The sequence below is a fragment of the Diabrotica undecimpunctata genome, chromosome 8 (assembly GCF_040954645.1).
Source record: "Diabrotica undecimpunctata isolate CICGRU chromosome 8, icDiaUnde3, whole genome shotgun sequence".
In the NCBI taxonomy this organism is placed as follows: domain Eukaryota; kingdom Metazoa; phylum Arthropoda; class Insecta; order Coleoptera; family Chrysomelidae; genus Diabrotica; species Diabrotica undecimpunctata.
Genome location: NC_092810.1, coordinates 9,416,009 through 9,488,097, shown reverse-complemented (window position 1 = coordinate 9,488,097; position 72,089 = coordinate 9,416,009). Strand labels below are relative to the sequence as shown.

General features: G+C 33.4%; 1 protein-coding gene across 1 annotated transcript; it reads left to right on the top strand.

The window, feature by feature from the left end:
- Positions 1-21,572: 21,572 nt before the first annotated feature.
- LOC140449245 (uncharacterized) lies at positions 21,573-52,552 on the top strand. Its single transcript, XM_072542453.1, has 4 exons — positions 21,573-21,923; positions 40,132-40,230; positions 42,900-43,118; positions 51,484-52,552. Exons 1-4 carry the CDS (start codon positions 21,767-21,769, stop codon positions 51,624-51,626), a joined length of 618 nt encoding a protein of 205 aa, XP_072398554.1. The 5' UTR covers positions 21,573-21,766; the 3' UTR covers positions 51,627-52,552.
- The last annotated feature ends 19,537 nt before the right edge of the window (positions 52,553-72,089 follow it).

The following is a 72,089-nucleotide window of genomic DNA, read 5'->3' as shown; positions in this document are numbered from 1 at the left end:
GGATGTAACCCTACGTTTTAGTTTTTTTTAATTTTTTTTTTAATTTGATATGACTTTAAGCCAAAACAATGTTGTATGTGTATAGAGTATATAAAATTAATAATAAATTAATTATTAAAGATAATAAACGCTTTTTAACGTGGTTTCTTTGACAGATACAACGACGTGAAAACTGATGCAATTTATGTCGCGTTCCGAAACTAAAACAAAAGAAAGAATATTGCGAGGCCAATCAAATCTATAGCTCTTACATTTTTTGACTTTTCAATTTGGTCAGGTTGAACAAGAACGCGCACACACATACTTTTGATTGAATTTGAACTTTGTGCAGCGACAATAAAGCGAAAATTGACTCTTCAACTCTTCAACAGTGAGTGCTTGTAATTTAATATAAACTTTATTGAATAGCAATAAAGTTCAAATTAACTCTACATTTAGTTAGAAAATCTTTGTATGGGAAAAAGAAAAGGGCTGTTTTAGGGTTTTCCTGGAAATTATTCCAATTTTTCTCGCCGTAAAAACCATCCTTAGACTTCAAGGAACATTTTAAAAAAAGAATTGTTAAAATTGGTAAATGCGTTGTTGAGTTATGCGCTTACCAACACATTTTGCGATTCATTTTTATATTATAGATTTGCATTCTCCTTTTTGTACTGATTTCAAAAATATATAACACACTTGGATTAAAGCGATTAGTTTATGAGATAGACAATTTTTCTTTTAACAAGATTACTATCTTGTTAAAAGAAAATCTCTCTCACCTTAATTGAGACCTCTACTTGCAAAACAACCAATCTACACTTTTTGGACAATCTGACCTTAATACGCCACTGGATTCCTTGTAAAAAGACGCATCCAGCTATGCATAAATTTTGTAACATAACTACCAAACTCCCATTGGAATTAAATGGAGAAAATTGGTTGTTGTTTCAAAACGGCCATTCTTCAAGGTCGTGTAGGTTTCAAAACCACCAATATCCTTCTGCACCAATTAGAGCACTAGATTATATCACGTGGTCGGTGATTTTTAGGATGGCGGTCATACTAGTGTCAAAGAGTCAAAGCTGAGAAAAGAAACATTATTCTCTAAAGTTTTTGCAATTTAGTAATAAATGGAGACAACACCAGAACTATTAACGCCTACAAAGTGTAGAAAAGGAGTGGCATAGCTAGAGAAATGGGCGAGGAATTTGAGAAAACGGCTGAGGTTGGTAGTATACTTATATAGAAGAAAAAATGTTATCTGTGGTGAGTGCCACATATTTGGCAGTTTTTAAAATGCAGGGAACATGTATAATTTTCATTGTTTTTTATACTCAAAAAATGATTTACATATAATTACTAGATATCTAAAATAGAATGTGAATTTCAATTTATTTGTAGGTATGGGGAAACGAAGGCGCCTAAAATGCCAACATACAAGCAGGACGGGAGAGCCTACCAGTACACAAAATCAATATTGCGGATGTGATGGCATTGTATAAAGCTTTTCATAAAAATGAAGAGAAATTTACACAATCTGGCTATTTTGGATTTGACTAAAAGGTATTGGTTTAAGAAAAAATCTCCACCCGTGGTGGTAAGCTACAGAAATCTGTCTAAATTCAAAGAGGTACTTTATAAGGGTCATCTTCCATCAGTTTATACTAAAAAGCCTCATGTGCTGTTAATAAAAATCAAGACAGAATTTCTCAATGATATCCAAGGCCCCATGTTTAACGCAGAAATTCAGAAGAGATGGCCTAATTATTATTATAGGTTTACTGATGGTTTAAAACAAGGAAATAACACTGCTTGCGCAGTATACCAACAGTATTCTGGACAACAGCATAAATATAAGTTACCTGATGAAGCCACCATCTACACATCCGAAATGCTGGGTTTAAAGTTTGCTCTTTCTCAAGCTTTGACAAAGGAAATGAAGAACTGTGTAATATTTACAGACAGTAAAAGTGCAGTAGAAAGATTATGTGTAACAAATAAATCCAAGCAATTGACTCATCTAGATATAGAGATTTTAAAATTGTACTACGAGGTTTCAAAACTCGGAGGAGAAGTTATTATCGCATGGATCAAAGGCCATTCTGGGATAAAGGATAATATAATAGCAGATGTTTTGGCAAAAGAAGCATTATTAAGCGGAGAAACCATAGACAACAATATTCTACCGGTATCAGATATAGATGTATGTAGTAAACATCGGCTCAAATTAAAATGGCAAGCCAATTATACGGAATGCGAAAGACAGTCATCCTTTAAATATTAGCAACCCACACTTCTTAAAAAAAGGTGGTTTTATTCAGAGTCCAACAGAAGTTTTAATATAACTATTAATAGCCTCAGGTCAAATCATGCTCTAACACCTTCAAGAATGTACAAAATGAATCTAGCAGACATTCCAACCTGTACTTGTGGTAAATATGGAGATTCAACACATATCCTATTAGAATGTGTAAACCAACAAGGAAATATTACATGCTTTTATGAAAACTTACGAAAACTAAATGTCCCATTTCACATAAATGAATTAATTTTCTCTGGAAACGTAGAAATCTTAAATTGTATTTAACAGTTAATAAGAAATTGTAAATATAAACTTTAAACAATATAATGTACTAACCATAGAATTAAAATTAAACTTGTAAGCAATTTGCGAACACACCAATCATGTAATAAACCTTTTAATACGAAAAAAAAATAAATAAACAATGTAAAACAAAATTATTATAAAAGATGACCAAAACAAAATAAAAAATATATACAATATCAAAAAGTAATATAAGGAAATAATAAAAAAAAATAAATAAAAATAAAAAAAAAATAAAAATAAAATAATAAAAAAAAATCACAAACAAACAAAAAAGAACAGTCAAAACAAGTCAATTCTTTAATTTACTTTTAACTTACATGTAGTACCTACTAACTCGAACTCTGATTGTGAATACAAATTACAAAATAGTCTGGTCAATTGGCTATGCCAAGGCCATTAAAAAAAGAAGAGAAATTTAAACAAGACACCTTTATACTGCAATTCTTAGAGGCAGACGTCGCCCAAAAACCGGAGTCAATCGTAAGTGTTTCATAAAAGATCAAGATGGCAAGCTAGCCATTTGCCAAAAGACTTTCACTAATGCCTTGAGGATCACAGGGGGCCAACTTCGAACTATAATGAATAATTTTAGAGGGAAAAGTAAGGTCGAAGTGAGCGCAAGTATGCATCAGCTGATCTGAGTATTAATAAACTTTGGAAACTTTATAATGTTCACGCCAAACCATAGACACAGGTAAAAAAAGGATATTTTCGAATGATTTTTAATAGAAAATTCAACATTTCATTTAAGGCGCCACAGCTGGACATGTGTTCGACATGTCTTTCACTCACTGAAAAAATCTCAAAGGAAACGACACCATCGGTGAAGCAATCCCTCATGGCTGCTAAAAGAATTCACAAGCTTAGATCAAAAGCCTTTTTTGCAATATTGAAGGAATCTAAGCCTAAATTATTGACCTTATCCTTCTACTTGCAAAAAAACCTTCCGCTGTCTAAAGTCCCGGATCAAGCAGCGTACTACAGCCGACAGCCATATGTACATAACTTGACAATCGTATTGGGACATTCTAAAACCCCATTAACAAAGTAAAATTGTTTTAGCTATGTATGATCAGAGGATAATTATGGCAAGGGTTCTAATCAAGTGGTTTCGGCAATGTATCACAGGCTGTCTAATACTGATTTAAAAGATATCACTATCGTAAGATTAATACTACTACTACTAAGGATTTCCACAGTTTTCACTGTCTTCCTTCACTCAACCGTTTTCTCCAATTTTCCCTGTCATTCCAGTCTCCATCTCGCAGGGTTCTTTTCTCCATAACCTCGTCGATTTCATCTCTGAATGACCTTCGGGGTCTTCTTTTCTTTCTTCTTCCAATCGGGCTCCATTCTGTGATTTTGTTTATCCAGCGTCCTCTGTCCGCTCTTCTGACGTGGCCGTACCAGGATAGTCTCTTCTCCTCTATATAGTCGATTATGTCTGATTGCACTCCCATTCTCCGCTTAATCTCTGCGTTTTCAATTCTGTCTCTTTTTGTAAGTCTACAGCTTCTCCTCAGGAACTCCATTTCTACTGCTCTTATTCTACCTCTATTTCTCTTGTTTATTGTCCAGTTTTCGGACCCATATGTCAGGATACTTCTTGTCAGGGTATTATATATTCTCTTTTTTGTCTTTATCGTAATGTTCTTATCCCACAACACTGAGTTTAGTTGTCTTATACAGTTTCTTGTTTGTCTCAGTCTGTTGTTTATATCTTCTTCTGTTATTCCCTGGTTCGATATTATGGTTCCTAAATACTTGAATTTATCTGTTCCATTTATTTGTCTTCCCTCGTCTATCTCTAGGTTTCTCATATTCTTGTTTTCTGTTGTTAGGTATTCGGTTTTCTCTAAGTTTACTTCCATTCCGTTGTTTTTATATTCTTCTTCTAGTTTTCTGAGCATAAAGCTGAGATCTTCTTCATCTTGTGCGATGACTACTTGATCGTCGGCAAAACTTAAGGTGTATAGGTATTCGTCTTTTACTGGTATGCCCATTCCTTCGCACTTTCTCCTCCATGGTTTGAGTGTCTTTTCCAAGAATATTTTAAACAGAGTAGGGGACGTAGCACAGCCTTGTAGAAGTCCTTTTGTCGTCTTAAATGGATTGTAGGCTTTATTTCCACATTTACTAGCTACTTTGTTTTCTAGTACGTAAGATTAATGTGTGACGGATATGGAGGTCAGATTAAGAAGCAAATAATTTTATCCCTGGCAAGTCGCTGGCTGATACAAGCTCCAAAAAACATCAAATATATTGAAATAGTGTATCCCGTGCGAAGGCATTCATTTTTGCCGTCGGACAGAGTGTTTGGGACGATCGAGAAAAAACTGCAATTTATTCAGACACCCGAGGACTATTTGAAAATAATATCTGAAAGTACAACTTTGCATCCAATATGGATTTCAAGTTCTACGATTAGAAAACCGAAGCATTTTCTATATTCAAAGCACTGAAGGGTTGGGACTTTCAGATATCGAAAGTAAAAAGGATTTGTTTGGCAAAATCAAGAAAATAAAATAACGTCGTATTGGTTAAATGGGATGAAAGCTACAACTCAAGCATCGGTTTGTTTAGAAGTATTTAAAAAAAAATAAGATCGATCATTAACATCAATCCAAATTAAATAGGAGTCGGGAAGTTGGCCAACATTAGCAAAGAGAAATGGAAAGACGTAAGGAAGCTACCGGAAAGTCACTACGGCGAAGAATGGCAAAATGATCCGAAACTGGCTTATTTCAAAAATGTCCTACATTACGAAAATGTTCCAAGCGTCCCTGAAGAAGACGATGTTTATTGCGAGCCACTCGATAATAACAACTGTCAGGGTTATCTGGGTTAATGATGACATTTTTGTTAAAAAAAAACTCGTTGTGAATTCTGCTTTCCGAAGAAATCTAATAAATAAGATTATCTATATCTTTATATTATATATTAATATATATGTTGGGACTAATATCTAAATGCTGTTACAATAATTGAAGTTTTTCTCCAAAACCTCTTTCAGATGGTTATTTATTGTTCTTATCGCAATATAACTTCCGGAATTTCTCGGAGCTTCTCCGTATTTGTATATACCTATATACAAGACAGTCGTAGTTTAGAAATGAATTTATCTATGTAATTTTATGAGATATATTTTTAAAAACATTAGAAAAACAGGAAACAGGTTAATCTTAATCAGATGAAACTAATGTGTATCTTCTATAAATTTAGTATTTTAGGAAATTCGATGACAACAAATGAACATCAATATACTTAATAGTAATATATATTTATTGCATTATCAAAAAGTTGTCAAATTATTATTAAAGATAAAAATTAATACATATAATCCACCTTATCAGTAGTTTTTAATGAAATGATTTAAATTAAACTTTCGAGGTATTGTGGCTTAAACAATTATTTAATATTTTTAAAAATAATCTCGGAAAATACGCAGATTAAGAAGTCTGTTATTTTCTGGAACATTTCAATTTCCTCGAATTTCAAATTTAGTATTTAATAAACAATGTATTGTAATTAGATTGTTAGAAGGCAGCATAATATGCATCTAGAAGTCACGAAGACACTATCATTTATGTGTTAAAGTTTGTGCATGGGCTACACTATGATATAGTATACAGGGTGTTTCAAAAAAAAGTAACACCGTCTCTGGGATAGGTAAAAAACTAAAAAATAATTGGGGTTTGATTAGTAAAAAAATTTGTAACGCCATCCGTTTTCAAGATACAGGGCGTTGAAGAAAAAAAATGTTACACAATTTTTACGATTTTGCCGAAACTACTGGCAACATTGTAATTAAATTTTATACGAATATGTTTTGGAAGCTAATACATCCCATGAATTTATTTTTATAATATGTGACTCTCATAGAGGGCGTCATTTATAAAGTTCGTACCAAATATTATTCAACATTACTTTTTTAAGGGTAGAACTATTAATCAAAATTTCAAGTGAACTTAAACATCATACAATTTCACACCAAAAAGATACTCTACTGGTATAAAGTATATGACAAATTTCTAATGGGTATATCTCGATTTTCTCGAAGTTAGAGCCATTAAACGACATTGTCGAGAAACTGGGAATGTGAGACCAAATAAAATAAATTCTAGTAGACCAAGAACAACAAGAACAATTAATAGAAATATAGTATTTTAAATTTATTTGCTTGATCCAAATCCAACAGTTAGCGTAAGGAATATGGCAAGCCAAAAACAATTACATCTTCTTCAAGTACTTGGTGGATACTTAAAGAGCAGCGGCTACAATCTTCAAAAGAGTTCTTCGGACATATTATGCGAAATGAATCCAGATATACTCTCCTTCAAGCCATCCTGCAAGGAAAAATATTTGGAAAACGAGCTCCAGGAAGAAGAAGAACATCTTGGTTAAAGAACCTCAGAATCTGGTTCAATACAACATCTGTGCAGCTTTTCCGCGCTGCTGCAGATAAGATAAAGATTGCCATGATGATCGTAAACATTCGTAACGGATAGGCACATCAAGAAGAAGAAGATTACTGCTGTGCAATAAATTAGATGGACTGGCCAAAGAATTATCCAAAAGAGACTGTAACATTTTTTTATATAATTAAAATATTAATTATTTTTATTCCTTTTACCCCCGTGATGATACGTTTATGTTCGGTTTACCGTCTTCAAAATTTTATTGAATGCCGGAATTTCCTTTCGTCCGAAAGGTTTTTAATCCTTTCCGTCTTAATCCGGGTCTTTTATGATAGATTTGTAAATATTCCGAAGGTTCGTATAGTAATTTTTCTGTAAAGACCCAATCTCGGGAAAAACCTAATCTAGGAGATTTGATATTCCATCACGTTTGTAGGTAGAAGTATACCGTTATGTTCAATGTTAATTAGAACCTTACCTTCTCAGAAATACATACAGCTGGCCTATCATTTTTGGGGGGAAGATACCCTCACCTTTTCTTGGGTAGCTTGGTAAAATTTTAGAGGAACCAAGTTACTTATCGGTGGGCATCCGTCGAGTTAAGACGCTTAGTTCACAATATCGTATCTGCTACCTTACCGTCTCTGTGCATTTTCTTTATAAGTGTGTATACACTTGCTTATTAGAGTTTTTTTTTATCTTACACTATATTAGTTTAAGTATAGTTGTAAAGCACCTTCAAGGGTAAATAAATTCAGTGTTTAATACCAGTACAGTATTAACTTCAGTGAATTAAAGCAGCAGCCTTCAGGAATAATTACTGTAAGTGACATAATTTTAATATCTTCACCTATCTGGGCAAGTAACATGGTATAGCATCATATCATCTCCCATTATCTGGACGTATCGAACGATCATACATGTCTTCAAATGTAATTGAGAGTAGCTACTGAATTTTGCAGTCAATTAAAGAACATTCTATATTTTTTTTGTTACGAAACAAATAATCGACTTAACCAAGTGCGGTTTGGTTAAATTTTTATGTTTTCACGTCAGTAAACTTTTTTGTATTTTTGTAAATTTAAATTTTATTAATTTTTGTTATCTTTTGTGTTTGTTATAATTTGTATTCAATTTTATTTGCTATAATATCTCGAGATTCGCCAAAACTTTATTTGTGCATACTTGTGTTATACTTATATCTTTGTAAGGGTATTTTTTAATTATCTTTCTGCTATTTTTTTATATGTATACCTACCACCATTTTATAGTTGTTGGTGTATTTTTATTACTTGTGTTGCATTCAGCAGCGTCGTAATTTTGTTGTTGTTTAATATATTGTTATTGTTTTATGTAAGTATTTTATTTGTCGACTCCTAAGAAAGTTCCCTGATATATTTGCTTTTTACCTTTAAATATAACTATACCTTTGACCAGTAGAAAGATCAGGCTTATTAAGTTTCGTAGGTAAGTAAGTGTAATACCTTATATATTTATTTTTTGTTTATGTAGAGTGTTGACCAAATTTATTCAATAATTAACTGTGATATCTTTTCTTGGGTTTGGTCTCAGAACCTAAACATCTTTCCTTATCTCTTTTCTTTTCTAAGGTTTCTTAATTTTCTCCTTAAACCCCAAAAAATTAAGTGGCGCCCTGTTCCCTATCTTATCTTATCTTTGGTAATTTTACCCATCTATCTTTTTGTTCATTTCTGTGTCTTTTCCAATAGCTCTTATCGTATATTTACTTATTTCGTCCGTTGGACCCATTCCTGGTTTAAAAAGCTAGTTTCGAACCCACGACTCGCTCTCCACCAACCATCTGGCTGCCGTCCGCAGTGTCTCCATTGGTGACCTTTCTAGCACCATCCAAAAAAGGTTTCCGAGGTTACAAGACAATTCGATATTTATTAGAGCTGATAAGATAAAGATTGCCATGATGATCGTCAACATTCGTAACGGATAGGCACATCAAGAAGAAGAAGATTACTGCTGTGCAATAAGTTAGATGGACTGGCCAAGGAATTATCCAAAAGAGACAATTCGATATTTATTAGAGCTGCCACAAGACCAATCATGAATGAGGGACCTCGTTCATTGATAACAAAAAAGCAAGACATCTAATCATGAACTTCAAACCAATAACCCCACGAATATGTTGTCTAAGAGTAAGAGTTACGTTTTTTAACATCAGTTTAATAAGTGTAGGTATATGCCCCCGTCGAAGAAAAACAAGAGGATGTCAAAGATCAATTCTATGAAGAAGTAGAGACCATCTACGAAAGATGCCCCAGGAACGACATCAAGATCATAATTGGTTAGTCTAATCTTTATTATGAAATACCTCTTATGCAGTATCGATGAGTAGAGAGTAATTAAAAACATTGGTTTATAATGAGAATTATACAAACAAGTTGATTAAGTTTGATCAAAGTTCTAGAAGGGTAATATTTTAAAAAAGGGTTCAATATTGAATACTCACTTTTCTCCGGCATATTTATAACTGTCATTATTACAAAAATCAGTTGAATTATAAAAATAAAGAAATCGCAAATCATACAAAAAAATTTAATAAAATCTTAAAACTAAATGCAACCAAAACGTGTGAGGAAGTGACAGCTGTCAAATTTTTTTGGTTAGATTATTAAGGGGGAGATATTACCAGATGACGTGACATAATAATTATCTGTTTGGGGACAAGAATCCGTCTGAAATGCTAATTTTTGAAATTTTCGTTTTGGCCAGCTTTTTATCTAAAATACCACTCTGTGCGCCGGTTTCAGAATTTAATTCAAACTAATAGTTATCAAAATATTCTATATAATAATAGTCTCCCGTTTTATACCGCTGTCGCGGCTTTGGGAGTATAGCAGGATAGTCTGCTATATCTAGGGCCTACGGTATACAAGGAAGGTAACATGGCCAGTGCTACGCTTCAACCGTCTATTATTACCCCTGGTTTTACCCAAGGTACTCATTTTTATTCAGGCTGAGTCGACCTGGGGTCTATAGACATTTTAAAATGTCTAGATGTTCTTGCCGGCGGTGGGATTCGAACTCTGGACCACCGGCTTGCGAGGCAAGCATCCTACCGCTTGCGCTACGCAGGCCCTAATATTCTATTTGTTTACAATTTAAAAATTACCTGACTCCGCCCAAATAACGATTTAAATTCTATAAAGTACGTCGGTTAGGTGCAGTACTCTTTTATATTATGTAAAAAAAAATTGGCAAACTTCTGTATGATTTAGTTTCTGTTATGCAAAATTTTAAATGAATTTCAACTTTTTTAAAAAAATTTTAATTGCAAAATATTATGCGAAATATACTGACTTTGATTTATTAAAATTTGGTGAATTGTTTTATTATATTATAAAGATTATCTAGGTAAAATATGAAGGTCCTAACTGCCATCTAAGTAGTTGAAAACCATTGAATAAGAACAGGCTTGTTTTCCACCCTATTTGGTATTCATTGCTATTTTGCATCAAGGGTAATAAATTTAATCATTTTTAACCAGTTGTATCTCTTAAAAAATTTTATTATCGCTATTTTATTTTATTAAGACTTTGCTCCAAAATGAAAAAACGATGATTTTATTCATTCATTCATTCATTTTTAAATATTTTAAGTTTTTTAATAATATTCCCGACCTATTTGAGAGGGAGAAAAACTCAATTAATATTAATCAATAATTACAACTTATTCTGCAAAAAAAAAAAAAAATTTGCCTCACTAGAACCTAATTACTGTTTAATTTCATTGAAGAATTTAACCTATAAGTAATATAATGAATACTGCATGAATTTTTAGGTATTTATTCATTGCTCTAGACAGGGGTCAGCAATTATATTCCCTAAAAACTAAAAAAAAAAACTAAAAACTAAACTAAACTAAAAAAACTAAACTAAAATTTTTATTACTATATTTTGAATTTAACGGCGGTCCGCAAAAAACAAGCTCACGGTCCGGATGCGGACCGCGGTCTGCCATTTGGTGATCCCTGCTCTAGAATACTGATTCCAGATACTTGTTATTCTCGATAAAAAACTGTTACTTTTCCTAATTATTTCAACGTCCAAAGGTTGTAAAGTCCTATCTAAATATTCCGTTTTTGTGTCATTTAATTTGCTCCTTTCTCCACCGTTCCATTTCAGTATTTTCTACTAACATCACATTATCAGCATATATTAAACTCAATGGAATGTCTGTCCTCTTTGAATTGTACTATTATCTGATCAAACGTTAATATTAATAAGAGTAGATAAGAACTTAACATCTTACAACCTCTCGAAGTACTGGTTAATATTATTTATGCTTTTAAGATCAAGGAAAATCATACAGTATTCAATAATTTACATAGACATTCATAAAATCTCTCGCATATTAACACGTATATTAAGATTAGAAGCCGAACTAGATTTTATCAGTTAATTACTCGATTTTTGTGGTTACGGAGACGAACGGCCATTTCTAATAATTAAAAGTACCTTAAAGCCTTCGACCTAAGCCTAAACCTAGAGGTCGAGTATAATAGCATGCTTTTTAGCGGAACTACTCTACTTGGTGAAGAAACCGTTTTCACACGAATTGAAAATAGTGGTAGAGTTGTACAGCGAAACGTGTAATTCACCACGATGAACATCAGCCGTCGTCGCGGTATAAGAAAGTGTCTGATAAACATTACTAACATGTTACTGAGGGAAGTAACCTTAGCTATTGAAGAAGAAAAAAACAGAAGAAAGAAAAATGGATGAGAGATTGGCTCAAAAGAAGGCATAGTCATAGAGAATCTGCTCTTCTTTTAAGAGAATTTGCTGAAGAGGACAGAGGAATTTGCTGTCGATATTTTATATCGATTTCCCCTTACTATATGTCCCAGATAGCACATTTTTCGATGTTTAACGGTCTTTAGCAGTTCTCTATCTTTGTTGACGCTCATTAATACTTCTTCATTAGTTTTCCTTGCTGTCCAAGGTATCTTCAGCATTCGTCTATGAACCCACATTTTCAATGCTTCAATTTTGTTCATGATAAATACTTTTAGCGTCCACACTTCTGCACTGTACAAAAGTACGGACCAAACATAGCACTTAACCATTCTTTGTCTTAGTTCTAAACTGAGATAATTATTGCAAAGCAATGACTTTATTTTCATAAAAGTAGTTTTAGTCATTGCTATTCTACGTTTTATTTCTATGTCTGGATCTAGTTGGTCCGTTATCACAGTTCCCAAATATGTCATTTTGTGGACTTTATCAACTTGGACTCCGTTTAATTGAAGCTTTGCATCGGGATGTGGGTCATGCCTAAACACTAAAAATTTAGTTTTGTTTGAGTTTATTTTTATGCCCATTTCCTCTCCTACCTCGTGAATACGATCAAGCAGAATGTGGAGACCTTCAATATTATCTGAAAGAATTACTGTATCGTCTGCATCTCTAATCACATTAAGTAGTTCCTCGTTGATTTTTATTCCATATGGGCGTCTCTCAAGTGCCTTTTTGAATAACTGGTCCGAGTAAACATTGAACAATGTTGGCGACAAAATGCAACCTTGTCTAACTCCTCGTTGTATGAAGATTTCATCGATGTAGTTATATCTACAGACTGTACTATTTTTCCTACAATTTTTTTTTACTAATCTGTTCGTGTGGTTTATAGATATAGTTCTTTGATCTCTCTTGTGAGTTGTTTGGTTTGATTTTCTACAGAATAGATCTGGTTGTTTTGAATGTTGTTTTGATGTATTTATTTCGTATCCTTTTTAATTTTTCTGATACTCCTTTACATATTATGGAATTGATGTCAACTTTTAAACACTTACTTGTGAACGTTTCTGGATTGCTTATGGTGGTGTGTTGTTTCCTTTCATCAATCTTGTAAAATTACTTGTTTATAAACGACAATGGGTAATCAATTTGTGTTAAAACCCAAGTTAGCAGATTTTTCTTCCTGAAATACATTTTCATTAAAGCAGGTGTTTGGACTCTATTATAATATAATAATGTGGTTGTTGATGACACATCCGTAGTGAAATTTGATTGATTCTTGTTTACTTTTGATGTAAACAGAAATTTATTCAAAAAGACAAAAACAAAAACGTTCCCTGCTGAACTGGCCCACATTTTTAATAAAATCACCTCCTATTATGACTCTCTACTGAAGGAATATCTGTACGTCTCTAATTGACCATCGAAAACTTTTCTTTTATTCTCATCCAGACCGATTTGAGGAGCACGCACACACAACGTTCAACAGTTCTTTACCTGTACAATTTTTATTGAGATTCTATTACTTGTTCTTACAACTTCTACTACGTATATCTTTCATTTCTCTTTCAGCAATTATTCCAACCCCCTTCCTAATGTTACTTTTCCTACATGCCATAATTTGTATCCTTCACCTAGTATTTTCGCCCTTTGTCCTCTCCACCTCGTATCTTGAATATAAGTAATCTGTGCAAGAAAAAATTGTGCGTTAGATGAAACTTTGAAATTTAAGAAGTATATACAACGCCGTTTTGAAGGATTTCATTTGATTTTGCCTTTTATTTGAACTTAATAACGCATAACCTTGAATCAAACAATTTTTTCATTTAATTAGCCGTTGACACGGCACCTAAAAAAATAATATGAATTAAAAAACAAACTCGTTAAAACAGAACAACATATTTAATGTGGGTTATTATGTTTCTAATGAAAATCGTTCAGGTATAAAGTCACCGGTAATTTCTTTCGAATATTTTCAAAACAGCAATTTTCCAAATTGCCGAATGGTTTGCTTGTAATAAGAGATATGAGTTTATTCAACTTGTTATTTTGCCAATGCTAAGCACTTAAGAAAGATCATATTTATACATTTTGAATAACATCGATTTGATAATTCCATGTACTCGTATAATTTGAGTACTTTTAGATATGTTTTCAGTTTTGGGAAAGTTAAAACTATTTTTAAAATACGCTCAAAATTCCAAAACTTTGTATGTTTTAATTACATTTATATTTATAAAAGGGCTTCTTTGACCCTTAGAAATGGTGATTTTACCGTTTAATTTACTAATTTTTGGTATATAGGGGTATATTAAAGTAAAGTAAAAGTCAAAATTCTAGTTATCCAGTTTAACATTTTTTAAGATGTTGGTCAATGTAGGATAAAGCACCCAATAGTCAGCATCGCACCAGTAGTCGGCCTTTACAGTCTTTAGTATAATGTAAATAGTGTTGAAATTAGTTTAAATCAGTGAAATAACTGTTGACAAAATGTATGTCCCTTTATTGGTCAATAAGCACACCCCCGAACCAAGAGCACCACAGGTTGATGAGCTGTACTCGTTCATTTTTACTGCCGCCACAGACAAGTCTGGACGTGTCGCTGTTGCAATTTGTTTCGTATAAAAACGTGTTCGAGATTTCGGTAAGTTTTTCCAAAAAACCGGCGCAAGCCACCAAAAAAAATTAACAAAAACCCCAAAACCCGGGCACGTAGGGCCCAACCCCTTGAGCACCAAGTCGCCGAACTGATCCGGAGCTCAGAGCGGAGACTTGAGGCCCAAGTAAGCAATTTTAGTTCGCTGATAAGCCACATTATGATAACAGGATTATAGCGACAATGCGCTGTCCTGAGTTTTTGCATTCGGTTAGGAAACCATGTTGTATTTTGAGAACGATTTCCGAAGTGGAAATTGAAACGTATTATTTCATTTAAATAGTAATTAATTTAAAATTCCAAAAGAAAATAGCTTCAGAACAATATTGCATAATTTAATTTTTAAATCTAATAAATATATTTCTTTTCGGTGCATTTCTTCTGCCGGTTCCATTTCTCTGACCTGTTTCTGTTGTGCTCTTTTCTGTTCTTTTTTTACATGAAGCTGTTGGTCTGCTACCAGTTTTGTTCTTTCTTCAAATAGGTTCACTACCATCGATATACGTATAGTATAGTATATCGATGCTCACTACTTTATTATACATAGTTTCATTCCTAAATTGACTAGTTTTCTTTAAAAATGCAGGATTCCATATCCTACGGATAAAATATGTAAATATGATTTATTATTTAGAATAAAATCATATTTTTGTGTATAACAAATATTAAAATTAGCTTTTATTTCTGTTATTGTGATTCTTCCACTAAAAATTATTGTATTTTTATATATTTAGTTTAGTCCTAAAGTCCACGCTTCCTTCAGTTTCCTTAACTGAAGGAAGCGTGGAATGGGCAGATATGAAAAAAGCCATATTAAAAACGGGAAAAGAGGTCCTAGGCGAAGAAGAGAAAACCACTAAAAAAGACTGGATGACACCGGAAATAGTTGAGCTAATAACTGAAAAAAGAAATTACAAAAATAAAGATGAAAATAAATATAAAAGCATCAAGAATAAAATCAAATATGAAATCAGAAAGGCTAAGGAGGAATGGATGAACAAGGAATGCCAGGAACTGGAAGAACTCAGCAACAAACATGACACCTCAAACTTACATAAAAAAATGAGAGAACTCACAGGCAACATCAGACAAAGAAGAACACTCATAACAAGAGATAAAAATGGAGGAATACTTACTGAAGAGAGCAAAATAAAGGAAGTATGGGAACAATAATCCATCTGTTCCATGACGAGAGGGAAAATGAACAAGATATAGATAAAGAAGAACAATACCTACAAATTTTACCCTCAGAAGTAAAGAACGCCCTACAGAATGCAAAACAAGGAAAAGCACCGGGTCCTGATCAAATTCCAGTTGAACTGTTAAAAGCCTTAGATGACGGTAATATAAAGAAACTCACCCGAATTCTTAATCACATATATGTAGAGGGCAACATCCCGGAGGAATGGCTTAAATCGATATTTTTACCTCTACCAAAAAACAACAATCCCAAATCATGTAATGACCATAGATTGATAAGCCTAATGTGCCACCCTTTAAAGATTCTCTTAAAAATTGTTCAAAACCGAATTTATAAGACATGTGAGGAGCAGATAGATCAAACCCAGTTTGGCTTCAGAGGAGGCATTGGTACAAGAGAGGAATTATTTGCATTGACGGTACTCTTGCAAAAATATCGGGAATATAACAAGAGTGCATATGTATGCTTCATAGACTTTAGGAAGGCATTTGACCGAGTGCAGCATATGAAGTTAATAGATGAATTAAAAAACATAAATTTTTACAAAAAAGACATTGAGTTTATTAAGGCTATATACTGGAACCAGAAATAGTAGTAAAGGTGAACGATATAGAAACAAATAATATACCGATTGCGAGAGGGGTCAGGCAAGGATGCATCTCGTCTCCGACGCTTTTCAACGTGTACTCACAGGTCATATTCAGAAAAGCCTTATGGGAAAGAAAAGAGGGAATAAGAATTGATGGAGAAATCGTAAACACCATGAGATTTGCAGATGACACGGTAATTATGGCTGAGAGTATAGAAGAACTACGAACTTTACTAAATGCAATAAATAGTGAATGCATTCAAATGGGACTTGACATCAACACAGATAAGACCAAATTTATGATAGTATCAAGGAGTCCAATAAATAATGAACAACTAAACCTTGGTGGACAGCAAATAGAGTGAGTGACAAAATATAAATATCTGAGAGCTTACATCAACACAGAATTAGATCCAGACCAAGAGATCAGAGTACGAATAGAAATGGTAAGGGTAGCGTTCTTAAAATTCAAGCAATTGTTCTGTGACAAAAATCTGAATACTGCGCTGAGACTGAGGTTTGTTGAATGTTACGTCTGGTCTCAACTAGTGTACGGGGTAGAAACATGGACGTTAAAAGTGCAAATAGTTAAGAAGTTTGAAGCCTTTGAACTTTGGATATACCGGAGAATGTTGAGAATTCCATGGACTGACAGGGTCACCAATGAGGAAGTGCTGAGAAGGATGGGTCAAGACAAAAAATTATTGAGAACAATAAAAGTACGTAAGACTGCATACCTTGGACACATACCGAGGAATGATAAATATAGTCTTCTGCAGGTCAAAGACAGAGAAACTTTTAGAAATCTATTCGCCAACCTCCGTTAATGGGGACGGCATAGGAAGAAGATAGACAAATCATCAAAATTGTAAAGAATCAGTTCACAAACTAGTAATAAAGTATTACTGGTTATTTTTATTTTTTATTTATTTTTAAGGATTGATATCTTTAAAATTTCTCTTTTTGGTTAGAATTCTACACATCTCAAATAAAAATATGTATTTATAGTGGGTATCTCTTGAGAATGTATTATGAATAATGGTTAAAAGATTATAGAAAGTATTGTACCTTTCTTTCTTCTTTACTTCGACTTGGTACAGGCAGGTATTGTATTTAAATAAATGCTTTTATCATTCTAAAAGTCACAATTAATTTATTAACATTTCTACTAACTACAGTTCATTTTTAGTATGTAATGAATGCTAGATTTTTGAGTTCTATCACATAAAAAAATGAAATGACCACTGTTTCTGTTTCTTTAGCTATGTTGTCCTTTTTTAAGTTATTTGAAATTACTTCTGTGTCTAGATATCAACAGTTTCCACTAATTACATGTAATTTCCACTAATATTTACCTCTTGTTCAAGCTCTTACTCTTTATGAAATTCAGCATAATTCTTTGTACACGCATTACTTCTTAATCACTATTTTCTTTTAAAACAATATTATTGTTTTCTGATTATATTTCCAAATATATCTTTATTTAAACTATTCAAACAAACAACAATAAATAACATTCAATAATAAAACCATTGGTACTAGGGTAATGGGGGGGCAACTGGACCCACCGTACGTACAATTTTATTATTTATTTTATTATTACTGTAATACTTTCAATCAAATTAAGGTTCCATAGATTTAAATTGTATTAAATAAAAGTCAGGTTTGTATACAAATAGTTTAAAATTTACTTTAGATCTTTAGATACTTTGATCATTAGGTAACTATACCCGGTTCACAATTTGTTGATAGCTCACTACAAGTTTAACCCTAATTAGAAAACTGAAATACAGAGAGGATAAGTAATACGATATAATAGTAAAAACCAACCTAAAACTGACGGTTTAAGACGTTTTCGACTAACCCACCTTATATCTGAAGGAATACAATACCTTATAATCCTATTACGGGGGTATTTTGAATGGTTAGATATGAACGACCAGTGTCGTAGAGTATATGATTGAAACATTTATTTGAACTAAAAATATATTTTTTAAATTGTACTTATGTAAATTGTATTTTTTAATAAAATCTATTTATTTTATTCAAAAATAAAAAGTTTCTTGCCATTTGTAAAAGATACATTTATTTAATTAAGGAAAAAGGCGCCAAATGTCGCCTGGCAAAATTTCCAATGTGTTTTAAATGTATCCATTATTTTCGAATCCGGAGAAAACTAATAAATATTTTTGAAAAATTTAAACGCAGAATGAAAGATTACATTATTACTCAGGGCAGAAAGTCTCTGAAAACTTCTACAGTGTTTATTTTAATATGTTATGTAACAGGGGTGAAAATAAAAGAGAAAATATAGTATAATTTTTAATTGAAAATATTGCATGCAAAAGAAACTTTTTATTTATTCTAAAAAATATTTCATTCTTCTTTTAAATTTTTCAAAAATGCTTTTTAGTTTTCTCAGGATTTGAAAAAAAATGGATACATTTAAAACACTTTGAACATTTTGACAGGCGACATTTTGCGCCTTTCCCCTTTAATACCTTACGATTACAACTACTATTACTTACCTTATATAATTACGATTAGCAAACTATTCAAATTCAAAATAAATAGGATCAACTTCGGAATCCGAGTCGTCTTGAGGGTTAATAATTAGGTTAATAATCTCTACGGTCGCATCAATTATGTTATCAAGATCCCAAATTTTTTGTTCTTCTTCTATTACATGTCTTACTGCATCTTTCCAGTTTTGTTTTGTAATATGTTATAAAGACTCGTATAACAATTCACGTACAACTTGTATTTTATATGACGTATTTTTTCTAGCCACATAACTTTTCATTTGTGCTCAAATGAGTTCAATTGGATTTATTTCGCAGTGGTAGAGTGGAAGTCTAAAGACTGTGATGTTTCGCCTTTCCGCCATTTTGTCAACTATGTATTTCTTGAACTTAGATTTGTGTTGCCGGGCAATTTTTAAAAGTTCTGCTTTTACCGTTCCATCTTCGTAAGGCAGATACTTATTCCGCAGCCAGTCAAGAATATCCTGTTTCTTCCACGCATTCGTTAGAAGTCTTTCTACTAGTCGTGAATGATAAGGTGCATTATCTAATACTATAATTGAATTTGGTGGTATGTGTTCAATCATTTGTTCAAAATACTCTTCGAAAACATCAGCTGTCATCTCCTCGTGATAGTCTTTTGTGCTTTTGGAATGAAATTCCAACAAACCATGCTTAACAAATCCTTTTTCACTGCCAATGTGAGAAATTGTTAATCTACTGCCGTTACCAGAAGGTGGGGAGATACCAGTAGACCAACCTTCCATAAAGGCTTGCCTGGAGCTTAATATATTTTTATCTGACCAAATTTTTTTTGGAGTATGACCTGAGTTTACCCACGTTTCATCCTGGTAGAAGATGGGCCTTTATTCAGCCCGGAATTTTCGTATGAATCTTAGATAATTTCTTCTCCAACATCATCTTCTCCTCCCGATCAATCAAAAGTGATTTTCGGTCTGATTTCTCCCACCGGAAATTTAATTCTTTTAAAACTTGCCACAATTTAGTTCGTCCGATATGAGGCAAATCCGGGTCGTCTCTAACTTCTTGTAAAATTTTGTTTAGGTTTAGTATTTCTTTTTTGAAAAAAAATCCATGAATTTTCCTTCGAATACCATTTTTGGCAAATTCATCAATTTCAATAGGCTTTTTTCCTCTCTTTAAGTGTTCGTTTGTGTTTGGGTTAGCTATACCGTATTTTTTTCTTTCTGATAGGAACCTATATAAAGTTGACTCTCCTATGCCAGTCATGTTGGCACAACTTTCGACTTTGTTGCGAACAGTGTTTGTGGGATTCTGAGAAACCAGAGCATCGTGAACATTCAGGACAATAGTCTTCTCTCTTGGTGAATAGACAGACTTACTGACTGTACGCAACAGTACCGGTGTAAAACTTGATGATGAAGCCATCACAAACAATCCAACAAAACGAGCACGAGCGAAAGGTACGTATATGTTCGTAGGTATATGGAATAAAAAATCACTCACGCACTGCATATAATTCGCAAAAAAATATTCAAGACGCTAATTACTGCCGTAGACGCGGAAACACCGACGAGCCGTAAATTACATGCGATCAAAAACGTACTAAACAAAAAAATTGTTTTCGTTCGTAATAACTTCACCCTTTCAAGTTAAGTTTCGAATATAATTATATTATTAAAAATCTTGGGAATTCCATCTTAATTATCTTGCAACGAATAGTACCTTCGGATATGAATTCCAGGTTTTCTAGTAAAGTGATTAAACGCGAAGATTAGTATTGAAATATCCAAAGAGATAAGGTATTCTTATTTACAAAATTGTTAATGGTTAAATTCTTATTTTTATTAATATAATATAATAACCAACATTAGTTGTGAAAGTTTTAATTGTTTTTTTGCTAAATATATTAGTATTAAAATATTATCAATATTATAAATATATAACAGTATTAAAACATTATATTATTATTTAATGAATAAACACCTTAGGAACGCCTATGATTTACGACCGTTTTATGAGTTTGAGGCATATTTCGTGCTCTCAACAATTTGTGAACGAAGAATAAAAATCTGAGCTGAACGCAGATTTGTTGTAAAATCTTGATCCAATTACCCCATCTTACCCTACTGAAATAATGACACTTGATGTAAAAATTTATTTAAAGTAAAGAAACTTTTACATCCAAGATATTCACGAATTTACTGACGTAGAAATTGATGAATAAATTCATGAATCTTTTCGTGAATTTATTGTTGATGTAAAGCCCGCATAAAAGAGATCCCATGCCTTAGAGAGACCTCCCATACCTAAACGAGAATTCATAACGTATACTTGCTTTACATTTATTTTATAAATGTTATTTAGAAACACATTTAAGAAGAAAATATAAAATATCGTATCTCTTAATATAACGAATTTTTGTCGATAGGTACTGATATGAAAACCAAATTTTTAACTAATTTGTATACAAACGTATTAATTGAAATATGTAGGCCACCCGGTATTGTTGTTTATCAAACAAGTTCGTCTTCAAGGCCACCGAGTTTACCTATAATCAAAAAAAGACTATCCAAATATTTATTTACATAATAATAAATCAGCTATCAAACCAATGAATCATTTAAAATATTTATTTACCTACTTACCTACAGTGTAATGTCCACTGGTTATGAATTTAGATACATTTCTACGAAACGCCAGAATTCCCCAAGTACTTTTCCTCATAATTTTCTCAACAAACAACTCCTTAAAATGTAAAATTAATACCAGTCGACTGATTAGAAGTAATTAACATATAACTGCAATATAAACAAATCGTTTCAAAAAGATGGCAGTCAACGTCGAGTACTGGCTTAGATCGGAGCTATAGAAAAATAATTAAGATATTAATATGTTATCATAATACAATTTTTTTTATCAGCTTGAAGGTATTAAATACTTGTAGGTGGTTTAGAGACAGACCAGTGATTGATGATCAGTGAACGAGAGTAAACATACGAGGGTGGCAAATTTGTAGTAGTTTGAGTTTTTAACATGGATCCTTTGGACTTGTCTTCAGATGGTGTTACAGAATCTAGTCACCATAACCATCAACATTCAGAAGACCATGTCCGTGTAGTGGTACTTTCTACGGTTATACCAGTGTGTGTACTTATTCTGTTGATGATAGTCCTTCGGAGAATCATAATTCGTAAGTAATTAACAGATATTTTAAAAACTGATGAAAAAGTCGTTTTTGAATTATTTTCCTTTAAAATATTTACTGTGGAACTTTAGAAAAAATGTGTTTTTTGAAGATATGTCTTATGCTGTCCTTTATGCTTAGTTTACTTTTCTGTTTTGACCTTTTGAACCATTTGATTTATACATGGAACGTCATTGTATCTTGTATTCAATTCACCATGATTTATCTTAGTCAAGATTTACCTTATTTTTCGATATTTTCCTTTTTAAATGACAATATCAAAGGGTTTGATATTACGTGGTTTTTTTCCCCTTTCTTTCTTTTCTTTTTTTCTTCCCCATGGTTTTAGTTTTTCGTAGACCATTTAATGGACTCATTTAAAACACTTATTTAAAATAATACCTATATAAGATTTCATCCTAGATTATATTATGCGAAATAAGATTTTTCAAATTTCGCCACTCACACCATTTTTCCTATTTTTCCCAAACATTGTTATATTACTTTTTTCTAAAAAAACCGTACCGTAAAAAACTGTGTAGAAAAAAGTTATAGAATAATGTTTGCGAAAAAATGGCCAAAAATGTTGTGAGTTGTGAAATTTGAAAAATCTTATCTCGCGTACCATTAATCCTAAAGACTTCTACTAAACGTCATTTTGAAGAAAAATGATAGAAGTTTGTTTTCTCTGAAGCAATAACTATACCTACACCTTCGTGGTAAAAAGTTATGGGCCAAAAAAAATCGAGTTTTCTGTGTTCTTTTGATTCGTTTTTTGAATATATTTTTATCAAAAAAAATATTATTGATTTTAAAAGAAGACATTTTGATAGGAAATTAAGTTTGGAACAACTTTTCTGTAAATCTATATGTACGAAAAGTGCTTTCTTAAAAACGCCCCTTCATTATATCTGAGTGTTCATTGACCATATAAAACAATGAAACCGTTGTAGTTCCTTTATAAAGTACATAATCAATAGACATGGTATTTCTTCTTCTTCTTCTTCTTATTATTATTATTCTATTGGATTGGTGACTTATCTCTTGCTATTTAACGACACGGGTCTTCTCCAGTCAACTTATGTGGTTATTCCATTCGTTTTTCTATTTTGTGTCCATTTATTTATACCCTGGACGTTACATTTTCTTCTAATGTCTTCACTTCTCTTTCGATCTCTCAGCGTATTTCCTGTAATTCTTCTCAGTACTACCATCTCTGCGGTTTCCAGTAGACTTTACGTTGTAGCTGTACCGGGTCTTGTTTCTGAGGCATATGTCATAATTGATCTTACACTGGCTTTATAAATTCTTGACTTCATCTCAGTGTTAATGTGTCTATTTCACCATATAGTCTTATTAAAGCATGCTGTCAGTCTATTTGCTTTTTGTACTTGATCTCTCACTTCTTTGTCCAGGTATCCATAGCTAGACCATGTAATTCCCAGGTATTTTATTGTTTTCGTTTTACTAAACTATATTAACGTTTTATTGTTTTAGTTTTCTGACTACTATTGTTTTAGTTTTATGAGATGAGATTGTCATATTAAATTCTTTTGCTCTTATGTTAAATCTGTGGACCAGTTTTTGCAGACTATCTTCATCTTGGGCTATCAATATTGCGTCGTCTGGGTAATAGAGTATTTTAATTTCTTTGTTTCTCATTCTGTATCCTCTTCCTTTGTTAGCGCTTTTGATGATTTCATCCATGATCAAATTGAAGAGCATGGGGCTCAATGGATCCCCTTGTCTTATTCCGCTGCCTATTTCTATAAGTTCTATAAGTTGTTTTGGTAGATGTCTTCGATAGTTTTTATAATATTTAGGGGAACTTCTCTATTATACAGAAGATAGATTACATATTTGAGTCTTACTCTGTCAAATGCTTTCTTTAGGCCAATCAGACACAGAAATACTGGTCTACTCTAGTGATTTCTCAGTAATTTGCTTTATAACGAATATTGCAACTGTACATAATCTTCCACTACGAAAACCCTGTTGTCCATCTGCTAAACTTATCCTCTGATTTATTAGCACTTGTAAAATTTTAGTTGTAAGTTTTAGCGTAGTATTTAACAAGTTTATACCTCTGTAGTTGTTTTCTGGCTATGCCTCTATGTATGCCTCTTGTGTTTTGGTTGACATGTATTTCAGGAAAGCTTTATTCTTCTCTTTACATTTTTCCTTCACTTTTGTACAAAATCATGGAGTTCTTCGCCTTGGGAACGATTTATTTTTATTTATATTTCTTTCACCAAGAATTTCCTTGGCCGAGGCTAACATATTAGACTTAATTATTGCTCAGCTTTCTTCGACTCCATCACTGTCTGTGATATGTATGTTTCTCCTAATATACATAGTACATAAAGTAAAATTGTGGCTTATTCCCAATAAAAATAGTAAAAAAAGTAAACAATTTAATGTTTTTTTTAAAGAGTCATATTTTTTATCATTAGTCATTAAATTACATTTGTGTTGTTTCAGTATTATTTTTTTTTTCCTCTCCTATTTGTCATTGTATTATAGTTTTATTCCCTTTGCTTTCAAATGTAATTTAGTGTATCAGTTTTATTTCATTTATTTATATTTTATATATCTTAATTCGAATAACTTTTGTATTATCGTGATCCTCCTTACTATTATTACTATTAGGAGTTTTGTGCTTCCTTAATTGATTTCCTCCATAAATTTCTATTTTGGGTCATACCACTATTAACCCGTTCAGTCCAAATTTATTTTTATCAGCGAAAAAAAATCCTTACTTAATGGTAGCTTCCAATGGACAATGGGTCTAAATAAATCAAAAGCTACGAAAAAAAATTTATTAGTGTACAATTATTTGTGGCTAAAGTGGATAAAACAATTTCGCACTTCGAATATGACATTTATTGGAAAACTCATGAGTTTTTCCTTTACAGCCAGTGTTTTTAGAATACAGCGTGTAGGTTCTTTGTGAGCATCTTATTCCGGATAATGATCGACTATAGTAATCCGTTTGAATTTCTCTTAATGGTCTATATTCACATGGAGTTCTTCTGGCTGGTATTATTGGAGAGTTTTCACATTATGGTCTTCCTCGAGATATATTTAGGGACTGATTCATTTGTAACAAAGCCTCAGTAATTGCTAGCTTAAACTAAAGTGGATTCATTATATCTTTTGAAGGTACATTTTTGTTTTCTGTCTTATCAATCCAACTTCTTATGTGAGCAAAATCAATACAGTAGAAAATCATTTGTAGTATTTATTTTCTGAATTTGATGTAAATTAGATAGATTTTGGTAGGCTTCTGGTTTTTCTAAATTGTTTATAGCATCTATATTGCTCCGCAGTTGAAAAACCTTCTTCTTGACAAGGTTTCTAAAACTATGTTAATTTTATATTGCTTCTCCCAGTACATGCTCAGTCTAGGTAAACCTTAACAACCCATTAAAATGAGTGAAATTAAAAACATACATTTCATTTCTGTTCACAAAGAAAGAAGTGGGAAAGTATCTAAAAAATATTAAATTATAGGTACTTTCATATTGGAATTGTTAGAAGTGTTAGTATAATTGTCAGTTGTATGTTTTTTCTTATTCTGGGCAACGTATCTTTGTTTGCTATACTTTATGAGTAGTTTTTCATTTTTTATCTCTTGGCGCTCTTTTGCTGTTTCAGTTTCTGAAATATTTTTTGACATCAGTTGCTGTATCTGAAAGACATAATATGATATACAATAAGTTATACCAAACTATAAATATGTATTTTTAATCTTTGTTGATTAATTATTTTAATCTGTGCTTTTATGGATTTCATCCTGATCCTCATCTTCACTTTATCCTTCTAGATCCGGTGTATTCTGCAAACTATTTAGCATTTCACTGCATGCATTTCAATATAATCATCGCCCAGAAAACATCAAAGTATCTCTTGGTAAATTGGATCATCTGGATTATAACCTGAGACACTTTTATAATTGAGGCCAATTGTCCATTTCAGTGTACATGTCAAATGAATTAACAGAATCTGTGCATATCACAATAATTATCCAGTTTTCCGTCATTACAATGGAAGGTTCATTACAATTTTATTTATATTATAATGATTGATTAAGAAATGTTTACTTATATATCTCTCATATAATAAATTAATTTGATTTTTCCTCGATTGAAAAATTTCAACTAACGATACTACCATACAAAAATAGCAAGTGACACGGTTGTATTCAGTTAATCATTGCGTAAAAATCAAGCAACATACAACATTAATCTCTTAATGACCACCATTAGTTAACTGAGAAATAAAAGGTGTATATAAGTTGTAATTGTCCATTGTAATTTGTAATGGACAAGAGGAGAGAATGAGTTAATCCCCTTCATCTTGGCAATTGCTGGTATTGCTATTTGCCCATATATTTCCATTCGTTTTTTGTCCTTCTTCGCCAGATAATATTTTATCTCAGAAAATTCTTTTAGATACTTTGTTTCGATCTCCCTAATTTAACATCTACACATTTATTGAGAAACCACGTCTTACTTGCATAGAGAACTGTCGTTCAGATAGCTAGTATTCTTTTCATTACTTTTCTATATATTTTATATAATATATTAATCTAAAACAATGATGCTTTTGACTTTTGTCTCATAATTTCTAGGTTTTCCTTATTTATATTTATTAAAATAATTAGTCTCAGATAGTTAAAGTAATTAACAATATAAACATGGTTTACATGGTTATATATTTTAAAAGTCTGACCAATATGTTGTTCATTGCCTCTGATTTCTATATATTTTGTCTTTTCTTTAGTTATCTTAACACCATATTCTTTGGCACTTTCGTATATTCTTTTAAATCCATTTCCTAGGTCAGCCGGTCTTCGCGTTAATAGAACTAAGTCATCCACGTACGCAGACATTAGTGTCCTTGGTGTTAGACAAAACTGCTTGTGTAGATTTTGATTTATCTTAAAAAATTGTAGTTAGCGGGTTCACATGCTTGAAACTCTGTTAGCAAAACTGTTAGCTGATATGGTCCTCTATTAATCTCTGTTTCGTTTAATAGGCATTTCATCAGAGTTGGGATCTATTTTCAATGTGGTGTTGGTGCAAAAACTTGGGTTCTTTCTTTGGTTCTGGGTTCTCATGTTTAAGATCATTTGGGTAACGACTTGATTTGCTGTAAATTTACTCGATGATTTTCGAGTAAAGACCCGTACATGGTCTATTTGATTTCCCTCCAGACCTCCTGGTCTCATCCATGTTATTTTGTGTATGTCTTTGTGTTTGTATTTCGTGCTACTTATGTCCATGTTTAATGCCGCTGCTAAATTATATAGTCTTGCTCTATTATTGTTTTTTGTGTCATGTATTGAGTTTGCACCTACAAACTCTCTGAAGTAATTTTCTTTGGGTATTTGGACGTTGAAATCTCCTATAAGGATTCATATATCCTCTCTTGGGATTTTTTCGGCGTTTTCTTCTAGTGTTTCATAGAACTGCTGTTTTGTCAAGTCACCACTGTTTTCTGTGGGTGCATATGGACAACTTGTTTGGTTTGCTGTTTACTCTTATGTATGATATTATGGGTTTAAATTCCATTAATTTATGTCTTATTTCTCCTATCATCGTGAAAGTCGTTCCTCCATATCCCTGTTGTTATTCGCCGGCATACCGTACTGTTTAATTTTTCTTTTCGATTTCTGGTTACCTGAATTCCTAAAATATCTATCTTGTATTGTTTTTACTGTGTCGCTAGTTATTCCATTTTTCCTGTTTACAGCAGCGTCCTCACGTTTCATGTTCCAATGTTTTTGTCATTGTCTTAATTATTTTTTACTTTTTTGTATTTTTCCTATTATTCTGAATGTACCTTGACTCATTTTCCTTTTTGTTTGCATTGTCTGTTTCCTTTTCATCCACCCATTCTTCTTTTTCTAGTTTTTTTGAGCATTTTCAATTTCTGTGAGTTTATTTTCATTTGCATTTCCTCCTTTTCTTCTTGTGGTGGGTGTAAGTTTGACTAAATAATAGATCACACTAATACATAGCATTAACTAACACCTCGTAAATTCGCCACTAAATAATGCTAAGCTACCAATCGTTTTGCCGCTCGAAAGAGTCCAGTAACTCCAGGCCAAAACACGTCATTCCACGCACATGATTTTTGTTGAAGATAAGAAACGAATATTGTTGTAAAAACAGGCTAGAAATATATACAGATCAAGAAAGTTGATGATGTCAGGTGAATGAGTCTACAAGAAAGAAAATATGGAAGAAAAAAACAAAGAAAGATAATGGAAAGGATCGCTACCATTAAATGAAAAAATGTATCTTTAGTTATACCTACAATATTTTACAACATTAATAATAGTTTTTATAACTTTATTGATTCTAATCTATGTAAAACAGGAACGATAAAATAACTAACTAAATATAACTATATAACTATAAAAGAAGTAATATATCTAACTTTAATTCATTGACCTTACCTCAACAACTCTACAAATCAATTCGCTATACAAAATTTTGCAAATCACCTTAAGATAAAACTGGTTTGGAATTATAAAAAATAAATAAATAAAACCACTTATATGTAACGCACGCTTATAAGACTAGTAGGTATATAATTATATACGTAATAAATGTGGAATTTTTAAACAATAATTCAAAGAATAATATACTACCGATTTGAACTTTGTCTAATAGCAAATGTCGAAGTCTGATTTATGATTATATATTATTGGGATTTTTAATTATTAGTTCAAAGAACACCAATATTTTTACCTACTGGCTAGTAATAAGAAAATAATATTTCGAATCCTTGAGATAATTTAAATAAAAATGCATATATGTATTTACACTACATTATATAACCAACGATGGAAAGGGAATCAAGGGAAAAATATCGATAATAGACTAAACATTTACCCTGTCTATGTTTCATGCCTTTTGAGTTACCTGTGGATTGTGGTTGCAATGTATTGCTTTTTGAATGCAGCTTCATTGGTCACTTGCACTGTAAAAACTTTTTTTTTTATGTCCCCTTACCTACTACCACTAAGTTAACGATTTTTTTTGTTTATATCCGAATTTTACTGCACTTACGGGAAAAAGTTCACTTTTTGTATCCCGTGAGATTTCCTTTTTTTTATGGGTAGCGCGTAGAAACTCCTTTGGAGTCTCTTGGATTCTATTGGATAGTCCTATCAGGAAAAGTAGATCAATCCCTGCCAAGTGAATCCCTCCCGGGAAGCTAGCATCTGTTAAGGATCCCTTGTCCAGGGTCACGGATGAAGTCCAGAACGGCATCCAAAGCGTCGAAGAATATTTTCGGTATGGCGAAGATGGTGGAGTTGGCAACCTCTGATTTTAGGAATAGTATAAGATCACAAACCTAGAAGCGTCTGACCCGGAGCGGGTGGCTTCAAACAGCGTCGGTACACACAATGAGCGGCTGAATTAAAAACTTACCAAACCGACTTGCCAGCCTGGTGTTTTAAGGCAAATACCTCCCAACAAAATGTCAGATTTTAAAACAGAAACTCACACTGATTTTTCAGTCTGTGCCAAGGATTCTGGGGGGAGGGACAAAAAACTGACGACGCGAAAGACGAAAAAATCTTTAACACTCTTTATCTGTACCTACAATGCCTGAACAATATTATCTGAAGAAAAAGTCACCAAAATAGAAATCGAGATGTCAAAAGTTGGATATCATTGGAGTCAGTGAAGTAAGGCGACATGGAGATGTCAACATGGTTGTATGCCACTGTTACACAGTGGTATACAAACTGAATCTCGCCCTATTGATATAGTATTTTATTGTAAAGGAAAATTGATTTGTTTGTTAATAAAGACATCCAGATTTAGCCATACGGCTCACACTCCCTCTAAGGGGAAAATTCACTCACCCAGATACCCACGGTATCAAAAGGATTGAGCTCTGGTGGGACTCTTTCCATGTTATCGAGTCCTAGGTGACTTGGTACATCGGTGTATCTCCGAAAAATTTTCGCACGCATCTGGATGTCTTATATAGATGTTCGGTTAGATACAGCTTTTTGATGTATTCTAGGAGGTTCTTCGAAATGAGTTCAGTGGTAGAAAGGATAATAGGTATCGTCTGGGTACTTTCAATTCTCCATTATCTCCTTATTTATATTTCCAGATCTCTGTACTTGGCGATCTTTTCGTTATACTTAACACGCAGATTATTGTTGTTAGGTATCGCCACATCGATTAGTGTTGTTTGTCTTGTTAGTTTATTAACTAGCACGAGATCTGGTCTATTATGTGCTACAGTTTGGTCTGTGAGTACAGTGCGATCCCAGTATAGCTTGTAGTTGTTTATTATTATCCCAGATTTAGCCATACGGCTCACACTCCCTCTAAGGGGAAAATTCACTCATCCCAGATAGCTACGGTATCAAAAGGATTGAGCTCTGGTGGGACTCTTTCTATGTTATCGAGCCCTAGGTGACTTGGCATGTTAGAGTATCTCCCAAAAATTTTCGTACACATCTGGACGTCGCGAGAGGAGTACAGCTTTCTGCATGGCCTTATAGTGATGTTCATTTAGACCCAGCTGTTTTATGTTCTCTAGGAGGTTTTTGGGAATAACACCAGTAGTAGATAGAATAATAGGTACTGTCTGGGTACTTTCCATTCTCCATTGTCTCCTGATTTGTATTTCTAGATCTCTGTACTTGGTGATCTTTTCGTTGTATTTAACACGTAAATTATTGGTGTTGGGTATCGCCACAATCAATAAATGTTGTTTGCCTAGTAATTTTATTAACTAGTATGTGATCCGGTCTATTATGCGCCACTGGTTGGTCTGTAAGCACAGTAAGGTCCCAGTATAGCTTGTAGTTCTCATTTTCAAGCATTCTGTCAGGGACGTATTGATAATAAGGAAGATGGTCGGTTTGGAGAAGTCCCAGTTTGTCAGCTAGTTCTTGGTGGATAATCTTTCCTACTGAGTCATGGCGTTCTTTATAATCAGTACTAACAAATGCCTGGCAGCCACCGGTAAGATGTTGGATGGTTTTTTGGGCTTGGCATCCATATCGGCATTTGTCATTTTGGACTTGAGGAGCTTTAACAATATATTTCAGGTAATTTTTAGTTGGACATCTTTCCTGATGTCAACCAACAGTTCGACGCTGTATTGTCGACATACTCTTGGCTGATCTCATTGAGATGTTGCCTATGCAGAGGTTTACTCATCCAGGTGCGCATTTTTTCTTGTTGAGTGAGGATGTTTATGCGCATTTCTTGTTCAGTTAGTTTAAGCGGCGTTGTATCATCTACTGCGCAAATTGCTCGATGTAAAGTAGATGTCTCAGCCTATACCTGAAAATAAGTTCTTAAATTAACAATTTGTTTATCCAATTGCTCACCTATATCCATAAGTCCTCTTCCCCCTTGATACCGCGGTAATGTTGTTCTCTCTATTGCACTTCGTGGATGGTGTTTTATGTGGATTATTATTATTATTATTATTATATGTAAAATCAATTGGGAATGTCGAATTATATTAAACTAAAAAATTATAAAATGCTTCATAGTATATACCTAAATATAGTTGTATAAAACAACAATTTTCATTAAGAGTTTAAAACCCGCCAAATTCCTCTCATAATATTTATCGCTAAATGAGAGAATATTCCTAATCTTACCTAAACATTGTACTACCTATTTTTTAGATTTTCCCATCCATTAGATAAATTATCATATGATGACAGATTAGATTTGGTTTATCAGTAGTTCCTAAAACTTGATGTTATTAAAGTTCAGTATTAAAAAAGTACATGAAATAAAGTTGGTTAATTTTTTTGAAGTATCATGCTTACATTAACTTTAAATAAATTTAATATCGAAATAAATCTGTAATTTACTAATAAACATAAGAAATAATTATAATTTGTCAGGTGTACTCTGAAGATGATGATGACTGCTATAATTTTTCTCAAGTCATGTATAAAGATTAAATTAATTAAAAATTTGATTTCTTAATTGATTCTAACAAAAAAAAGTAATATAAATGCATATTTACATTGGTAAGCTTGCCACTTTTGTTAGTGTTACTGTTTTCTGACTAATTGGTTTTGAATTGAAACTGCTACTATCAGGCGAATATTATAAAATGATTAGTATGTAGTTAGCATATCATACTAACTCATCTTTATTAGCTGTATATCGGTAGCCGAGTACTCGTAAGATTGATTTATTTTCTTGTTTTTATGGCATATAAATTTTTTATTAGTCCTGCATATGAGGCCTAGTTCTGTTTTAGAATTATGTTTTTGTTACATTTTACGTTTATTGCTGTCTCTGTTTGAAATAACAAGATACTAATAAAAAATCCGAGTAAGCGGACTGCTTACGAAATTTATCTTCTTCTTCTTCACGGCCATCTCTGTTTCTAAATTTGGCTATCATTATTGCTATTTGGATCTTGGATTTGGAACTAAATGAGTTAGAGAATGCAAGCTATTTTGTGGAAACCATGTCAACATGACGCTATAGTAGAAGCCATAGTTAGAATGCAGTTTTGGTCTTACGGCGCGCAGCGATGCCGCTCATGTCGGCACAGTGGTAGGTGTGTGGTAGCAAATTAATTCTATAAAAAAATAAAAAATACCTGTATAAATATCTAATACATATATACATATATACAAAAAAATGCAAACAGTTTACCCTATACGACACGATAAATATATTTACATAAAATACACAAGAAGATCATAACTGAAATGTATTGCACGTACAGTAAGAAAAAAACAAATGAGCTTTATCTCGTTAATTAATAATTAATAATTAATAATAATCTAAGATATTACTCGTTAATTAATAATAATCGCAATCCATATCTAAATTGTCTTCATCCTCTGAATCATCTTCTATATTAATATCACCGATTCAATATCTTCCTGCAAATTGTCCACCTCAAACATTTTTTCTTCTACATTCTTGACGTGGTTCACATAACTATGCCACTGCTCTTTAGATACGTGTTGGTAAGCTTCTTTCATCGACTGTTCTTCCGTTTTTCTTTAAAGTCGACGTTTTTTGAAGCCACACACCTTTTCACTTGACTCCACACCATCTCAATCGGGTTCAACTCACAATGGTAAGGCAGCAGTCCCAAAATCTTAACGCCATATTTTTCCGCAATTGTTTCAATTTTGTACTTGTCTCTAAATGCGGCCGCAATATCCAGTAATTCACTTTTTAGGCAATCTTCTTCGAAGAAAATGTTCTTTTCGATTAGCCAATCCTTGATTTGTCTTTTGTTCCACATTTTTTTGTGGAAACTCAAACAATTCTTCATATAGATCTCCGTCCATTTCGTCGTGGTAATCAGCGGTTACAGCATTAGAAGAAAATGATACAAAGTATACCATCATTATGGGAGATTTCAACGCAAAATTAGGCAAAAAGAAGAAAATACTGAAACTAAAATAGAGATGCATGGTTACGGCACACGAAATGAAAGAGGAGAAAAATTAGATAACTTCTTAGAACAACAAAATTTATATGCCATGAACACACACTTCAAGAAACCAGCAAACCGAAAGTGGACGTGGATATCCCCCGATAAAAAGACGAAAAACGAGATCGATTACTTCTTGTATGGGAACAAAGACATTTTTGAAGATATAACTGCTCTCAATCGATTCACAACTGGCAGCGATCATCGCCTTTTAAGAGCAAGGATTCATATTAAACAGCCGAAAACTAGTAGAAACAGGCAAAGTTGGACTACTTAAGGCTGAAGAAGAAGAAGAGAATCAGCGGTTCCCTTCTTGGTCAAGAAAGTTAATTCGGCGCATGCCAGAATACCCGTTTCCCTTCCAGCATGAAGAAGAACAAACCGAGGACCTCTTTGGGTTGGAACTTTCAGTCCAGTAGAGAGCTTTTTTATGAAGGCATCTCGTGGATTCTTGATCGTTGTGTCCCTCTCTTCCTTTTTGACTGAAGCACCGACGTTAGTCCAAGACTCATCGGTATTAACAAGGTTTACATTATCGTTCTTCCTCAATATTTTTATTTGTTTGAGGTACTAGTGTCTCCAGGATATGATATTTTTTTCCATCATTATCGAATCTCGACCTCTTTTACCATATTCAAAACGGATGTCATTTAGTAGCCTACTTGCTTTTTGAAAAAGCTGGTAGGTCCTCATCATCCTTCATTCTGTTCATTATGCTGTCGACGGTTTGTGGTATGTGTTTTGTATAAAACTTAAGAGGTCGCTGGTTAAGGCTGTTTTATCGGTGCACCAAAACCTAGGGACAGTGTTTTCTCTGTTATTTACTGACAAAATGTCTCGAAATTTGGACACTTTATTCGAAATTATGTTGCCTTTAAACTGATGGTTTTACTTTTTTTATTTTTTTGAAACTTCTGTTAAAAAATTGGAATATACTGTTTAACGTTCTATTATAACCAAACTTTTTACGCCCATCACTCGAAAGAGTTTTTTTTTCTGTAATCGTTGATTTTTGTTTCACCTTTCTGTGTCCAGTAATAGTCGAGAAAAGCGTGTTCCAATTTTAAAGAAAATTGCTAAGAAATACTGAAATCTAATAGTGAAACGTGTTACTCATCATTAGGCTTAGTTTCATCGTTATCGCCTTCGTGACGTCAAATCTCATGAACGTACGGTCAGTTAGTTCGTGTTAAAACTAATTTGAATGGAGAATAATGTATTTGTTGTCATTAAACTACCCGTCGGCCGGCGGTACTGAGTAAAGATGGTCTCGCGTAAGCAGTGTAGAAAAGTAAGTGATACGCCCATTTCAAATCGCAGTGTACTTAAACTGCTAAAACAGCCTTAAATGATATTAGATAAATAATAATGAAAAAAAAATGCAATATTTTGTTTGTAAATAAATTAGCGAAAAAATAGCAAAATCAACTGTGAATAAATTACGAAATTAACTAGCTATACTCATTATTGTTATCTGTACAAAAAACATAGACTTACCCTTTGAAATATTGAAGTCGTATTCTTAGCCAGTGGGATCTCGTTGGTACCACATCGGGACGCCCGCCGAGACTCGATAGGACGAGAACCAATCACACTAGGTCCGTTGTTTGGTTCACTGTCTTGGGATGAAGTGATTTGAGACTTAAGACGGTCAGAAGAGAACCCTCTAACCGTTACGTGTGGTCTGTATACCAAGAGGGTACACCAATAAATCACTCTATTTTATTGCGATTTTGAGTTCCGATAATTTAAGTTAATTGTCATGGTAATACGAAACCGTACACTTGTTTCTATATTTGTGACCCAAAATATAAAAGAGAAGCCAAATTCTCCGTACTTAAAATATAATAAATGAGCTAGCCAGTTTAACAATTTTACGAAATAACAGGAAGCAATATATTTTAACAATGTCATTAGAATACAGCATTGAATTAGAGCACATTATAGTACACTAAAAGTAAAATATTAAATGTAAAAATATGAAAAAAAATAGTACATACTTTTCCAAACAGTATGTTTTCCAAAAAAAATCAAACAATTCTCCTTATTCGAGATTTTACTCCCTCATCGTAAATATTTTCACGTGAATTAAACTACAAACTGTTTTTCTTCCTTTTTTGTACCGGTTTCAATTCGCCTTGCTGGGCCTCGTCGTAGATGTCATAAATTTTGCGAACACTCACACCGCACATTTTCGAAACTTTTTCCACAGTAATAGTCAAGCTGTCACCATTTTTTAAGTTCAGATGATAGTTCAATGTATTTAACACCACACGTTTTACTTGCACACTAAGCATTATACTCTGTTTGAAATTCATGAAAGATGCTGGCAACGGCTCCATGATGTAGGTACTTTCATCCTCTTGTGAAAATGAAATAAAACTGAGCTTTCATAGTTTTTGCCACAAGTTTTTGGTCTAATGGCCAGTACCCAAATCGAAAAAGAGACATGTTTGCTTTGCGTGGATAATCCGGATTAAAACTGATTCGCCTCTCCTAATGACTTTATAATGATCTTTATTTACCAAAGAATGTGTTTACAATGGATGCTATTGAAAATTGACAAATATAGATAAGCTATCGACAATGACTTTTTGATATATTTTACTTTTTTATAGCATTTTTCTTCATGTTGTTGTTTAGTTTGACAATGTAACTTTCTTATTTATACATCGATGATTGAATCATGCTTTAGTTGAAACAATAATAATAGTCTTTTATACAACCGTAGGCAATTGTTGTGTGCGCGTGTATTCCAGTGAGTGCTATGATTCTTAAATCCGGTCCTGATGCGCCGCTCGGGGCAAACCAGCAGCGTGGTCGGCCGTTCTCGCGTTCTCCCGTAAGAAATGCATTGCCTATCTTAACTGTACTGCATTCTAACTGACTTCTACCATAGAATAACCGAACACACATAGAAGCGACATAACGGTCCAAAAGCGTGTACCATTTTTGTATACGCATGCCCGATTCTGGTTGTTTAACTGTCAAAAACACGTGCTTATTCTTTAATTCTGGTTGTTTTCGATAGTCCGTAGGCGTCTATCGTAAATACTCGACACAACAAGTGCATTTGACCATTTATATAATTTATTTATAGTTAAAAGGTTATAGTTATAGTTTATAGTTATAGTTAAATATATAAGTTTATAGTTATAGTTATAGTTTATAGTTAAAAGTTTAATTTATATTTAAAATGTCTGGATATATTTGTGCGATTCGCGGATGTTCATCTGTGACAGGAAAAGGAATTTTATTTAGATTTCCTAAGAATAATAACAGGTAATTACTATTGCTTTGTAATTATTATTAGTTATTACATAATAGTATTGGTTTGACTTTCGAACAGTAAGCCGACGCCGACGTGTCTGTCTGAGCTATAAAAAATAAACTTTGGTCTGCCAAGGGATAGTTCAAAATGAAAACATTAAATTTGGTGTCAGTGCTATTTCTTTTATTGAAAGACGCAAGTCTCCGAAGGCTCAGGTCAAAAAATCAACAGATGGTTGCCGGGTGTCAGCGCGCTCGAAGACAACAATACGAATATAGTATTTTTAGGAAATAAAAATATATAGAGGGTTTTATACACGAGAATATTTTTGATTTAAGAGCGTAGGCGCAAAATTTCGGGCAAATGTTTTTTAAATGTATTCATTTTTTTTTGAATCCTGAAAAAACTAATAAGTATTTTTGAAAAATTTAAACGCAGAATGAAAGACCACATTATTACTGAGGGCCAAAAGTCTCCGAAAACTTCTATAATGTTTATTTTAATAATTTACAGGGGTAAAAAAAAGAGAAAATTTAGTGTGATTTTTAATTTCAAATATCTCATTCAAAAAAACTTTTTGTTTATTCTAAGGGACTTTCGGCCCTCGGTAATAATGTAATCTTTCATTCTGTGTTTAAACTTTTCAAAAATATTTGTTAGTTTTTTCAGGATTCCAAAAAAATGTAGCGTAGCGCCTACGCTCTTAAACGAAACAAAGAAATTACTAAAATGCTCAAACTAAAAATTGTTGGAAACATAATTAGACCGATAATTGGTAAAATCTTAAAATTACAACAGAACAAGACTTCAAAATTGCAAAAACATGGTTGCAAATAAACAAACTTACTTACATTAAATTATGAAAAAACTAAATAGGTACTCATCTACTTTTTGCTATATACAAAAGTTTTCTGCCAATTTTTAATTCGTTAAATATAAATAAAAAAGATCAAATATATGGATCGAAGTACATAAAATATTTAGGAGTTTTAAATGGGAATTACAAATAAAAAATAATAAAACTTTATTTGTTGCATATCTTAATATTTAGGGACATTTTTGTGATTTAGTCAGGAGAAAACTGTAAATTTATTAAGATTAGATATTGACAAAAGTTAAATATTTCATTACTTACAATATACTTAGAATATACTAATACTCTTATAGTTGTAAGTAATAAAGTATTATTTATAAATACAGAAAAAGTTCTTTGTTTAAAATTTGTTCTGTTAAAAATTTGTAGTGCCAAAGTGTGGATAGAAGCTTGCAGACGAGAAGATTTGTTATTCAAAATGGATTCACTTTATAATAATTATAGGATTTGTGAACTGCATTTTGAAGATAATGTTATTGTAAAAGGAAATAAAAGAAAAACATTGGCGCATGACGCAGTACCTTCAATGATCTTTGTTATTTATATTTAACGAATTAAAAATTGGCAGTAAACTTTTGTATATAGCAAAAAGTAGATGAGTACCTATTTAGTTTTTTCATAATTTAATGTAAGTTTGTTTATTTGCAACCATGTTTTTGCAATTTTGAAGTCTTGTTCTGTTGTAATTTTAAGATTTTTAGTAATTTCTTTGTTTCGCTTAAGAGCGTAGGCGCAAAATTTCGGGCCAATGCTTTTTAAATACAATCATTTTTTTCGAATCCTGAGAAAACTAACAAATATTTTTAAAAAATTTAAACACAAAATGAAAGATTACATTATTACCGAGGACCGAAAGTCCCTTAGAATAAACAAAAAGTTTTTTTGAATGAGATATTTGAAATTAAAAATCACACTAAATTTTCTCTTTTTTTTTCACCCCTGTAACTTATTAAAATAAACATTATAGAAGTTGTCAGGGACTTTCGGCCCTCAGTAATAATGTAGTCTTTCATTCTGCGTTTAAATTTTTCAAAAATACTTATTAGTTTTTTCAGGATTCGAAAAAAATGAATGCATTTAAAAAACATTGGCCCGAAATTTTGCGCCTACGCTCTTAAGAATTTATATTGTGTGATATGCCCACTGACTATTAATTTTCTGGTTGTTAGCTGTCATTGGCGGCTTGACCACGTAACTTCAAAGGACTGTCGCTTCTCTGTGTTCGGTTGTTCTCTGCTTCTACTATAAAGGAAAGAAAGGGACAATATGGGTTTAGAAGACCCAGCACACGAAGATTAGTAGACAGCCCACTAAAATAATGATACGAAAACTCGATCCCTATTATCACAGGTATAGTTGGAAAGAAGGCAAAAAATGCCAGATCCGAACCGGATTTAGATCCATTAAAGGAAAGGAAATAAGAGAAGAAAAATATACTAATTATGCTTAAACAAATATTTAATTGTGAATGAAGTGATTAAATTCAAATGGATGGACTTGGTTTTATCGGAAATGGAATAACGTAAGGGGAGTTAATGTCTAAAAAATACTAATGTTTTTAAAGAGAGGATACTTAAAGCAGTTGTTAAAATTAAAATAACTTAAAACCACGTTGCTTTCGTAATTTCAAATGCAAATACTGACCATAATGAGCACCTTTTATTGTTATCAGTTTTTGCATGAGTACACGGCGACGTAATACTAATAAATAATAATTGTTATCAACATTTAAACATACAAAAATGAGATTTTAAAGTGCTTTAAAAAATCCCATTGTTCTCATTTTGGTTTGTTAACCAACTTGAAATTTTATGATTAGAGGTAATGTTTTAAAATAAAATATAAGCGTAATGGATATACATGAATTTATACTGCAAAAACTGCATAGTAGGTGCATACCTACAATATTGGTTTATACAATATTAGTTTTTTTATTTATACATCGCAAAAGATAACAGCCATCCGGCTATCCAGTTTATATGTGTTTTATTGACTTTGAGAAGGCCTTTGATCGAGTAATACATACTAAAATGATAGCCATTCTTCAGCAGGTAGCTACTGACGATAAAAACCTACGTATCATTGAAAATATTTACAGGCATCAACGTTCGAACGTTAGGATTAGCTGGGATAATTTTAGCTTCAAATTCGAAGAGGAGTTAGACAGGGCTGCATTTTGTCCCCAGTAATATTTAACATATATTCGGAGTTCGTTTTCAATAAATCATTGGATGTGATAGCAAAATTAATGGCGTCAATATTGATAAGTTGAGGTACGTGAATGACACGGTGTTAATTGCAAGTAGTTACGAAGATCTTCAACATCTGATTAATAGGATTACCACAGCGTCTGTTGAATATGGACTGAAGCTACATACCACAAAGAGAAAGATGGTGGTTGTCAGTAAAGCGCCAATACAACCAGAAGTGGTAACAGCTTATGAAGGACAACTGGAGGGAACCAATAGTATCACTTACCTTGGTTCTGATCTAAATGAGAACTGAGACAATGATAATTGTCAATGCATATATGTTCCTAAATAAAATTATAATGGATGCAGTTCTCAATGTTAATTTCCCGTTTTTGTTTACAGGCAGAAGAACCAGATGTAGGAATGGACATAAGAGTACAATCTACACGATACCTGAACCTGTTTTTCAACCTCGAGGAAACGATCTCAAATCAATCCCAGGTATGTATGAACTTAATCTGTTTGGTTATCTCAACTATTATAATTGATGTTCTGATGATACTAATATATTTAATGGCACTTCAAAGCTAAAAAATTGGAAATCCCCTTGAGAAGATCAAAATCAAGATAGCGTTATCAAATACTAGACAACTAACTAAAAACCATTTTTTTATGGCTGAAAAGAAAGCTTTTGTTAAAGTTCTCATGATAAATAGAATATTTACTAATAAGAGAATACTCGTTAAATTGATTGTATTTCTTTTGGTGTCAGATACTTAGCAAGATAACAAAGAATAATTTATAATGAGGCCAGATCAAGTAGCGCTAGTTGTTGCTCGGTATAATGATGGACGTTCCACTCCGTATATCGGAGAATTGCTTGGCGTTCCACAAAGTACAGTATCCGATGTTTTGCAAAGATTTCTAGAAACTGGTTCTTACTCAAGAAGACCTAGACAGGAAAAACCAAGGGCAACAAACGCCGTGAAAGATCGGTTTCAAACGATATAGTCCAGATTGCAGACAATTTTAGACAAATAAAGAAAATGTTGGAAGAACTTAGTACAGCCTGTCGTATTCAGAAGAATAATACAAGGATGGGCAGCATACGGAGCTCTTAGGAACGTTTTTAAGAGTGACATCCCAACTAATATGAAAAAAAAAGTTTTCGACCAATGCGTGCTACCGGTGATGACCTATGGTGCAGAAACATTATTGCTCACAAAGAAAAACGCACAAAAACTAAGAGAAGCGCAGAGAAGAATGGAGCGATCAATGATAGGGACCACTCTGCGAGACAGGATTAGAAACGAAGATCTACGGGATAAAATGGAAATGGGCTGGACACGTTGCCAGGATGAAGGACAGATGGACTCGCAAACTAGTTGAATGGAGACCAAGAGCCGATAACCGTAGCAGAGGAAGACCACCAACACGATGGCAAGACGACTTACGAAAGACAACAAAAAACTGGATACAGCAAGCACAAGATAGAACACTTTGGAGACAAACAGGGGAGGCCTATGTCCAGCAGCGGATTGAGAGAGGCTGATGATGATGATAACGTATGTCGTATCTTCTGCGAATTGTATGGTTTTGTACGGAGATATGAATTTAGGCAAATCGTCGACATAAATAATAAACAAAAGAGGTCCTAAAACCGAACTTTGTGGGACCTTCAAGAAATTCAGCCAAAGACAAAAAATAAAAAAAAAAACATGGAAAACGTAAACTGACAAGGTATTTGCGCAGGTTGAATAGAAACACCTCAGTTTACTACGCGATCTTTATTTTTCAATAATATGTAGATATAGATATCAAGTGTTATTATGTAGAAGTAGACATTTTAATAAATATCTACTAAAATACTCAATTCAATAAATCACTAATTTATCTTTACGTTCTCAATGCACATAATTGAAAAATAATTTTTTATCTTTTTAACTTTTTATCTATCATAATATATAGATCAGATTAGGAGCTTCAAACTATTTACTTCAATAACGTCGATTGATTGGAAGTGTACATGATAATAATACGCCCCATTATGTTGTATATACACTACAAAAACAAGCTGATACAAGTAGAAAAAACCGAATAATGAACAACAGAAGAACAAATAGGGAAAGAAGGGAAAACTTTACTCATAACTCAAAATAGATTTAGTTTACGCATAGATGAAAAAAGAAAAGAGGAACAAAATAAACACATTACCAAAAAGTGGGGAAAAAATTAGTAAAACGATGTCGAGACAGCTGGGGATGAGGCATTGGGCCATCTAAAACACGCTGCTATGACCGTTTGGAAGATACCTAGGCAATTTGGCAATTTGCCTATTAATAAATACATCAGTTCATCTAGTTGGTGGACGTCCTCTGCTCAGTGTCTTGCCCAATTCCATTTTAGCGACGTAATTTTTTGGCGTCTGATGTTTTTTTTCTATTCTTCGTTTGGGATTCGGTCTTTCAGAGAAACACCCAACACCTGACGCTTCATAGTCCTCTGAATCACGCGGATCTTATTCACTACCTTTTTTGTGAGTGTTATTGTTTCCGCTCCATAAGTGAGCACAGGTAACTATATTGGTCAAAGATTTTCCTTTTGACGCAAATGGGTAGATCCGATTTAAATAGATAGTTTAATTTACCAAACGCTGCCCAAGCTGTTCCTATGCGACGTGGGAGCTCACATGTCTGGTTATCTCTGCCTAACCAATTTTCATGCCCTAAGTACTTATACGATGTAGTCTGCACAATATCCCTTCCATCAACAGCAATGTTTCGATTTAGCACCAGATTAGTCATTATTAACGTCTTGTTCATATTAATCTTTAGTCCGATCTCCAAGGAAGCGTGATATAATTGTTCAAACATTATTATTGCATCATCCATACGATCGGCAATAAGGACGATGTCATCTGCAAATCTCAAATACTTAACCATTTGTAAAATTGTAAAAAAAATGTTTTGTAAAAACGACACGTTCGCACATATTGTAATGATAAAATTGAAAACTTTTAAATATCTATTGGAACTTATTCGTTTCGCTTGAAAACTACTTTATATTTTTAAAATCTCATTCAACAACAGTCATTAGACGAGTAATATACAAGGGTGTTTATAAGACAATAAAACGAATCAAAATTGTTATTCTGTCTCATTTTGTTTCAGATATCGAACGAGTAGTCGGTAAAAAACCTTTGCCAAAATCGATATTAAAAGAAAATGGTAAGAAACATGGGCACCATAAAAACCATAAGACTAAAGAGATCAAATATGGAAAGGGAAAATATTGGAGTGAACCTGTTACATTTCCACGGGAACCAGTATACAAAGCACAACAGACACCGTCGTACTTGGTGCCCTTCACCGCTCTTCCAAAAAATTTTGGTAAGATATTTTTACTTTTAGCTATATAAAAACGTTTTTATTTAATTTTTCTCGGGTATCCGGATAATTGTGGAAAATTAGTAGCAGATTTGGTGTTTGTGTAGTGATGATTTGTTATTAAGTAAGCTCGGCGTCATTGTCTTTATAAAGATTCACTTATTACTACGACTAAATTACAACGACTACTCAAAAAAAAATCGATCAAATGAACATAATAATATGTACCGCTACCGTGTGCAACTGGATTAAAGCAATGCTGGAAAATGGGCTGATTCTAACAGACCTGCAAGCAGAGGAGTTTTTGACCAAAACAGCTAGGGGTGCTCACAGGGAGGAGTGCTTTCTCCACTCTACTTGTCACTACTGTTGGATGGTTTGATTTCGCTCCTTGAAGAAAATATGGTAGGTAATGTTCTATCCAGCCCACTCCAAAGAACAATAAATTTCCTTACTATGTGGTGCGACAGGAAAAACTCTCCGTCAATTATAAGCTTCATATAAGTTTCACAAGCAAATGTGGAAAAACACCAAACAGATGTACCTACTGGTGGTATAAATGCCATCAAAAAACGACCAAACCGAAGCTGAATAAACTTCAACAACAAGCATGATTAATCATAACAGGAGCGAAGTCGACTACTCCGCCTCCATGGAGGTCATGCTTGCTCTCCCTCCATTACATATATGGATAAAGGAGGACGCGAAGATAGGACCATACAAAATGCGGATAAGACGCCAGGAAGCAGGGCAAAAGGATACCGGGATCAAATTAAAAATCACCTAAAGTTGGAAATAGTACCAGATGAAATGCAACATAAATATAATTTTGAAAAGACGTTTACCGTGGTTGATAATGTAGTGCTTTTTTATAGCTCATGAGAAATATAAACAGCTGAAGTTACGAATAAAAGGGGAGAGAAATGGTTTAAAAAGCATAGGTAAAAGACCTAGAAAGACGCAAACACTCTAATCCATCAAGCCTATGACAGAGATGAATTATCCATGGTAATCGTCGACTTCAAAAAAAGAGATGACACCTAAGAGAAGGGGCAGTCTTAACATCAAACCAATCCGAGATTCTTAAGATCCTTGTTGTTGGACAATAAGAGCATCCCTACAATAAGATCCTTATTGTGGGGATGATACTATTGATACTCGGTTGTGTGATACTCATTGTGTGATTTAAGCGTGGTTGAATAGAAGCCAAGAACGTCTTAACTCAAAATATCCGGCGATATCACTGTTTCATATGCCACCACAAGCAAAGAAACAAAGTAAGTAAGGAATGCGCACAAAGCAACTACAGTCATCAGAGAACTATACAAGTGAATTCCGTAATACACTTCCGAAGATGAACAGAATCCACGGAAAAGTAGTAAGGAAAACCTCGATAAAACGCAGGAAGGGTCGAAAAAGAAAAATTAGAGGTGCAGCGAGAAAAAACTTTAATTGCCTGTTGAAGCGAGTCCTCGAGTCTAGAGAGGCCTTGTAGGCGACAAATATTAACATAGATTAAGTGTATTTACAAAAGATCTTACCAGACGCATGGAGAAACAGCATAATGATACCTATGTTCAAGAAAGGAGATAAAGAAGACCTCAACAATTATAGAGGTATAAATCTACTGAACACCGCACTTAAACTTACCACAAGTCATAACCAAAAAAATCAATAAACTAACAACTTTATCAGATGAACAAGGATTCAGATCTGTAAGATCCTGCGTAGACGACGTATTTGTACTAAGACAAATCACAAAAAAGGCCATCGAGTACAATAAACCAGCATATCTATATTTTATAGACCTGATAAAGGCATTCGATCGCATCCAAGTCGAAGACGTCTCATACCTACTGTATAAAAGAAACATACCAATCAATATTATACAAACCATCGAAAACATCTACTTCCATAATCGAATTCAGGCAAAGATAAATGGAAAACTAACACAGTGTATACCAGTACAAAGCGGAGTCAGACAGGGTGACTCGTTAAGCCCACTTCTCTTTAATATAATATTGGACTAAATAATACAAGCAGTACGTCATAGTTACAGAATGGAGAACAAAGAAATATTATGTTATGCAGACGACGCCGCATTAATCGTCGAGACAGAAGACGAGCTCCAAAGATTAACATACATCTTCAATACAGCAGCCAAGATATACAATATGATAATATCAGCAGAAAAAACCGAATGTATGACAATATGTAAATACCCACTACGATGTAAAATCGAAATGGATGGGAAAATAATAAAGCAGGAAGCAAGGTTTAGATATTTAGGAATAGATATAACTAGTTACGGAGATGTTAAAGAAGAAGTACGACAACAAAGCTTACAAGCAAGTAAAGCGACTGGATCTCTTAATGACACAATCTGGAAGAACAAACACCTGAGACAAGACACAAAAACAAGAATCTATAAAGCAGCAGTTAGACCTATATTAACATACATGGCGGAGACAAGACCTGACATATCTAAAACGAGACGACTACTAGAAACAACAGAGTTGAAAATACTTCGACGAATATCAGGGAAAAGTCCGTAGGAATGTTGAGACATTAAGACATTAATGCATGGGTGACAAAACGGAAACAGGAGTAGAACGAACACATTAGTAGAATGTCAGAGGATAGGATAGTACCAATATCACGAGATAAGTCACCAAATTGTATTGGAAGAAGTATTGGCAGACCAAGAAAAAGATAGTGCAATAATTTAAACAATTTAGGAGGCTAATACTGAGGAAGAATTACAAGAAGGAAGAAGAAGAAGAACAACAAAAGATTTTTCAGATTTCTATGTGGAAGCCTAGTCTTTTCTTTATCTTCGAGACAATCTACTAATAACAATTGAAGTCGCTGAACTGTTTTGTTTAAAATCCAATTATTAAATTTTTTTCTACACTATCTTATGATTTTCAATCAAATAATATTTACACAATAAATATCTTTGATTTATTTTATTGTTTTAGATCTAAAACAATATTGTATTACACGTGGAAAGATTATCATCGATGTAGACGACATTTAAATCATTTCCGTTACGAAACATTTATTTAACACACATAAAAATCATATGACTATCTGTGAAAGTACATCGTACGATTTTAATTGATAATTTAAAGAAAAATAATCTTGATGTAGTCGTGATTTTGTTGCTTAACACTATCAATTAATAATAAATAAAATGATTATCTGTGAGCACAAGGGAAGGATTTCCAGACATAGGAAAAATGAAATATTTAGCGCGGGTAAAAGTGTAGCGATCCTCTAAAGCACAAGTATCGTAACTCCATTTTTCATTAGTTATGGTCTAAATCGTGTTCTGTGTCAAGTATTTTGTATTAGCACAAATGGTGTAAGTCAGCGTTTCCCAAACTGTGCTCCGCGGAGCACGGAGTGCTCCGCGAAGCATCTACAGGTACTCCGCTATAAGGCGATAATAAACGATTAAACATTAGAAAAAAAGCTCCACTATATCGATGTCTGAAAGCAACAGTGAGATATTATGTCAAATTGAAATTACAAGCTAATGATAATTAAAGTGTGTAGTAGTTCTAAAAATCAGAAATAGGTGACCAAAAACTTATTATTATTGGATATTAATCTCTCATAACCTAGGCAAGGAATGCAGCAGTAGCCACTATATCCTCCACTGCCATAGCCTGGCTGTGAAAAAAATGCCGCCTTCCTTAAAAGTAGTCTTGGACGAAATCGTGAAGATAATTAATTTTATCAAATCACGACCACTGAATACAAGGCTGTTTAGAGTGGTGTGCGATGACATGGACAGTAATATATTCGTCTTTACTTGTTCATACGGAAGTAAAATGGCTTTCTCGCGGCCAATGTTTAGTTAGGCTTTTTGAAATGAGAGCTGAAGTTAGAACCTTCCCAGTTGGAACCAATTTTGCATTAGTTAATTAAATTGGGATATTTAACAGATATTTTAACAAGGTCAATGAAGTTAGTCTCTCACTTCAGGGAAAGAGAATAACTGTCTTTTACGCCAATGATAAAATACAAGCGTATAGGAAAAAATTAATTTTTTGGGAAGAATCGGTGAAAAACAAAAATCTGGATAGCTTTCCACTAATCACAGAATTTAAAGAAGAACTTAAATCGGACATACCCAAATACTACTACTACTACTACTACTAAGGATTTCCACAGTTTTCACTGTCTTCCTTCACTCAACCGTTTTCTCCAATTTTCCCTGTCATTCCAGTCTCCATCTCGCAGGGTTCTTTTCTCCATAGCCTCGTCGATTTCATCTCTGAATGACCTTCGGGGTCTTCCTCTCTTTCTTCTTCCAATCGGGCTCCATTCTGTGATTTTATTTATCCAGCGTCCTCTGTCGGCTCTTCTGACGTGGCCGTACCAGGATAGTCTATTCTCCTCTATATAGTCGATTATGTCTGCTTGCACTCCCATTCTCCGCTTAATCTCTGCGTTTTCAATTATGTCTCTTTTTGTAAGTCTACAGCTTCTTCTCAGGAACTCCATTTCTACTGCTCTTATTCTACCTCTATTTCTATTGTTTATTGTCCAGTTTTCGGACCCATATGTCAGGATACTTCTTGTCAGGGTATTATATATTCTCTTTTTTGTCTTTATCGTAATGTTCTTATCCCACAACACTGAGTTTAGTTGTCTTATACAGTTTCTTGTTTGTCTCAGTCTGTTGTTTATATCTTCTTGTGTTGTTCCCTGGTTCGATATTATGGTTCCTAAATACTTGAATGTATCTGTTCCATTTATTTGTCTTCCCTCGTCTATCTCTAGGTTTCTCATATCCTTGTTTTCTGTTGTTAGGTATTCGGTTTTCTCTAAGTTTATTTCCATTCCGTTGTTTTTATATTCTTCTTCTAGTTTTCTGAGCATAAAACTGAGATCTTCTTCATCTTGTGCGATGACTACTTGATCGTCGGCAAAACTTAAGGTGTATAGGTATTCGTCTCTTACTGGTATGCCCATTCCTTCGCACTTTCTCCTCCATGGTTTGAGTGTCTTTTCCAAGAATATTTTAAACAGAGTAGGGGACGTAGCACAGCCTTGTAGAAGTCCTTTTGTCGTCTTAAATGGATTGTAGGCTTTATTTCCACATTTAATAGCTACTTTGTTTTCTTTGTATAGTGCTTTAACTGCTTTAATTAGTGTTTGTCGGATTCCGAGATCATTCATTGCTTCCCATAATTTGACTCTAGGTATTGAGTCATATGCTTTCTTTAGATCAACAAAGGCCAGATGGACCGGTCTACCTTTTGCCATTTTCTTCTCTATCAGTTGTTCTAATGTGTACGTATGATCTAGGCATGATTTTCCTACTGTGAACCCTGCTTGGTCTTCTCCAATTTTTCCTATTATTTCAGTTTCTAGTTTTTCTTTAATAATTCTCCCGTAAAGTCTACCTACCGACGATATTATACTAATTCCTCTATAGTTTTCACATTTTTTCCTGTTTCCTTTCTTATGTATGGATGTGATGTATGCTTGTGTCCATTCCGCAGGTATTTCTTCTCCATTTAGTCCTCTTTCGAACATTCTATGTAGCATGCGGAATAATTTTTCCGTTCCGTTTTTAATTAGTTCGTTTGGTATTCCTCCGGGTCCTTTGGCTTTTTTGTTCTTCAATGTCTTGATTGCTCTCTCAACTTCTGCCAGGCTTATTTCTATCTGGTCGTATGCCCCATTTCCTGCATGTTCTATATTCTCTTCCTGAAATTGGGGACGGTTTTCTGTAAGTAGTTCTACGTAGTATTCTTGCCACTCGTTTTCACTAATTTTGCCGATCTGGGTTTTCTCTGTCTTATTTCGTTGAAGTGCTTTTAATATTCGCCATGATTCTGAATTTCTCGTTCCTCCGATATGTCGTTCTATCTCTGTGCATGCTTGTTCCTATCGTTCGTTCTTTTCATTTGTTACTCTTTTCTTTACCTCTCTGTTCTTCGCTCTATATAGGTCTAAGTCTTCCTGTTTTTTGGTGTTTAGGTCATACCCAAATCTGTCTTTAACGAGTTCCACACTCATCTGCTAAATTTACTTTCCTGAGAAATTCCACGACAAAATTAAAGAAAACTTCTGGGTTGCTGATCCATACCTTGCAATGTTAAAAAACCAGCAAACAGGGCCGAATTCAGTTTTAAACCAATCCAAGGACAAATCTCTTGTCAAACATGCACTTTTTTGTCCTCGATACCATACGAGAAGATCAACAGATTTGAATGCACGAAGCTTGTTAGCCGTGCCCACAACAAACAAACGAAGTTTGTGAGTCCCTGAAGCATTTGCACAAGGCATAAAGGTGATTCTTTCTTTCATAATTTTTCGACCAGGAGCGTTCTTTTCTTGAGATGACACCAATGTGTGGTCTGGTAATATGCGCCAAAATAACTCACTTTCATCTGCATTGTAAATTTGCTCAGGTGTCAAATTATTTTTATTCACAAGTTCTTCAAATGTAATTTGGAAGAGTTCGGAAGGTAATTTTGAGATGTCTTGACTTCATGACGTCGTTTCAAGTTGTCCAACCAACCCTTACACGCGCTAAAAGCTTGGTAATTTGGTGACATTTCACGATGGAAATGACTGGCTTTTTCACACAACATTTCACCACTCACTCGAACATGCTTTCTCCGCTGTTGTAGGAACCACATGAAGAACGCACCTTCTACCTTTGGATATTCGGGAGGTTTGATAGTTTTTTTTTTCGTGGACCGCTTTCCGTTACACTGACGAACTTTTCGATCTTTTCTTTGTTCTCCTTAATGTCCATAATGGCAGATTTGCCAATACCGAACTGTTTTGAAATGAAACTGTTGCTAGTTTTTTGTTGTATCAACTTGAGAATTTTGGTCTTTTGTTCGATAGTCAAAGTCACGTGTTTACGTGGAGCCATCGGGATACGAAAGCATTAACAGAACGAAATAATATGTAGGTGGCAAGAAAAGTAAAAACCGATGTTCTTTATGTTGATTCATGTCGATTCAATCGTGGGGGAGGCAGGAGGGAGTCGCGTGCAGGGCTCTCAGGTCTGGGAATTTTTCTCAGAACTGGGGAAAATTGAGAATATTTGGGGACTGGGGAAAACTTTTTTAAAATGACTAATATCTGGGGAAATCAAACTGGCTAAAATACGTTATTAAATTTAGTAAAAAATAGTTATTTTTGAAAGTCCAGTAATTATGTGAATATTAAATGTACTAGAACGATAATATAAGATCGTGGTGACTGATTCCACATATAGGCCACACTCAATACAGTTTGGTAAATTGGTTTTACCGCGAACAATGATATTGGCTGGGGTTCCCTGACTTACAAGAAACAAATAAAATTATCAAGACTTCTTAGGTGTCAAAAGGCATTGTCATTTGTCATTTCCTGTAATTCTATATGATAACTGTCATACTGTCAATGGACCGTGGAAGTGATGACGTAGATTTTATTGACATCTGTCAGTTTCACTTTCCAAACAAACCTTGTTTAGTGTGGATAATTTGTATTTTTCGTTATTTTTTCATTTTTTTACAGGCTTTTTGCAATATCTAAGTATTCTAATAGTTACTACAACAATTTTACAAGGTTGTGTAAATAATAAAGTATCTTGTTTTATAAAAATAGCAATAAAATGCATGTATCAATAAAGTAAGGTTAGAATTTCTTTAATTTAAACTTTTAAACTATATTTCATAGAAATAAAATACTGAATTATGATGGTATTATTGTAAAAAACACTATACTTGAAAAAAAGCGGCAGAGGAAGCAAAATGTTAACTTTATAGAAATTAAAAAGTCTTGAGATTGGGCATTTCAACTTTTGTTTGGAAAGTAATTGACAGTTGTGACGTCACACTCCCGCTGTCCATTACTATGCCTGTGAGTGTCACCAATAGGACTTTACAACGTTTCTCATTTGTTTCGAGCTTCTGTCATATGTCATATAATCCGTGTATAATATTAATATCATATGACAGAAGCTCGAAACAAACAAGAAGCGTTGAAAACTCCTATGGCTGGATATAATATCGGTAACCTACATGGCAGGCAACACACATAGCAACGCGGGTTGCATACGTGTAAGAGAAGATTTGTTAAAAACTGAAATATATAAATTTGGGGAATTCTGTTCAAAATCTACCAACTTTTAAAACACAATTTGGGGAAATAATTTTTTTTTGTACAAGGGATATACACCATTGTTCCTGCAACTTTTTGTTTTCACACATGTCTATAGATGCTAGTTTTTGTTAGTTAGTCTGAAGTAATATCTATTTACGTATGGTAGTTTCTGATAAAAGTATTGTTTATTAATTTTATTACTACTTTATTTATTCTATTAACACTATCCTTTTTGTTGCAGACTTTTCCCTACCAAACGTGGAAGTGCATAGCGATTTTGTTATCATCAAAGATTTGGATATATTACAAACCTATTGGTATGAAACTGAAAATAACAAAGAGGAGTACAAGCAGCAGCCACAACTTAATCCTAATTTCACGTAGAGTTTATGTTATAAAATAAATTAAGAAGTGAGCTCGAAAGGCTAAGCCAAACTAAGAAATATTTGATATTATCGAAATTCTTGACTATGAGGTAATTTGTGGAAAAAACATATTACAGCAATATATCAAAAATTGAAAACTGCTAGTTTTCCACGTAAAGAAAGAAAATAACAACTGATTATTGAATTAATTACTATTTAAATGGTTATTGAATATTGGAAAAACTTCTACAGTGAAAGGATAAATGGGATAACAGACTATGGAATCGTGAGGATCTTGTCAAAGTCTAGTGAATAGTATCATAGATAACTGATTGTCATCTTTGAATAGTATTGATCGAAGAATGTAACTGAAAATGCGATACTTACAAAATACAGTTCTCATCATATAGCTACTGATACTACTTAAGTCTAACTTTTATATCATTTTTCTCAGAAATACAGAAAAAGAAATATATAAAGGAAGATTCACGAATATAAGTAACAAGTATATTATCTATTTCCATGAAGTTTCATGAGCAGTGTATATACAGGAAAAGCAAAAAGACAATAACCTTCACAATGAAAATCCAGATTACGAATAAAACAAGGACAAAACGATTTTTCATGCACGTGGTAGGCTATATTTGCCTAAATTGATGCAAATAAACAAACAGAAATGATAATTTTCCGATATACATGTAAAATATAATGAATATCTTAAATCGTTCCGCAAAACTGGATATTTGGTAATTCCGTTGATAAGGCAAAAAGTATTTTTACGTTGTTTATACTCTCATAAAAACTGTGATAGCTACCTCAGGTGTTTTGCATATTGTTATTAGCAATACAGATACAAAACCCTTATATAAAAATCACACGTGTCGTCTAATGATATATGTTAAGCTTTTTTACGAAAATAAATTTAAATAAATATATTCGAATCTATTTAAATTACTTTTCTTTCTATTCCTTAGAAATTTATAGTTATCACACCTATTTCTTCAAAATTTTAACAGTACCATTCTGGCTTTACAAAACTGCGTGGATCCTAGCCTCCTCAAGAATTTCTCTCGTCGTTTCTATCCATCACTTCCTCCGTCAAGCTCGTATTCCCATATATCTCATATCTTCGTCGATGTTATCAAAGAACCTCCTCCTTTCCTCCTTCCTATGGGGCTCCATTCGGTTATTCTCTTTATCCATCTGCTGTCACTAGTTCTTCTTACATGTCCATACCACTTTAGTCTTTTTGTTCTATGTATGTTAGTATGTCTGTTTCTATTGATGTTCTTTGCTTTATTTCGTCATTACTTCTCCTATCCATTCTTGTTATTCTACAGCATCTTCGCAGGCATTCCATCTCTGTTGCTACTATCTTACTGCTGTTTTTCTTGTTTATGATCCAATTTTCAGCCCGATATGTCATAATACTTCGCACTAATGTTATATAAATCTGTGTTTTCGTCTTCATATTTAGGTGTCTATCCCACCATACTGAGTTAAGTTGTCGGATTGCTGTTCTTGTTTGTCCTAATCTTTGTGTAATTTCTTCCTCTGTTGTTGCTTTTTCGTGATTATAAACCCCAAGTATTTGAATTTATCCTTTCCTTTGGTTGTTACGTTGTCATCAATCTGTAGGTTTTCTATGTCTTCTTCACTTGTAGATAGGTACTCTGTTTTCGCGAGGTTAATATCTAGGCCAGCCTTGGTATATTCTTCTTGTAGTTTCTTCATCATGTAGCTGAGGTCGTCTTGGTCTTGTGCAATTATTACTTGATCGTCTGCAAAGCTTAACGTATATAGGTATTCGTTCCGTACCGGTACTCTCGTGCCTTTATGTTCGAAGATAAAACCATAAAAGATAATGTGTTAAATATACTTTTTAGTATTCCTTGTACAATTTGTAATTTTTAATATATTGGCCACTCATCAAGGCGATTAAGGGACCTTATTATCTCTCACAAGACTGATTCGAAGAAATATCCAGGTAGGTGTAGTTAACTATCCACGTAAACCACAACGATCACCTAATGATTTCCACAGAAGCCAAAATAATTATTTCAAAAGATTGTTTTTGAAATGACTTTTATCTTCGAAACAGAGAAAACCATAATAGGCGAGCGGTTTACCCCTCAAAAGACGCTAAGAAACAGAATATACCGACTAAAATTCTTTTTGCATTTCTAATGCACCAAACGTTTTTTATTCGACTCTATATATTTTTCCAAGATGAAATGTATTTTTTTTTTAATTTTTACAAGTGGGCCGGCAATTGTTATTAACAAATAACCAATACAAAAAAGCAATTTCACCGAATTGCTTCGGAATCAATTTTTTTAGGTGTATCTCATCAAAATAAACACTTTTTCTCTCTTGATAATTTTTCGAAAAATGGTTCCTTTTCGAGTTATTTGCATTTTTTTGTTGAAAAAATGCCTTAATTAGTGATTTTTGGGATTTTTTTTCTAAAAAACGTGGACCCAAATATTTCGAATATGCCTTTCGAGCAGTTTACCGCTAAGTGTGTACAGCGGTTGCGGCGATACAGGCGTGCGGCACGTAGAAATATTTGTTTAAATTTAAAAAAATAATTCAATACAAATATTACGTACAATTTATTAAAAAAAAAAAGATATTTCTAATTATTTTTATACAGACTTTTATATATAATTAAAACAATTAAAATTAATTTTTTACAATGCTATAATAATGTAATTTTTCTTTTAATATACGTTGTGACTATATTATTGAATGTTTTATTACAGTGAAATACATTAAGCAATATATAATTAATTTTCATTGAAAAATATAATAAAATTAAAATATAATATTAATTATACATCGTTTTCATTGTCAATAATTTGAAAATTTTCGTCAACAGCAACAGGATTTCCATCTAATAAGCTGATTTCATTGTCTTCAATAGAGTCGTCTTTAACATTTTTACAATTCTCTGGTGTACATGCACATACTGCGCAGCATTCTAAATTATAGGAAATACAATTACAATTTTTCGTAGAACATTTTCCGGTACATGAGCAGAAATACTTTTGTAACATATCTAAACTAGTTTCGCCTTCAAAATACTTAAAATCGAAACAATTATTTTCCATTGTCCAACCATGGGTTAATGGATCAAGAGATGAAGTAATATTGTTTTTTGCTTGAATCCATTCATTTATTTGCCACTTTGCTCTTAAGTAATGTTGTAATAATGCTGGTTTCGAAGGTGGTAATTTTTCATTAGATGCATTTTTTTTAGCGCCTACAGCACCTCAACCGCTGTACACGCTTAGCGGGATACTCTCGAAAGGCATATTCGAAATATTTGGGTCCACGTTTTTAGCAAGATAGAAACCATTTAACCTTGTCAAAATATTCTAACTTGTACTCGACAGTTTAAAGATTATAAAGCTATTTGTAAAATTGCAATTCATTTAGTAGTTTTTTAGAAAAAAATCCCAAAAATCACTAATTACGGCATTTTTTCAACAAAAAAATGCAAATAACTCGAAAAGGAAGCATTTTTCGAAAAATTATCAGGAGAGAAAAGTGTTTATTTTGATGAGATACATCTAAAAAAATTGATTCCGAAACAATTCGGTGAAATTGCTTTTTTGTATAAGTTATTTGTTAATAACAATTGCCGGCCCACTTGTAAAAATTTTAAAAAAATACATTTAATCTTGGAAAAGTATATAGAATCGAATAAAAAAGGTTTGGTGCATTAGAAATGCAAAAAGAATTTTAGTCGGTTGATGCTCTGCTTATAGGGGTAAACCGCTCGCCTATAAACAAAAAATCTAACATCAGCTACTTAAGTGAGATTTACTCACAATTACTGTTTTTAGATAAAGAGCTTAATGCAAAAAGAAAACAACAACGAAATAATGTAGATGTTAATGTAGAAATCTAAATATTATGGTTTTCTATTGTTTCTGACATAAAAATTCCTCTGATTAAAAATAAAGATAGAGTCAACTACCAATTTAATGGGAATAAGCCACAATTGAAGTTTAAGTTAATTGACGTTTTTCAAACGTTTGAAATCGTTTTCAAACAAACCCAGAAAAGGGAAAAACTGAGGAAGAAGAAAACGAGAAAGAGTATGCAGATAGAAAATCGTTTTATATGCCATTGTATATTTTCTCCTCTTGTAATAAAATAATCTATTTGACACTGATAGTTTGCATTGTTGTAACATAACAAATTATCTTTTAGATTGATTAAAATGCATTAACATCATTATTCTCACCGTTGCTGGTATATCACTATATTTCCCAATTGATGATGTTTTTCTTTCATTCTCACCGAGTCCCACTTGTGAGGCTACACTACAATCAGAACTTTTAAATGTTAAATACAAATATCCCCATTTTTTCTCTATAATGATACCAACTACATTTAAATGGGTGAGTGAAAGAACAGCACATCTCCAAAACTGTCATTTTAAGAAAATTGAAAACACCATTTAAACAAAACTAGTTTTTTTATATTCTCATACATTTTGAAGTTGTAGCTTTTGTGCTTCTTTATTGAATAGCCAAATAAAATTTATTAAAACAAAGTCCAGAAAGAAGATATTTGCAAAAATGTAACGTGTACATATACTGTTTTTTCACTCAGTTACGAAAAAAAAAACAATTCTGAAACTGGTAATAAAAACCTAAATCCTCTCCAGACATATACTTTGCTTCATTTATTGGGACAGATTCTGTATGTGCTTTGTCAGTGGAAAATTAAGGGTTAACATTTGGCTTTACCAACTTAAATGTATGGGAAATAAGGCCTTCTTTATGCTCGGCTGTGGTAATATATGTGAACTATCTAAAAGTGTCACTGTCACCGGAACACAGCGAAATTAACTTTTTGTTTAAGATACTTGCACGTCTTTTTATAAAAATTGCGCCCCAGTTCTTGAATATCGTTATGTCTATTAGAAGGTTCCAGTGAATGGATTTGCTTTTCTATAAATTAAAATCATATTCTCATATACGTCAGGCAAGTAAACACGATCAGATCTCCTTATTAGTCCCTTAGGCATATTTTTAAAGCATTTAGTACTTGCCAGTGTCATCAAAAATCTTACCATTGTATTATTGCGGTTTTGGCCAGGACACCCATCAGAAAATATATGCAGTTCAGTTACTTCTGAAGAAATTTTGTTTAAAATATAATCCAAAAGTAAAATATATACCTTGTTAGAACCTTTATAGGCCTGCCCTTCATGATACGTGTAAAAATGACCAGTATTGTCTTGATGATGTACCCATAGCTAACGATAATAAAAAATTTCTATATCGGCATGTTGGGCAAGGCTAAGTTTTGCATAAAGTCGAAAGTTGTACCACAAATATCGTCTCATTCAGTACACAGTTTTATTACAGTTTGAATTGGTGTATAAAACTTGTTTGCACCTTTTTGCATTATCATTTAAATGCAAATACACAGCATACGTCCAAATGTGGTCTTCCAAAACGCAAAGAATAATTTTCATAAAAATGCTTAAGATAGTACTCATATTTTACCTCTTGTCTCAAATCTTTAATTTTTTAATGAAAAGTTAGTTCATCGTTTTAACACTAAGTTTTGCATTAAGATACTGCATTACTTTAGAACTGCTATAATGAGAAGTTTTGGTGGGATAAGATTCTACATGTTTTTTTATCGTAACAATATGTCTATTCTGGAGGTTTCACATTTCGACGAGTATTGTGCTTGCACTTTAAGTATACGGGGGTATTTCAAGCTTCCAAAAGCGCATTCAAAAGCTGTAGTTAAGAATTAGAAATGGAATGCAAGCTGGGAAAAACTTTCTTACAAACTACCATAAGGTATTTTATCACCTTTTTTTGTAATATGATAACGGAATCATTTTTTATGACATTTTGACTACTGTTTTGGTGTCGATTTACTAGTTTGGCTATGATGAAACCCACTAAATTCATTCTTGGACTTCATTTTAAGCAACTTGGACAATATAACTTCCTTTTCCACTTGCGTTATGCTTTCCGTACATTTATCGTGGCACCTGCAAAATTGAGTATGAGATGTGAGATAAAACTTTTCGTTTTCTCGCCACAGAATTCTATATCTAATCTCTCCTGGAAAAATTTAGGTTAGGTTAGATCTCTGTTCCGAAAAACCCAAAAAAATGTATCTAAATTTGACCCCTAATGTGCAGATCATAAGTCTGTATTTGGTAATATAAAACAAGTTAATAACAAATAACTTACACAAAAGGCACTATAGTCTTTTTACTAACAATTTTTCCGACAGTGTTGACATATTCATTGCCATAAAGACGATCATATTTTCGTTCGTTTTGCTTGCACGTATCAGGTATTTTTTGGCGATTATATTGTTCTTTCACTCACCGGTACATTTTTAGAATTACTTTCTCCTATAAAAAATGTATATCACGCTTAGTTTTTAGTCTTCTTTTTTTATCTTGGTTCCTTGAATCCAAAAATCGTTGAAGTCTCCTTCTTTTAAACACATCCACTAGCTGTATACTGTTATTTCTAGGTTTCAAGATTTCAAGACCCTAGGACCCACGCTGTGGAACTTGGCATATGACAGGGTTGTGAGCCAACAATACGGAGAGGGTGTAACCCCTTTCGCATTTTCGGACGACCTCGCTATGCTGGTAGTGACGCGGGACAGGGAGGACCTTATCTTTGGTGCACAGAGTACATGCAACCAAGTGGAGGAATGGATGAAAATGCATGAGCTAGAACTGGCTGCGGGTAAGCCCAAGTCTATAATTCTCAAGGGATCACGGAAAAGGGACGGGATAATATTTGAATGTGCAGGAAAGAGAGTGGTTTCAAAGAAATACGTGAGGTATTGACTATGAGGGGGTGACTCTGAGTCAAAACGGAAAGTGGGGGGAGCACGTAAAAGCGCTGACTCAAAGAGCTGCCGTGAGATCCGCCGCATTGAGAGGGATCATGCCCAACATCGGAGGGCCCAAAACTGAGAGGAGGAGTTCTCGAAAACTGCGCCTGTCTGGAGTTCTGCAGTTATGACAAAGGCGCACAGAAAGCAGCTCACCCGAGCATATATGAAGAGTCAATCTATTGAGGGTGGCGTGTGCATACAGAACAGTTTCTGCCGAGCCGTTAGGAGTTATCACCGTGTGTATTCCGATGCACGTGCTAGTGAAGAAAAGAGGAAGAATATACGAAAGAAGAAATGAAGACATACCAACAGAACGTTTAAAAAAGAAGAAAGGGACAGGTCCATAATAGTGTGGAAAGAGGAATGGGATGAGATGAGAAGGGTGGCGCAGTGGACGAAGTCGTTGATTCCTAATCTGAGATGGATGGATTGCAGGCACCGGCGTTTGGATTATTTCCTGGCGCAGATGCTCACAGGACATGGTTGCTTTAGGGCATACCTTTACAGATTTAGAAAGGCAGAAAATGACAAATGCCTGTATTGTGAAATATCGGACACTGTCTCACACACTCTATTGGTATGCAATAGATGGATATGTGAGAGGAGCCTGCTTGAGAAAGAGCTAGGATATAGGGTGCAATCAGTCACGGAACTGGTGGAGGAGATGCTTAGGTCGTTAGATCGGTGGAGAGCAGTTCAGAGATATGTGAGGAGAACATTGGAAAGAAAGTAACAAGAAAAAAGGCGACCTGAAGGTAGGCAGGATGACCAGGACCAAGCGGGAAGATAAGGCAGAATGAGAAGGGGTGAGATTGAACATGAACAGGGAGGAATAGAGGGATAGAAAAATTCCGTCGTAGTGGGAAAGTGCTAGAATGCGTGAGAATTGTACGTGAATGAAAGATCGGGTGAATGCCGTGCCAATAATGCGTCCCAATCAGGGCGATCCAGCCGGTACTTCACCGCTGAGGAGGGTGTTTTTTTTAGCAGGTAGTTCTCTGGCATTGACGGCGATGGTGTCCGAACAACCCTAGCACGCGGCCTCGGATATCATCGTGGCCACGCTTGAGGAGTCCTGCATAACCGAGGCTGGAAGGCGGTTCTGCCCACCTTTTAGGACAGAGGTATGTTTCGAACATTTGGACCATCCCCCCTCATAAAAGAAGAAGAAAAAAAAGGTTTCAAGATTTCCAGACTCAATACTGATTTTTTTAACCCCCAATTGAAAAGAAAAACATAATCAGGAAGGTATAATTCACTTAGTGATAAAATCGAAAATAGTATTAGGAATTATCTTCTACAACACTTTTTTTCTGTAACCTTACGTTTTCCATGTATTTTAATGATTAAGTTGGTGAAAGTAAAAACAATTTCGGGATAATATTTTATTGATTATTATATAGTTTTACATAAAATATAATCTTTTCACATAGAAATAAGTTTTATTTGTTGAAACCCTTACTAATCTCGTCAAATTCTAACAGTTTCATATAAAACTAAGTCTTTTACACACCAACAATTCCTAACATCTCTTAAGCATGTATATCACATCGAAAAGCATAAATATACATAAAAAATAAATATTATTCCTTTTAATATTACCAAATATACAATGCATATGAAGTTTTAGTATAATATCTTTACACCAGGGAAATTTAACCATGTTCAGAACATCGCAATACCCAGGCATGTATGTATATTATGTATTATCGGAAAAAAACTAGTCAAGTTTCATTGAGATGTCCTGAGAAAAATTTATTTCCCTGGACTACTAATGACATGAGCTGATACATAATATAACTGAAAATATTAGGTTTATAAACTATTCATCTTTTAAGTCATTTTCTATTCTATCTGGACCAGCAGTATTATTTTTTAAATATTTTCAAATATTGTCTATTGTTACTAACTGCTGAAGGTATATATATATATATATATATATATATATATATATATATATATATATATATATATATATATATATATATATATATATATATATATATGAACTTGAAGAAGACATGTAGCATCGTTAAATAAACTAAAGTTGAGAACAAAAGCATCAACTTAACAAATCCTTGTAAGTATTAAAAGAACATGATATATCAAAAATATATAATAGAATGGATGATGGTGTGTACAAATATTAGAATAAACTTCTTTTTCTTCTTCCTTCTTGTATGTAGGCTTTAAAGCCTGTTTCTTCTTCAATATTAGCCTCCTAAATTGTTTAAATTATCGCACTATATTTTTCTTGGTCTGCCAATACTTCTTCGTCTATTTGGTAACTTATCTCGTGCTATTCGTAATATCCTATCCTCTGCCATTCCACTAATGTGTTCGTTCCACACCTGTTTCTGTTTTGTCACCCATTCATTGATTATGTCTTCTATATTGCATGCTCTTCTTATGTTTTCGCTTCTCTCCCTGTTGTCGTACTTCTTCTTCAACATCTCCGTAAGTAGTTATGTCTATTCTCAGATATCTAAACCTTGCTTCCTGCTTTACATTTGTTTTTTTCTGCTGATATTATCATATTGTATTTCTTGGCTGTTATATTAAAAATGTGTGTTAATCTTTGGAACTGGTCTTCTGTCTCGGCGATTATTGCGGCGTTGTCTGCATAACATAATATTTGGATTTCTTTGTTCCCCATTCTGTAGCCATGACCTTTATGTAGTGCTTGTATTATTTCGTCCATTATTATATTAAAGAGAAGTGGGCTTAACGGGTCACCCTGTCTGACTCCGTTTTGTAGTACTCCGTAGATGTTTTCGAGGGTTTGTATAATATTGATTGGTATGTTTCTTTTATACAGTAGGTGTAAGACGTCTTTGAGTTGGATGAGATCGAAAGCTTTTGTCAGGAAATCTCTAAGGCTATACTTTCTCCTCCGTGTATTAGAAGCTCGTTGGTTATTTTGTCTGGTCACGGTGACTTCCTTATTTTTGAGTGAGTTTATGGCTATCTCTACTTCCTGAAAACTGATTTCTATTTCGTGTCTAAATTCATGTACTTTATTGTATTGATTATTATTTTCCTTTCCTTTAAACAGTCAGTCCTTTTTCCGTCAGTTATCTTTCCCATTCATTTGCTGGTATGTTATCGTATTCCTTCAATTCTGCCATTTCTTCCCGTTGTTTTTTTATGAATCTCCATATTTGTTTTTGTGTACCGTAGAAGTCGCTTTTCATCCTTTTTGTAAACTGTTCCCAGTGTTCATTTTTGTTCTTCTTGCCAACTGCTTTGTTTCATTTCGTATTCTTCTACAGGTGTCTCGGGATTCTAGAGTATTTGATGTTTATACTTCGTGAAGGCCTCTCATTTCTCTTTACATGTCTCTTTTATTTCTTTTCTAAACCATGGTGTAAAATAAATTTAACTTAAACAATAAAGCTGCAGTTAATGGAAAGCAAAAAGAGAAAAACAAGAAACTACGTTCAATCAAAGTTATAAAAAACAAAAAGAAGGACCTAGATGAAGAAGAATGGGATTTTGAAGAAGATTCAGAGTGCTTTATTTGTTCTGATACTTTTCTAAGATCTCCCGCAGAAGAGGGCTGGCACAGTGTTATATTTGCAAACGTTGAGCCCATGATGAATGTGCTGGAATAGAGGTCAATGATTTAGACTATTACACCTGCGATTATTGTGATGAAAATGCCAAGATATACCTAGTTCGTAGAAAGTTTTAACTATTGTACTACATAATCCATTTTAGTTACGAACCATATAATAAGGAGTTTACTTTTTTTTAATAGTTTTATTCTCTTACTAAATATGTAATGTTTTTTCCTGAAATGGTTATTTCAATATATTTCCAATAAGAAATACCTGTTTTCACAAAAACAAAGGTAGGAATCACTTTACCCTACCCTAAGGGATCACTTTGCCTCACCCGGTTGGGTAAAATGATGATTTTGCAAACATTTGAAAAATATATATTGTAAAATACATTTGTCAAACATTTTTAAATATTAATTGCATATACCATACTGGGAGCAAACAATTATTAAATCTAAAAATAATTTTCCGAGTTTTTTGGCCTAAAATTAAGTATAGATTTTTTTGTCTTACGGGGATCGTTTTGGGTCGTTCTTTCCTACTAATTACAGAATGCTTGCCTTCAAACTAGTTAGTAAAAGATATTTAGGGAAAAGACCGACACCTTAGCTTAAAAATCTGTGAAAATGTTCTTATGAACACAAGAGCTGCCAACAAAGTAGTCAACATTGTAATTAATAGCAGAGATTGTACGTTGTAATATATTATATTGTAGAAGAATCAATTCACTTTGTTTTCAAAATCTTAGTTTTTATAGGACAAAAAAATGTACATTTATTAAAACCTAATAGTTTCAGTTCATCTCAAATACACTGAATCTATAAACGAAAAAAAATTGAAATCCTGTCTTATTGTCTGTTATAAAAATGGTCCAATTTTTTTGTTATCACCACACGTTTTTTAATTACTATCTCAACTTCGTCAAACTAAATGGTAAAGTAATTAATACATGTTTACAGACTTTGAATACTCAATCACATATTTTGCCGTCTCAGGCTGGTAATAGCCAGGCGTAATTAGTGGTTTTTAATTTAAAATCCATAATTCTACCTGTAAAAACATAAACCGTCAATCGAGGAAAAGATTGGTTTTAAATCATCATCATCAGTGGCGTTACAGCTCTTTATGAGCCAAAGCCTTCTTCAGAACAATCCTCCATTCGCCCCTGTCTCTGGCAACTCTTCTCCATGCTCTAATTCCGATAGACTTCAAATAATTTTCTAGGTTGTCTTGGTACCTAAGTCTCGGTCTTCCTCTTCTTCGTTGTCCGATCGGCCCTCTTCGGTCAAAAACTTTTCTGACTATGGCATCTTCCTCTCGTCTGATTACATGACCTATCCATCTGAGGCGTGCTACCTTAATGAATTTTACAACGTCAGGTTCTCCAAATCTTCTATACAACTCAAAATTGTAACACCTTCGCTACAAACCTTGTTCTATTATGCCTCCATATATTCGTCTTAGTATTTTTCGCTCAAAACGTTTGAGCAATTCTTGGTCATTCTGTGTTAGTGTCCAAGTTTCTGAACCATATGTTAGCACTGGTCTTATTAGTGTTTTGTATACAGTCAGTTTAATTTTTCTAGGCATTTTTGAGGCCATCTGTCTTCTTAAGCCATAGTAACACTTATTGGCGAGCACTATTCTTCTTTTTATTTCTTCACTGACGTTGTTATCTTTGTTTAGCAGGACCCTAAGTATATGAAGGTGTCAACACCTTCCAGTTCTAGGTCATCAATTATTATTCGTGTAGGTGTCGGGTTGCTTGACCTAGTGCAACACATATATTTGGTCTTTTGAACATTTATATTTAGTCCCATTCTATGTGCAGATGCTCTTAACGACCGAAATGCTTCAGTCAGAGATTCTGTGGACCTACCTATGATGTCTATGTCATCTGCGTATCCGACAATTTGTACTGATTTGTTAAAAATAGTACCATTCGTAGTAATCTGCGACTCTCGAATTATTTTTTCTAATGGTAGGTTAAATAAGAGACACGATAGTCTTAGTCCATTTTTGCAATGGAAGGGTCTTGAAATATTGTTTTGGATTTTTACCATGCTCTCTGCACCTGTTAGTGTAAGTTCAGTTAACCAGACAAGATCAAATGGAATGCGAAATTCTACCATAGCAAGTAGAAGTTTATTTCTATTAACGGAGTCGTATGCGGCTTTGAAGTCAACAAATATGTGGTGGGTGTCGACGCCGAACTCTAGGGTTTTTTCAAGGATCTGCCTCAGTGTAAATATCTGATCCGTTGTTGATTTATTACGACGGAAACCGCACTGATATCCTCCTACTATTTGTTCGGCGTAGGGGAGGAGTCTTTTGTACAATACGTTGGACGACACTTTTTTGGTTTTAAATCAACTTACAAATATACTTGATAAAAAGATTACTTTGGTACGCAGAAAGATCTGAAACAAATAGCAGAATTTAGCAGAAACAAATAGCAGAAGGTTTTTCTTCATCTAAGACATCTACAAAATAAGAAAATAATTTTTATGACAATCAATTCGTTCTAAAATCCTGAATATTTTTTTATGAATAACCGCACGCATATGACTCGTCGATTTCCTTTCCCCTAAGACCTGCAAAAGTCCACATTGAAAATATGAGTCACTCGCTACAATTGTGGTACTATGGTATAAACATATTTATCTCTATACGTTTATTTTAAACGAAAATGACAAGAAATCTTTATAAAATTTGATATATTGTAGCTAAAATTGCTGATAAAATTGTGTATTTCGTAAACTGATGACTTCAAAAAAGATTTAAAACAACTTCTCTAATTTTTAAGTAGGTTTTTCCCGTGATGAATTCTGTAGAATTTCGATAAAAATTTTAGGCTTATTATAGGTTGGATAAATCTCTAATACTAGAAAATCAATAATGATTGTAATATGCAAAATCATGACAATTATTATGTTTTTGATATCATAAAGTAAAGTGGATGAGGTGGCAAAAATTGTAGGTATAATTATACTAACCGGCGAAAAATTTTAAACGAATATGAAGGTTACTATAGACGAATTATGAATTTGTATTGTTCTGAAACTATTTTCTTGTGGCATCTTTCCCCTTCGTCAAATCGTCAAAACAAACTTATTTTAGAGTAAAATTGTGGCTTATTTCAAGCAAAAATAGTAAAGTTAATTATGAATTATTGCATATAAGAGAATGCGATAACTTTCTCGAAAGTTATCGCATTCTCATCTATCTCACAGGTTGTTAGAAATAAGAAAATAGTCAAAACAATAAAAAAATCTGCAATGTGATTCATTTATTTAACTTTTGTATGAACTACAAAGTAAGTTTTGATTTGAATGCATTTTATTTTTAATTTTCTTAAAAATAGTCTATTTAACATGTACAAATCATCCAAACATGCATTCATAAAAATGCTACCTTATTCCCATATGCATCCAGTGTTGCGTAGATCGTAGATGTATCATAAATATCTTCCTTGTTTTCAAGGAAAAGGATACGAGAGCCAAGACAAAAGACCAGACTTTATTGAAGTTAGTTTTTGTTTCTATTAGAAATCTTGGTAGAGCAAGCCAATTAAATGTCGATGTCCTTGTAGTAAATTATTATACAATCAGTTTAATCACAAGCCACTTTATCTTTATACGAGGATAGATTGTTATTAAACTAGCCTTTGATAGATGGCGCTACTTGATACCGAATTGGTTTCGGTGACATTTGCCATTCATGACATGACGTCTGTCAAAATTTTAAGTTTTAAAAACAATTAGTTTAGTTTTTACAGCCGTCAAAAGCAAGCAAATTTTGTGTTTTCGGAGAAATGGAAAAAGTCGAGTATAGTTCGGTGATTAAGTTCCTCCACAAAAAGCGTAAAACGAACGTGTAAATCAAAGCCGAACTGGACAAAGTTTATGGTGACGTTGCACCTTCGTTAGCAACAGTAAAATTTTGTAAAGCTGAATTTGTTCGTGGTCGTACGAGTGTTTTTGATGATGAGCGTCCCGGGAGGCCAAATGAAGTCACCACGCCGGAAATGATCAACAAACTCCATGACATGATTATAGCAGATCGTCGGCGCGAGTTAATAGAGGTCCTAAACATTTCCTACGAACGCGTACACAACATCATTCACCATCATTTGGACATGAAAAAGCTATTCGCGCGATGGGTGCCGGGTTTGCGGACAATCGATCAAATGCAAAAACGTGTGACCACTTCAGAGACGCTTTTGGCGATGATACGGCGCGATCCGAAGGATTTTTTTCGCTGATTTATCACGATTGATGAAACCTGGGTGCATTATTACACACCGGAAACCAAAGAAGAGTCGAAACAGTGGCGCAAACGCGGCGAAGGGCCGCCGAAGAAGGCAAAGAGTCCACATTCGGCCGGCAAAGTGATGGCGACTGTTTTCTAGGATGCGAAGGGCATCATCCACATCGACTACTTGGAAAAAGTAAAAACAATCAATGGTGAGTATTACGCAGCATTATTGGATCGATTCGATGCAGAATTGCGTCGAAAACGCCCCGGTTCGGAACGCAAAAAAGTGCTCTTTCACCAAGACAATGCACCGGCTCACCGATCAGCCGTCACCATGGAAAAAATACACGAATTGGGCTATGAATTGGTTGAACACCCACCGTATTCCCAAGATCTTGCCGCCAGCGATTTTTTCCTGTTTCCGAACCTAAAAAATGAAGTTGTCGCTGAAACTTCGGCCTATTTTGAAGAGCTCGAGCAAAAGTACTATTCGGATGGGATAAAAAAATCGGAACATCGTCTTACCAAGTGTATCGAGCTAAAAGGGGACTATGTTGAGAAATAAATCGATTTAATTCCAAAAAACTTGTTTTTTCTATCAAAGGCTAGTTTTATATCAATCCACCCTCGTATTATATAGTCGTATGAGGCTATTTTTCCTGTGCCTTAGCTATTATCCTGTTTTAATGAGGTAGATCGCTAAATTTAGGAACATCTTTGGTTTTTATTGAGTAAAGTATACTTATGTGACGAGTTTTAATAGGATTTCCACCGGGCAAACACGATCTACTCGGTACAACTTATATTTTCGTTTGTTTAATCGTTAATATAAGTTTTTTTTTTGTTTTTAAATGCATATTTACAATCTACTATAAACAGTACATCTTGGTTAAAGAACCTTAGAATTTGGTTCAATACAACATCTGTGCAGCTTTTCGCGCTGCTGCAGATAAGATAAAGATTCCCATGATGATCGCCAACATTCGGAACGGATAGGCATATCAATCATAGTAATGAACATAATTCCTGTGGTAGTTAAAAAAAAAGCGTGTTCAGTTAAAACCAAAAAATATAGACGCATTTATAGGTATGCGTCTATATTCTTTGCTAAAACTAGAAAACAGAAATTTTTACTTCTGGATTCGAGAAAACTATAAAAAATAATGTTGTAAGTAAACTATGATAGCTGTGTAGGTATTGTATATTATAAATCGAATTAAGTCCAGCTGCGATGTCGAGAGTGTATAACTGGTGAAGGAGATGAATTCTAAATAAATTAGTCTCGCACATATCAGAATTAGACATGTTAAAATAAAAAATAGACAATGTATTAAAATTTGTATTATCTGTGGCCTTATCTTATCTGTAGCGTTAGCTTATATTTCTTTTAAAATGGCTTTTAAATAATACGAGTGAGAAAGTATTCAAAGTATGTATAATTGGGTTTAGTCTCCTATATAATTGGTATAAAACATTTAGGTTTGGAGTAGTCGTTTATACTTCGATTTCCCTTCTTTTATATATTTTTTAAAGTAACTCGTGTGCTTAATAACTCCAGAGATGAAGATTTAAAAACTAAATCGAGAAATACAAAGTAGTTACCAATCTTTGGGCTTACAATTGGGTGGTTTCAATTTGTTTCAGTCTATTAACAAACTTTCTCCTAATGCAAAACAGAATAGAACTCGTCATTAGACAAAAACTGAAATTTGGTTTAACTTTAACGAAAGTACAAGCTGAATATAGCCGCAAATGTCAACCATGGAACAAAATATTTCGATTTGGCAGTGTTGGCACGTTTTTATAATTTATATGTTGTATGCTTCAAATATAAAAAGAGAAAGCTTCTAAAAAGTACATTTTGAGGACATTAGGCCCCAGTGAAGATAGCCTCAAATGAGATTGACAGAACAAAATATTGTTGTGTGACAGTGTTGAAATTTACATTACAAATGAAACATGCAATCAAAAGCAATAAGATATTTAAAAATTAATACTTTAAAATTACCAAAAAAGAAAGAGTAAATAGTTTTAAACCAGTTTTTAGAAGTAAATAGCTATATTTCAGTAAAAATAATAAAGTTAAAAAGGCATTTGTTGCAATTTGGCAACTGGTGATTTAAGGGTTCTGACACTATTGCCAAATCTATCCGCCAACCTATCAAAGAGCAATTGTCAAAAAATGTTCTAATAATCACCTGCAATTAATATAAACAAAAAATAAATGTTAATTCATTCATGTTTTATATAAGTTATCAAGTTGCAGAATCCATAAAATAATATAATAAAAATGTACGTTTTAAAAGCTTGCTTTTTTTGGTATTTGAAGCATATAACATATACATTACAAGGACATGGCAACACTGCCAACGCAATATTTCGTTCTGTGAAACTTAATTGACAGCTCATTTGAGGCTATCTTCACTGGAACCAAATGCGAAAAACGTCCCATTTTGATTATATTATGTTATGAATTCTGCAATTTTTAATTTATATAAAACAAGAACGAGCCAAAAGTATAGTTTCAAAGTGTACAATCTCCATATTTCAGAAAAAATGAGTTGAATGTCGCATTACGTTGAGTTTCTAGTCCTAAACCGAAACAATAAAAAAATTCTTTTCAAAATAGTCATTCTCTAATTAATTTTGAGGGCAGAAAAGTAGCCTTTAATTCAAAACGTACAATCTCCCATGTCATTCAATTTTCAAACCGTACAATCTTCTATCCAATATTTAAAATCAAAGAGTACAATCTCCAATGGGTTTTTCTTGTTTATAGTGGCGAATATTTCAAAGCGTGCAATGTCCTGTTCGGACTTGTCAACAAATCTCGCGCTAAAAACGTTGTGTTTTTACATTATATGTTAGTGTTAGTTGCATGTGATTTGTGAAGCAGCACAGTTTGTTTATTAAAGTAATATCATATTTTTTCGAATTCTTAATATAATAAATCGTGTAATGGAGGTAAATGTTACTCCTGTAGCTAGTAATAAAGCACGAAAAAGACAACGTATTATCACATCATGGAAAAGAATTCAGCAAAAAAAATTTAGGTTGCATCAAAGGATTTTGTATATCTTTGTATAAACATGGATTTTATTTTAGGTATAGTCCACATTCGCTCCCAATTTATCCGAAATGTGGACACAAAAGTGGTGCTTTTCAATGTACGTTACTACAAATGAACGAAATAATACGTTTCCACTCTAAATTTTATGGGACGAAGGAGAAAACATTTCAAGATAATTTTCTGTTGAAATATTACAAAACAGTTCCAATACAGCGTAAACGCCCAAAAAATTCGCAACATGTTGCAAAAACATTTCAAACACGATTTTATATTCTGACTAACGAAAACAGAATGTTGGCTGTGTGTAAAAAAGCTTTCATGGAAGTTTTGGGTACAACAAGGAGACGAATTGATACAGTTACAAAAAATTTCTATAGAACTTCCCTTCCTGCAATGGAAAATCGAGGTGGCGATAGAAAGCTGGAAAAGTACATGTTGAAAAAAAGTGCTGTTATGGATTTTATTAACAAATTCCGCGTAATTGAATCTCATTATTGCCGGGGACAAAGCCAACGGTTATATCTGGATTCTTCTTTGAATATAAAGTCGATGTGGAAAATGTACTTAAGAGAAAATGGAAACCTTCCAGTAAAAGAAAGCTATTTCAGGAAATTTTTTAATACACAATATAACCTTGGTTTTGGTTCTCCTAGAACCGATGCATGTTCGACATGCTTACAATTGACTGAGAAAATAAAAGCGGGCCATGATAACGACATGAAAGCCAACTTAATCATCCAAAAAAGGGAAAATACGTTGAGGTCCAAAGCATTTTATACCCTTTTAAAGGAACGGGATGAAGGTGTAGAAACGTTTTTTTTTTGACTGTCACAAAAATCAAGTTTTGCCTAAGATTCCTGATCAACAGGCGTATTATTTACGTCAATTTTATATGTACAATTTTACCGTTGTCAGAGGAACTTCCAAAAGTAATTTAAATCCATCTAATGTCACTTCTTTCTGTTGGACCGAAAACGAGTACAAGGGTTCGAACGAGGTTGCCTCCTGCGTTTATTACATTCTTGAATCGGCTAATTTTGGAGACGATATTCATACTATCAGGCTCATGTGTGATGGATGCGGAGGCCAAAACAAAAACACGACACTCATATCTATGTGTTGTTATTGGTTTATAGACAAGATAAAATTAGAAAAATTGAAGTAATATTTCCAGTGAGAGGACATTCTTTCATGCCTCCAGACCGAGTTTTTGGGAATATTGAAAAGGATATTAAAAAAAAGGAGATCATTTTAAAACCACATGAATATCTGGAGATGTTTTCAAAGTATAGTACTGTTCATTGGGTTGGAGAATTAGTCGAAATATATGACTGGAGAAACGAAACAAACAAGCACATTAAGGCTCCAGGACAATGGCATTTTGCTTTCTCAAAAATGAAGAGGTTTATTTTAACTAAAAGCTCTCAAGGCACAGTGTTAGTAAGCGGTGAGTTAGCTTATAAGACTAATGTTGGTGTGGGAAAATTGAAAAAAGAACATTGAAAGAATGAAACCTGCCAAAATTCCGAAACATAATGTCGTGGTCAATAACAACAAAAAGGTTGATGTTAATAATTTATTATGTTGTCATTTTGGAGAGGACTGGAAAAGTGATTCCCGTTTAAGTTTTTACAAATTCATCATGATCGAAGACAATCGAGAAGACAATGCAGCACCAGAAAATGGAACTGTCGACGATGAAACGTTGTGTGAGAACGTCGAAGAAGATGATGGATTTTCCATTTAATTAACTATTTTTGAATAATTAAATGTGTATTATCTCAATAAAATAAATAAGTTTAATAAATGATGTTCGTAAGTTATTTTCAATGTGAACAAACTCCATTAGTTATTTTCATAATGTACAATGTCCAAATATTTTTCTAGAATTACTTAGTTATTTTTGAATAGTTTAAAGAAAAAATTTGTATATTAACTCGTAGTTGTCATATAAATGTAATAGAAAAGAAAAATTAGTTTAATTGTTCATATGAAATAGGTTATCCGTTTTTTTCGATTACTGAAAATTTAGGAAACATGGAGATTGTACACTTTGAAACTATACCCCTCAATTGTCCTTTGACAGATTAGCAGATAGTTTTGGCAATCCTCAAACCACCAGTTATTGTTTTATGTAAATTAAAAATTGCAAAATTCATAAAATAGTATAATCAAAATGTACTTTTTAAAAGCTTTATCTCTTTATATTTGAAGCATACAACATTATGCATTATAAAACCATGCCAACACTGCCAAACCGAAATATTTTGTTCCATGGTTGACATTTGCGGCTATATTCAGCTTGTACTTTCTTTAAAGTTAATCGAAATTTGTATTAATACAATCTTATTTTCTAATGTAACATACGACTCAGAACACCAGGCACAATCTAATACTAAATACATATCAAAATTCGTATAAACAAGGGACTTAACTACTGACAATTTTCTTCTACATCGGGAATAAGTTATAGCTTGTTTCTATACAACAAACTTTTAACATGCTAAAACAAACTCTAGCAACAAACTATCGGTCGGTTTATTTGCTAAATATATTTCATACAAAAATACATCTTGTAAAATAACTTTATCTTATACCAACATCTTCGGACTATGAATGTGATGGGCGATTGCCAGATGTTACAATCGATTTTCTCGATATTATAATCGATGGTATTTCATTGTTATTC

Excerpts from the sequence above, each read along its gene's own strand:
- LOC140449245 (XM_072542453.1), top strand. The coding sequence starts at position 21,767 with ATGGATCCTTTGGACTTGTCTTCAGATGGTGTTACAGAATCTAGTCAC. Across the intron at positions 21,924-40,131 it reads CCTTCGGAGAATCATAATTC|GCAGAAGAACCAGATGTAGG; the intron begins GTAAGTAATTAA and ends TTTTGTTTACAG. Across the intron at positions 43,119-51,483 it reads CGCTCTTCCAAAAAATTTTG|ACTTTTCCCTACCAAACGTG; the intron begins GTAAGATATTTT and ends TTTTTGTTGCAG.